At 38.8% G+C, this 60,948-nt stretch overlaps 10 protein-coding genes across 11 annotated transcripts in view; 5 read left to right on the top strand and 5 right to left on the bottom strand.

Moving 5' to 3' along the window:
- The first annotated feature begins 1,193 nt into the window (after positions 1 to 1,193).
- Positions 1,194 to 2,646, top strand: LOC133718345 (uncharacterized). Its single transcript, XM_062145172.1, has 4 exons — positions 1,194 to 1,731; positions 1,820 to 1,873; positions 1,967 to 2,092; positions 2,226 to 2,646. Exons 1-4 carry the CDS (start codon positions 1,333 to 1,335, stop codon positions 2,415 to 2,417), a joined length of 771 nt encoding a protein of 256 aa, XP_062001156.1. The 5' UTR covers positions 1,194 to 1,332; the 3' UTR covers positions 2,418 to 2,646.
- Positions 2,647 to 2,786: 140 nt separating this feature from the next.
- On the bottom strand, positions 2,787 to 4,557 carry LOC133718346 (uncharacterized). The gene is made up of 4 exons (XM_062145173.1): positions 3,419 to 4,557; positions 3,233 to 3,343; positions 3,051 to 3,152; positions 2,787 to 2,967 (listed from the first exon to the last, which is right to left on the bottom strand). The coding sequence occupies exons 1-4, from the start codon at positions 3,447 to 3,449 to the stop codon at positions 2,807 to 2,809; spliced, it is 405 nt and encodes a 134-aa protein (XP_062001157.1). The 5' UTR covers positions 3,450 to 4,557; the 3' UTR covers positions 2,787 to 2,806.
- A 1,293-nt stretch (positions 4,558 to 5,850) lies between these two features.
- On the bottom strand, positions 5,851 to 14,091 carry LOC133715062 (cullin-associated NEDD8-dissociated protein 1). The gene is made up of 29 exons (XM_062141378.1): positions 13,949 to 14,091; positions 13,451 to 13,527; positions 13,187 to 13,356; positions 12,864 to 13,074; positions 12,561 to 12,726; positions 12,121 to 12,250; positions 11,926 to 12,040; positions 11,666 to 11,823; positions 11,452 to 11,575; positions 11,172 to 11,222; positions 11,014 to 11,096; positions 10,653 to 10,737; positions 10,478 to 10,579; positions 10,268 to 10,366; positions 10,061 to 10,171; positions 9,901 to 9,984; positions 9,675 to 9,815; positions 9,427 to 9,519; positions 9,207 to 9,328; positions 8,936 to 9,095; positions 8,614 to 8,853; positions 8,190 to 8,438; positions 7,924 to 8,100; positions 7,685 to 7,831; positions 7,425 to 7,541; positions 7,011 to 7,179; positions 6,780 to 6,857; positions 6,572 to 6,710; positions 5,851 to 6,396 (listed from the first exon to the last, which is right to left on the bottom strand). Exons 2-29 carry the CDS (start codon positions 13,484 to 13,486, stop codon positions 6,300 to 6,302), a joined length of 3,654 nt encoding a protein of 1,217 aa, XP_061997362.1. The 5' UTR covers positions 13,487 to 13,527; positions 13,949 to 14,091; the 3' UTR covers positions 5,851 to 6,299.
- Positions 14,092 to 15,953: 1,862 nt separating this feature from the next.
- Positions 15,954 to 31,277, top strand: LOC133714079 (protein MOR1). Its single transcript, XM_062140132.1, has 54 exons — positions 15,954 to 16,415; positions 16,508 to 16,613; positions 16,707 to 16,830; positions 17,595 to 17,674; positions 17,768 to 17,945; positions 18,028 to 18,092; positions 18,189 to 18,271; positions 18,378 to 18,463; positions 18,595 to 18,708; positions 18,885 to 19,004; positions 19,457 to 19,559; positions 19,736 to 19,872; positions 20,302 to 20,367; positions 20,472 to 20,589; positions 20,706 to 20,740; positions 20,948 to 21,019; positions 21,120 to 21,227; positions 21,317 to 21,422; positions 21,527 to 21,639; positions 21,760 to 21,847; positions 21,988 to 22,088; positions 22,207 to 22,314; positions 22,414 to 22,519; positions 22,601 to 22,680; positions 22,759 to 22,908; positions 23,016 to 23,091; positions 23,300 to 23,424; positions 23,520 to 23,630; positions 23,710 to 23,859; positions 24,036 to 24,110; positions 24,194 to 24,275; positions 24,367 to 24,461; positions 24,547 to 24,648; positions 24,736 to 24,810; positions 24,902 to 24,997; positions 25,085 to 25,186; positions 25,287 to 25,388; positions 25,506 to 25,688; positions 25,804 to 25,915; positions 26,023 to 26,099; positions 26,223 to 26,302; positions 26,606 to 26,668; positions 26,772 to 26,898; positions 27,109 to 27,231; positions 27,368 to 27,445; positions 27,627 to 27,785; positions 27,875 to 28,033; positions 28,947 to 29,044; positions 29,139 to 29,295; positions 29,452 to 29,568; positions 29,738 to 29,833; positions 29,946 to 30,017; positions 30,151 to 30,433; positions 30,537 to 31,277. The coding sequence occupies exons 1-54, from the start codon at positions 16,253 to 16,255 to the stop codon at positions 30,791 to 30,793; spliced, it is 6,042 nt and encodes a 2,013-aa protein (XP_061996116.1). The 5' UTR covers positions 15,954 to 16,252; the 3' UTR covers positions 30,794 to 31,277.
- A 9,494-nt stretch (positions 31,278 to 40,771) lies between these two features.
- On the top strand, positions 40,772 to 45,306 carry LOC133714080 (ABC transporter B family member 19-like). The gene is made up of 10 exons (XM_062140133.1): positions 40,772 to 40,812; positions 40,900 to 40,954; positions 41,029 to 41,204; positions 41,282 to 41,482; positions 41,559 to 41,818; positions 41,911 to 42,224; positions 42,305 to 42,528; positions 42,635 to 42,978; positions 43,071 to 43,501; positions 43,630 to 45,306. The coding sequence occupies exons 1-10, from the start codon at positions 40,792 to 40,794 to the stop codon at positions 45,105 to 45,107; spliced, it is 3,504 nt and encodes a 1,167-aa protein (XP_061996117.1). The 5' UTR covers positions 40,772 to 40,791; the 3' UTR covers positions 45,108 to 45,306.
- LOC133714082 (uncharacterized) lies at positions 45,242 to 47,898 on the bottom strand. Its single transcript, XM_062140135.1, has 6 exons — positions 47,742 to 47,898; positions 47,506 to 47,605; positions 46,301 to 47,166; positions 46,095 to 46,206; positions 45,888 to 45,983; positions 45,242 to 45,806 (listed from the first exon to the last, which is right to left on the bottom strand). Exons 1-6 carry the CDS (start codon positions 47,822 to 47,824, stop codon positions 45,723 to 45,725), a joined length of 1,341 nt encoding a protein of 446 aa, XP_061996119.1. The 5' UTR covers positions 47,825 to 47,898; the 3' UTR covers positions 45,242 to 45,722.
- A 489-nt stretch (positions 47,899 to 48,387) lies between these two features.
- Positions 48,388 to 51,861, bottom strand: LOC133714081 (autophagy-related protein 13a). The gene is made up of 4 exons (XM_062140134.1): positions 51,643 to 51,861; positions 49,738 to 51,400; positions 49,452 to 49,630; positions 48,388 to 48,859 (listed from the first exon to the last, which is right to left on the bottom strand). Exons 2-4 carry the CDS (start codon positions 51,091 to 51,093, stop codon positions 48,550 to 48,552), a joined length of 1,845 nt encoding a protein of 614 aa, XP_061996118.1. The 5' UTR covers positions 51,094 to 51,400; positions 51,643 to 51,861; the 3' UTR covers positions 48,388 to 48,549.
- Positions 51,862 to 53,697: 1,836 nt separating this feature from the next.
- On the top strand, positions 53,698 to 54,397 carry LOC133713867 (protein RESPONSE TO LOW SULFUR 2-like). Its single transcript, XM_062139896.1, has one exon. The coding sequence runs from the start codon at positions 53,814 to 53,816 to the stop codon at positions 54,138 to 54,140; it is 327 nt and encodes a 108-aa protein (XP_061995880.1). The 5' UTR covers positions 53,698 to 53,813; the 3' UTR covers positions 54,141 to 54,397.
- Positions 54,398 to 56,516: 2,119 nt separating this feature from the next.
- Positions 56,517 to 59,257, bottom strand: LOC133713866 (chloroplastic import inner membrane translocase subunit HP30-2-like). The gene is made up of 6 exons (XM_062139895.1): positions 58,858 to 59,257; positions 58,568 to 58,683; positions 57,501 to 57,627; positions 57,002 to 57,156; positions 56,814 to 56,876; positions 56,517 to 56,731 (listed from the first exon to the last, which is right to left on the bottom strand). Exons 1-6 carry the CDS (start codon positions 59,152 to 59,154, stop codon positions 56,698 to 56,700), a joined length of 792 nt encoding a protein of 263 aa, XP_061995879.1. The 5' UTR covers positions 59,155 to 59,257; the 3' UTR covers positions 56,517 to 56,697.
- A 685-nt stretch (positions 59,258 to 59,942) lies between these two features.
- The window catches only part of LOC133713864 (DNA-binding protein BIN4), a 4,063-nt gene continuing 3,057 nt past the window's right edge, over positions 59,943 to 60,948 (top strand). Inside the window, exons 1-4 of one of the 2 annotated variants that reach the window (XM_062139892.1) lie at positions 59,943 to 60,078; positions 60,260 to 60,372; positions 60,504 to 60,558; positions 60,635 to 60,927. In XM_062139892.1, coding sequence (XP_061995876.1) covers positions 60,331 to 60,372; positions 60,504 to 60,558; positions 60,635 to 60,927 — 390 coding nt within the window. In that variant the 5' untranslated portion in view covers positions 59,943 to 60,078; positions 60,260 to 60,330. Of the gene's footprint in view, positions 60,079 to 60,259; positions 60,373 to 60,503; positions 60,559 to 60,597; positions 60,928 to 60,948 lie in introns of both variants that reach the window. The other variant, XM_062139893.1, reaches the window with a different exon arrangement.

The following is a 60,948-nucleotide window of genomic DNA, read 5'->3' as shown; positions in this document are numbered from 1 at the left end:
AAATGAAGAAGCTCTTCACCAAAAAAAAAAAAAAAAGCAGCTCTCAATAGGTGACACTCATCCATTTTGTCTTAGACATATTTTCCCACTATCCTTCTTTGCCTCTGCCTCTGCTCTCATCTAATAATTTTTTTATTTTTATAACTATAGTTCTGGAAGATGATACATACACATATGTTTTTTTTTTTTTAACAAACCCGAAGCCGGGTGCCGATATATATACATATATTCATCTAAAGCCAGAATAGGCCGTTACATACACACATGTTTCTTTTGTAAATTAGATATGAAATAAATTATGTCATTAGTTTACTACTTTATTTTTTGTGTAACATTTTGGTTGATTAGTTTTATCTTATTATTCATATAATACACAACATAAAGAATGGTAGATTGTCATATATATATATATATATATATACTTTTTTGTCACTGATATAGCATTGTAGTTGGATCCATACATCCATTGCTTTTAAAGAAGAAGAAAAAAAAATTTAACCCACCAAAAACATCATAAGGACTTGCAAAATCTAAATAAATACTAGTAAATCAATCCATTAGAATCAATTAGAGTCCATATAGAATTTAAACAATCCGTGGATTAAGTAAATTCATGGATTATAAAAACTCAAACAAAATCTTTTAAAATCTGAATTGAATACATCCCCCTAAGGGCACGTTTACTTACTTGGAATGGAATGGAATGTAATGGAATGATTACGGAGTAAAAATATCCCTGTGTTTACTAACACATAAAGGAATCGGAATGATTCCAGGTAAAAGAATTCCTGTGTTTACTAACACATGAAGGAATGGGAATCGGTGTAGGTCCCACCTATTTATCAGGAATCGATTCCTGAATACTCAGGAATTCGATTACGAAGGGGGGAGATGGGTTTAGGAATCATTCTCCGGAATCAATTCCGATTCATTTCTTCTCCCATTCCACTTGTCTCCGATTCATGATTATTTTCCATTCCAAGTAAGTAAACGTGCCATAAGTGTAACTTAAGAATTACTTAGAGAATAACCGTGAGTCTTACTTAGGTTTGAATGTATCGCACGGGTACGAGACTAGTTGTCTTATATGACACATTGTCGACTGCTTGTTTACAAACGTACACTGCACATCGCACAGGTTTATATGACGTCATTGCTTGTTTACAAATATACGACACGGCGTTTTACTTGCAAGAAGTTGGGACTTATCGTCTTGTATGAGCAGCAAAGAACATTTTTGATTGATCAAGGTTCGAGCTTTGCTCCAGCTCTAATCTGAAGAAGAAGAAGAAGTCGGAGAATAACAACCTGTGAGGCTCTGAAGCCCTTAAAATGGCGACCACCAATCTCCGATGCCCTCAACTAGCGGCGGCGCCGCTTCCGCTGGGCCGGGCCAGCAGCGGCGGAAGAGCCCGAATCCCAATCGGGGCAGCCCGCCAGGTGTCGAAAATCCAGGCCTTTCAGCGCAGCGACATCGACGGCTTCGCGAAGCGGATAGCCTCCGGCGAGGCCTGGCAGGACGCGTGGCGGTCCGCCAACGACGGATTCGAACGGTTCTTGTTCGAGGCCAAGAAAACCGCCGAGCGGTTGGACCGGCAGTACTCCGTTTCGCGGCGGCTCGATTCTCTCGCTCAGTCCGCCATGATTCGCGCGCGCGAGATTGATAGGGACTTCGAGATTGGGACCCGCTGGCGCGCTTTTTCTATGGATTTCGCCAGAAATTTGCCGAGGGTTTGTTCTTCTCTTTGTTCTTGCTTTGGTTTATTATGTATGCTACGACGTCGTTTTGGGTGCTGAATTGTTTTTGGTGTTGTTGCAGTACAGGAAGCAGCTTAGTGATTTCTTGGACACCCCAGTTGGGAGAAGCTTTGCGGTAAGAAAAGTTTTAACCTTGAATTTTGTGGTAAAGGTGTTGAATTTGAGCTCAAATGTTTAATTTTGTTCTGTTTTTTGGATGATTTTGAAGACGATTTTCTTCCTGTGGCTTGCATTATCTGGGTGGCTTTTTCGGGGTCTGATATTCGCTACATGGGTGCTGCCATTTGCTGCTCCTCTAGTCATTGGAGCTGTTGCCAATAACCTTGTTATTAAGGTATAATTACTTGCCTGGCTTAGACATTGTAATTTGTGCTATTCGTTAGGGATTAGGCAATTCGAAGTTTGTAAGTTTTATCAGATATTTGTTCAAATGGCTAAAGGGTTCTTTTTGCTGAAAACTTGGACAGGGGGCTTGTCCTGCTTGCAAGAGGCAATTTGTTGGTTACAAGAACCAAGTAATTCGATGTCAAAGCTGCGGAAACACTGTGTGGCAGCCAAAGAAAGGAGGAGGACCGGACTTCTTTAACAGAGATAGGAGAGGCTCTTCTTCGTCAAAGAAAGAGCCGGAGATCATTGATGTTGAGTTTGAGGAGAAATGAAGAGGTACTCCGAGTTGTGGAAGATCACCTTATGGTAGTTTGTTACATTACATTTAAGAAACAAAATGTATGGTCTTTCTTTGGAACATGTATTATATTGATAGGCAGGTGTTCAAAGTGGATAAAGTTTGTGGGTGATCAGTATAAAAGTTTTTACTCCTGGTAGAGCTGCTAGCAAGAGAACTGGTCTGTTCAGAAAGAATCAAATATATGTGCAATTTTGCTTAGATCTTTGGTATTGTGAGTACTTGTGTCCCATTGAGAACTGTTTGTGTTGTCTGATTCTTGTGGAGACATCTCGTTTTCTGTTTTGCGAGAGATTAGATATCTTACACCAGCATGTTACATATAAGATACAGATATTGCAAGCTACACATATTTCCTTAGCATCAGTAATGCAACTGTAAGAGACTAGAAATGCTTGTCGTCCAGACTAAAGATTGATTTTCATCTTTGAATAAGAGCTTGATGTATCCACTGTTGCTCCTTAGGCTGATTGAAAGGTTTCCCTGAGCTTCCCTTGTTCCCTCCTCCACACGCAAAATCTTGTCTGCAAAGAGTTTACAAGTCTTGCTTCACAATTCTACTAAACAACCAAAATCACGCCAAAAACCCAATAGAAACTCATCTTACATTCCTTTGTTGTGGCTAAGAATCTCAAATGCTTCTTCTGGAGGCTCAAAATGAGCTGACTATGCTTTGAATATATGGAGGCCCAGCCGTATATTTTGCTTCCTGGTTGCAAAGATAAGAACCTGTGTTGATATTTCCTTGCAACATCAAAGTTATTTGAAAATCTACCCATGTATTCTTACCAGAAGGAGTGACGACAGATAGCTCTGCTTTTACTTGAGGAAAAGTTTGGGTTCTTGGAAAATACGCATCGGCCTTGGCTCTTGCTTTGAGTGCTGCAACTCCTCTTAAACCTGGCAAGTCATCGTGTTAATATGCATTTTATATAATACGTTCTGGTGAAGGAAACACTATATGTTTGAGCTTACATGTTGCAGCATCAGCTGTGAGTGTGATCATGTCGCCAGTTGTTTGGGTAGCCCAGCCTGAGTTAATGGCAGAAGAAACATCGATTGTCTGCGCCCCCAATGACTCAGCAGCTTCAGCACAAACTGTGGTAACCAGAGCTGCTGCAGAAGCAAAAATGTCGTCTACGTTGTTCCTTGATTGAAGTACCGTACCTTGATTGCCAATATCTTGTGCTGATTCTGATTCTGAGTCTATGCTGCTCTTGGCTGCAGCAACACTTGCGATTGCTGCAGCCAAGCGTGTGACGGAAAGGGCAGCATGAATGCTTGCTGTTTGAAGTCGAACATCCTCTTTCTTCTTGGCTCTGCTCCGTCTTAATAAGCTAGTTATGGATTCCCCCCCTAACCATCCCTTTGTATTCGTCTAAGAACATAAAACCATTTTCCTAAATGATTATAGTTCAAAATGCATGTGTCTGTGAAAAAAGAGAACCAGAGATATGTGATTACCCATATGTTATCCACCCTGCTAGTGCTGCTGCTAAAAGTTCTTCTCCTGCTACTTTCCGGTGGCAACTCAAAGTGTATTGCTTCTGTCTCTAGCTTTTCTTCTGGTCCCTCGAAGCTATACTCATCATCCAACTTTTCTTCATGTGAAGGGAACATGTTGGTCTGCATAAATAAACCATTACTTTCAGTGCTATTGCGAGTCAAGAAGCAAGACAATGCTTTGAAGCAGAGGCATGACTAGGTCTCTCACACTAGATGGAAACATCTGTTGAAAGTTATAGGCAGAGGGGCTCCATGAGCGACTTAGAAACTCCATGGCACGGATGGGGCTATGTGGAATCCCCAAGGAGCTGCAGCAAGAAGAAGAAGAAGACGGCGATAATGTTTCTTTTCTCTGTAAGGAGCAGCATTGCTCTGCTCTGCGCCTAGACTCCAGCTTTCCGTTCTGATCAAAGTACCCGAAAGATTTAGAATAAGTAGGGTAGTAATTCTATACTGTTTTCCTTATCGAAAATTTTGCTAAAGTCTGTGGCAGACTCACTCTCACTGTGTTAGTTGATTGATGCTGAGTTTTGAAGGAGACTGATCTGCCCGGTGTTTCCTCCATATGACTATGCATTCAAGTTCTAACTCTTCCTGTGCAAACAAAAGAAAAGGATATAGATATATAAGCAAGCTGTAATTTCTATTTCCATTTGAATTATGTGCATGCATTTATGTGTGATGACAAGAACGAAAACAAAGGACATGAAACCTGAGCGTGGCTGGCATGCGCTTTAGACAATAGTTATGAAATCGAAGAAAGCGAATAGTTTCTTTAATAGGAAAGCACTCGCTAGAAATATGTGCTAGTTTCCGTTTTTTCGGTACTTTTCAGTTTTCACCCTACTTGGGTTCTGGGAGTGAGATATAATACTGTTGAAAGTTAATGCACATTGAAAGTTAATACTGTTCCGCATCAAATTACAACAGTGTGGGTATCAAAGCCACAAATTCTAGCAAATACCAAGAAATTTACTATATGTAGATTAATTCCAGAGATAATATTCTCAGATGGATTTGGATATTCTGAAATTTCGATCTATATGCAGATCTATATGTATATTATAAATTTGTCATAAAAAAAAAATGCAGATTATATAAATTAGTTTCGATGTACGGAGAAGACGATCTGGGATTATTTCATTTTTTTTATTTTGGATAGTCTTGGGAAGCTTAAGGAACCCTAAAAGATGGCAAAATAGTAGGTAAAGATGCGACATTTCTGGCCATTGTTCTTGATATCGTAGCACATTAGGGTTGAGGAGGGGTCTTGTATCACGTGGAACCAAGAAAGATGACCAATGGTTCTTCTTGGTTTCGTGCCATTTCCATTCGAGGCCAATCGTTCTAATGGTACATGCAAAGCTGCACATGCATATATAGGGATCCATGCACATTAATCTCTGATTTTGATGCACTCACCTCCTTAGCACATAGAATTAACATGTGGTAATCTGGTATTTGATCAGGTTTGTACGTTATTTTCCTGGCCAGATAATACCATAAGGAGCATTCCACTGACACGATCGCTTTCGCATAAAGTTCTTCCAATAATAAGCCTTCGGTACAGTTAAACTCAAGTAACAAAGCAAAATCACCAAAACCAAACAGTCGAACTACAGAGAAGGTTGCAACACGAGGCCTTCTCAGGAAGTAACCCATCCTAATACTACTCTCACCCAAGCAAGCTCACTTGTATGAGATGGGTTTCATTGCCTCCGATATTTGGTTTTTTTTTTTAAAAGTGGCAATTTGGTACAAAGACCGTCTATTGTCAGCTCCGACCAGAAGTAGAACCTGTACCCGTAAATCATAGCAACAACAGAATAGGATTGGAACAGTAGCATTGCCAACTGTGCAGAACCTGAATCCACAAATCCATAGCAGCAACACCATGGGAGGAGCAAAAGAAATGAATCAAAAATTAATTGAAAAGTAGACTTTTCGATGGCAAAAATCTAGTAGATTCCACACCTACATCAACCGTTCACCAATACATGAGTTTCTGTAGTTAAACTAGTCTGCCGCCACAGACAAAAATATTCTGAACTTCATCAATCCTAACAAAGGAAAGATAATATTGGGAGCGTGGTTGTGAGATCATGTAACCAAATGGCCCAAATGATGCTGCAAAGGCAAAAATACCGACTGACTTGAACCTATACAAGAAAACCATAACTGGTCATGCAGCTTTCGTTTTCCTACCCATCTTACACATTGCACATTCACAGGCTACACTGCCTTGCCCTCTTTTTTGTATGCTACCGAAAACTTAAATCGCAGATGTAAAATAATGATACAATCATTCTCATTAATTGCAGCAGAACACAGGCCTGTTTCAATTAGTCCATCATTCATTTCGGATGGAGCAATACTTGTCCCAGAGTGCAGGAGTTTTTGATATTTCATTCGTAAGGTTCTTGAACTTAAGGCTGCAATCTCCACCGCTGCACAATATTAAATATAACAAGCATTAGATGATTCATCAATGTCAAACAAAATACAGGTAAAGCCACAATGGAAAGCAAAATACTGAGGGAAGGAGACTATTCTGTATCACTTAACAAAGGTTTACAGTATACTGATACTCCTCAAGACTGAGATGAAAAGCAAGGAGCTGACCTTATACGATGCAAGGATGCAATTGTTCTTAGAGCGCTGCGGATCATGTCTTCATTGCGATCTACTTCTTGCTTTACAGCATCTTGCTTTGGCTTAAAGTTGATGGTTTTTTGGAGATGATCCACCAATGAATCCAATACTGAAGAGGAAAAAGTTATATTACATAACACAGATGTAGTGGATCTTAATCTTTGATAGGATAACTAACCTGCCAGTACAGCTGATGGACACTTGTCTGCAAGCTTTGATAGGATAAGATGGCAAGGCATCTTAACATCATAATGATCTGCAAAGTATAAATAGTAATCAGTTGGAATGTTACAAATTAACAAATACCCACATTTTACCTGTCTATCTTCAAATTTGCATGAAAAGAAAAGAAAGAGAAATATGAAGGAAAAAAACAAAAACGAGAAAAAAATATAATAACTAAGCTCACCATCTAGACCAGATTTGAGGTAAGGAACAATAAATGATGAAGGATTCACTTGGTCAAGACAACTATCTAGTAATGTGTCCACACATTCAAATGCAGCCTTCCTTAACTCAAGCCCATCATCCACAATGTGCTTAAAAGGACCAAGATCAACTGTCCTGATCAATTCTTTCTGCACCCAGAAAAATTTTAGTAAGAGACCAGACCATTTCTAAAACAGATGAACAAAATGAATGGGCAGTGGAAAAGAAAAGTATTGCATCAAACATCCAATCACATGAGTTTAAATGACAGCTGATAAATACAACTGACATTTGTAAATTCTAATCGTCTTATCTCAGGGATTGTATGTCATATACTCATGCAGTCAAGCATCCATCATCCACAATACAAAGGGATTTCAAATACTCAGCCTACCTTAATAACAGTCTGATCATAAAGAAGGGGCAACAATTCTGGCAGAAGCCCCTTGATGAGGTTTGGCTTATTATGGGCGAATGTACTTAAAGCCAACACAGCTGCACGCCTGACATGCTGAATGAGGCCATTAAAAAAAAAAAAAAACAGTCACCAACCAACCAAGAAAATAAAATAACACACAAAACAGAAGCAATAGAGGTGAAAAAGAAAACTAAGAGATGTTTAAAACTCAAGCAATTCATTCTTATAAGACTTACCCGGTCATGATCCTTAATAAGCATCAGGAATGATGAGATTTCAGGATATAAGATCTCGTCTATCTTCTCTGGCCTCTCCACTACTGAATACTTGACTGCAATGACAACCGTAGCTCTTGTGAAAGCAGCTGGGCTGGTTGTCCGCACCTATAGGAAATTTATAAATGAAACTCTTTAGTCCTAGGCTTATGCACCGACACAGGGCACTTAACCATATGTGCAATTGAATCCTCAAGTACCTTAAGTGCAGGAACCAGTTTTGCAGGTTCAATAAGCGCAATTTTACCCAGACATTCAGCAACCACATTGCGAACACCCTCTTCCTCACTTTCACAGTGATTAAAAAGTAAATTTAGTATTTTTTCAACACTACTGTCCTGAAACTCAGCTTTATCTACAGATTGCCTTACTATGACCTGCAAAATTGGTTAAAGAGAGCTTAAATCCGACAGAACAAAAGTTATCAGAAAACATAATCAGGCTTTAGAAGTTCAGAATAACGCACCTCTTTCAAAGAATGAAGCAAGAGATACTGTTTTTTCTGCTGATTATCAATCTGGTCCAAGATAAAAGGCAAATATTTGAATAGGTTACCAACTGCAATATTGCCAAGAGCATATGAGGCTGCAGACTTAATCTCCTCGAAAGGAGACTGAAATGACTCAATAACAATATTCTCAATATGGGCATGAGAGCTTAGATCTTTCCTTCTCCCAATCTCCCCAAGACATAGCAATGCAAGATGCTGCTTAGCCTGTATCATAGAAGAAGAAAGCAATTTTACTCTAGTGACATGAAAATTATAGATAATTTGAAATCAATTGTCCTTAAACTATTCTTGTAGAGGGTCTGCATCCAACAATAACATTCCATTTTTCAAGACTACTTGCTGTCTCATTTTTTTCATCAGTGGTGTGCTGGGGGCTTACCGAGTTTGTACTGCTGTCATGTTTGAGAATTTCGGTAAGCATTTGCACTGTAGATGAACATTTCTCATCACCAGCAGCAAGACAAAGGACAGCCACGCATTGAGCTATTGAATATAGAGCTTGTTTTGCAACCCCACCAGACTGAGGAGATGGTTTAGCACTTGATAGAAGAGAGTCTAGCAAGGCATCAAAACTTGTATTTGCAGAATACACCAAGGAAGCAAAGAAGTTTTGCAAAGCCTAAATATCCAACAAAGAACTTTCTCAAACATGTGAAAAGTCTCTATATCAAAATAAACACAAATAAGAACTAAACAATTACCAATAGAGCTTGCCCCTGTAGCAGTGAGCTTTTAATTAATGTCAGCGCTTGCGGAAGAACTTTATTTCTAACAGCCAAACCAACAACTGGGCTTGACCTGTCGGCCATCAAGGTGCAGCAAAGTTCCAGGGCAAGGGCGGTCATATGCAAGTCTGAATCACTGGAAATGGGTGTTGAATGGAAAATAGGGTTCAGAAATCCAATCGTACAAGACTTTAAAAAGAACAAAAAGACAAAAATAACAAAAATTGAATCAGGTAGAAGAAAAAACCTAATCAGTGTTGCAAGTTCAACAATAATAACTTCATAAGCTGATGGACCGATTTTATCGCCATAGGCAACAATCAGGGAATTCAGGGTCCCCAATGTTGCCTGCCTTAGAGGCCGATTAGCCTGATCTCCAAGAAGGCAAAGATAGTTACAACATATTTCAAAAATCAATAGTCAGCAAAAAAATTTATTTCAACATCCAATTAAGCTAATTCCCATACCTTCCGTAAGAATGCAGTCAACTCTGCAATCACTTGATCCAAAACACAAGACAGGTCTATCCGCAATGGGGAAGAAGCAATGACAGCAAATGCCTGGAAACAAAACACTGGGTCTTAAAAACTAAACAGTAGATGTAGAATATGTAGAGCCACATGTATGATGTCTAAGGAAAAGAAATCCCAAATAGACATCAGGATACATACAGCAAACAAATAGCACATAATCACAAAAGTGAGCAAACAACCACCTTCACAGCTGTAAGTCGAGTGATCTCATTTCCCATCCGATCAACAAGTACAGGAAGGCACACAGGTAATTCAGCATTGAGGTTGTCACCAAATGTCGACACAAGTAGTCCCATGCAAGATATAGCACATTCTTTTACCTCCTGCCAAAGAATAGACATGAGCCACAACAGATAAACATTTATGAGGAATTAGATATCAGTAGAACCTATGAATAACTTTACTGACCTGATCTTGATCTTGGTTTGTCAAGCGTGACATTATGGCCTTATATATTGGTTGAACATAAGGTTTGAAATCAAAACCAATCCCCTATAAGGAAAACCAAATCAATTAGTTAGAGAGTTGTTTAACAGGACCTTAAGCATAAGAGTTTCCAGTAATTTACCTCAATATTTGGGCGAACAACACGGACAAGTTCACCACAGACCCTAAGTGCTTCAGCTGTGACTTTGTAGTAACGCTCTGCCACAGCAGATAAAACAGGACTAGAGAGAGCCTGCAATGATCAATATAAAATGTCACCAAACCGACACAAAATGCAATGTAGTTACTATTTAAACAAGTATGAGAACAGTTTGGATATCTGCCTTACCTGGATGTAAGGATGGAAAACAGAAGGAGAATGTGAAGCCAACACCAATCTTGTAAATATAAGAGCTTCAATCTTCAAATTGGAGGTAGAGGACTTGTCCTGGAGAAATTTACAGAAATCCCCAAAAAAATAAAAAGTTACAAAGATCAGCGTCAGAGACAAATTATAGACGTAAAAAATACATTATCAACTTGTGACAAATTTGCTTACACTTAAAGCTTTCTCAATTCCTGGAATGAGTGAGCCAATTTGATCTGCCAGGCAATCTGGCAAGACCACCACAAGTTCTTTCAATACAGAAAATGCACCAACCTGCAAAGAGTTATGTGTTAGAATTCATAGTATACATAAATCACAATCCAAAAGGGCCATCAGAGATTCCTACCTTCGTCTTGATAGATTTCTCGCGCAGTTGCCTATTAATGGATCTGACGATCTTTGGCACTTCTTGCTTCAATAACCATCTTGGACTGCATAATATGCCAGTAATTTAGCATAGGCATCAGAGATCAATCATATTACACGTAATTTAAAGGAAGGGAATCATACAACTCAAGTAACAAAAAAGTGAGAGCAAGAAAAGCTCGACTTTTCCTTTTTATTTAGATAAGAACCACAAATATTAGAGGCGAACTATACTTAGATAACTCAACACTAAAAACAAAGTTAACATGTCTAAAACCACAAAGCAAACGCTAGATAAGAAAGTCAGCATTAATTTAACACTCAGATTTTAGCAAATTTACCTCTGTTCATTAATATCAATCTGACCCTTTGTGACATTTCCAGTTTGCTGCAAGAGCTCGGTGAAAGTACTGAAAACATCCATCTGTAGCATAATAATGTCAGATACTCACCATGGGAAACATAATAAGAAGATCCAGTATCCACTATTCTGGCTTACCTTGACATTTTCTTCCCTCTCTTTAAATCTCTCAATTAATTTTGGACAAGCCTGCACAAAAGCAGTGTACGTTTAATGATTTCAAATCAACATGCAAAACCACAAATGCAACCCCATATGTATGCTAAAATTGAACATTAATCAAGGATTAATGGGAGACTGGGAGCATGAAGAAAACTAAACACACCTCCAAGTATATTTACAGTTTAAATGCCAACCCAAATGTTATAATCCTCACAATACAATAAATGAGAAGTTTAAACAGCAAACACAAAGATACCTCCTCATACAGCTTGGTAAGCATCTCAGGACGAGATACAATTAATGCCGCTAAGCATTTAGCTGCTGCTCTTCGGACTTTCCAACTGACATCTTCATCATCCGTATATTCATTCGCACTCTCACTACAGCATATATAAGAAGCCAATCGAATTAAAAAAATTATTTTGTAGAAGCAAGTCAAGCTTAAACACACAAATAAATTTAAGACATACTCATCTTCCTCCTCCTCAAGAGTTTCATCATCAGTATCTTCTTCCATGTTATCAGTGAAGTTTGGGTCGTAACTCAGATACTCCAAGTTAAGATGAAGAATTTCATCACAATAGGAAGAAATATCCCTGGGACACCTAAGCAGAAAACTTTCTAGTGCCTGCCACCAAAATACAACAATTTAGATACAAGATGACCTTTATACAATCTTAAATGTAAATGAAAAATACCAAGATCAGAAAATTTACATATATACTAGTACCTGCAAACTGTACTCACGAAGCTCTTCATCATTCTCAGATGCACTTGTGCAATAATTAATTAGCACTGGGACAGTGTCAGCAAGATGGGGTCCAAAACGATAGCCAACAGCACGACTGAACATCATAATATCAAATTAGTTACTAAAATTAAGTTTAACCTCTAACATAAGTACATTGCGTACCACAAAGCTCACCTTAAAGCACCAATCATCTGAATATTTGTACGAGTCATTTCAGACTTCATGCCTTTATTTCTCAAGTTCTGAACAACTTCAACAGTGGCCTTTGCCAACAAATCGTCTGACAAGCTTGAAGCAAGTGATGCTACAGGCAAAACAAGTAGTCAAGTTCAGTAATATGGAACAAGTCGAGACACAGCTAGTCTAACTTTTCACACTAAATATGAAATGTGACCGTGACGGACTCTAGTATGACGGCATAGTAAATCATAGTAAATCATACATCTATGGAAGATTTACTATGGAAGATTTACTAGAACAAACTAAGAAACCAAAAGGAATAAAAGAAGACGATTGTGACTGGTGGAGAATCCCCCTATCTCTGACAAAACTAAAAATGTAGAAGGAAAAAGAAAATATTAGATGACGGAATCGAGCAAACTGGTGAATCTTACCGATGCATGACACAGTTTTCTTCCTCACGCTGGCTTGATTGGAACTCAACTGAGACAAGAGAGCACCTAATAGCAGCTCATGGTCGGTTGCCATAAGATTGCCAAACTTATGAAGGACATCACATAAGATATCAAGACATTCACATTTTATCTCTGTGCTCATTCCCTGGGGTACATGGCAGAACAACAAATTAGTAAGAAAACAACAAAAGACATCTGAATATGGCAATGGAATGTCATAACGATTAAAAGGAGTTATTGACTATGTTTTATTGCGTGATTCTTAAGAAGTTTGTAACTCACCGGGGCAGTAATTCCTTTAATCAACTGAGGTAAAATAGACACAAGAATAGACTGTGCAAGTGATTGAGTAGAAACTTCTGCAACAATAGCCTTCATAGCTATGCTGGCAATGTCACGATGTTGATCCTTCTCCTTTAGCAATTTCTCACAAAGTTTATTTGTCATCTCCACGACTCGTGGCTCGCTGACCTTCTTAACTAATGGAGCAAGACTGCAGTATAATTTACCAAGAGATACAAATCAATCACTAGGAAAGGCAAACACGGTGACCAGCGAAAACATATCTGATTCTGCACAGGGATAACCGGATAAAAATATCATACCATTTGACAGCCAATCCAGATACATCGCCGGCAACATCATCAAGTTGCTGAATAATAATATTCGACAACTTTATCTCTAGATCAGCATCGGCTTTAAAATTGTCTTTGTTTAATTCATTCAACAAATCAGATGTTGCCATGTATCTATAATCCTTATCCTTCCCCGTCATCTGCAAAATAAAGTCGAACTCAATACATATTGCAGAAGAAGCCACTCACATAATAGTGGACATCACTGAAACCAAAGCTCGAAAATGATCATACCTTCTCCAGTATACCAGTCATTGCAATGTTCGCCATCTCTCTGTGCTCGAACTCACAAATTCTCCCGTATATGCAATCTAACGAGGAAAAAATCATAATCAGGGATTACAAACTATTATTCATATAGATGAACGAACGATAGAACTAAACTAAACCCAGCCAAAAGCAACATCCAATGCATAAACAAAACCATTAAAGCCTTAAATCTATGAAAACCATATAACTAGCCCTAGCTCCACTCTGAGACTAAAAGCTAAACAGAAACGAAACCATACACTATCTATATCGTATCAGTATCAGGCTCCAATACATAGAAAATTTCAATGCATTCAAATACAGAATCGAACGCATTCCGCAGAAGCGAGTCCATCGATAAAATAGGAAGACGAAAAATTCAATAAGAAATTGGATTGAACTCGAGTGATCAGGAGAGGGAATTGAGAGAGACGCTGAATCGGTGACCGGAAATTTGGAGAGAGAGAGAAAGGATAAACTTACCGGAGATTATCGACGACCGGCGACGAGCTCAGTGAGTCAGTGTGGGTTGGTTACTTGGTTTTGGTTCGGAGTTCATATAGCGTAGGGCATGGTGGAGTGTGTGTGTGTGTGTGTTAGAAAAGGCTTTATATACGTGTACAGTGGATACACTCAACTTGCATACCAAGATCCGCAATATCATCCCTCCACCTGGAAACTTTAGGTATCCAGCCCAAGCGCGGAACTAAACATTGGACCCCCCTTTTTTTTCTTTTTTTTTTTAATGCATATTTTTCAAAAAAAGAAAGAAAAAAAAAAAAAACTTTACTATATATGGACCGAAAATTTCCAACAGTGAGAGTAATTAGATTAGTAGTCGTTATTATATCATTTCAATTGAGCGATCGATAATCATTTAATATTGATTTGATTCAAATTATGAAGTGTTAACCGTTTTACCCGCGCTGGAGTGGGTGACTTTTTTTTCTTGGTTAGATAACTCATTCATTATATAGAACCAACATATTACAAACGTAATACAAAAGGAACAAGATTTATGGACCCAGAGTCTTTATAACAAATCATAAAGAATCTAAAGCTTATACAAAATACCTTTCAAAAAAAAAAAACTTATACAAAATAAAAAATCAAAGCTCGAAAACTCAAAAAATCAAACAACCTTATATCTAAAACTAGAATCTTCACTTTTAGAAGCCAGTGACCGTGGTTATGACTACAAAACCTCAACAAAATGAGCCTGACAAAAGCTTCACTTCCTAATACCAAATGTCTCCAAACTCGGAATAGTTATGCTAAAGAACTTAGTAAATGTAATATTGGAGGTGGAGACCACCAAGCAACATAACACCACTGATCCAACAATGTCTACAAACTTTGGCGGAGTGCTGGCACAACAATAATTTCCAAGTGTGGAGTTCGGTGAATAGATTCTTGTCGAGACTCCAAGGGTCAAATATGAAGATGAGGTTATGGAAAGAAGACAATTAGGAGAATGCGAGCCGATGAGGTGTTTGAAAGGCGGATGGGAGGTGTGATGGTATATATGGAAATTTGGTGAGAAATTAGGCTAGAACAAGGAAAGAGAGAATGATAAAGAGACATAAAAGCCTCAAAATTGCGACTCACTACAAAAGGGTAGAGAAAACTGAAAAATCGCCCACCCTCAAACCATCATAAGAGAGAAGGCATAGCTTTTTCTAGAGCAAGAGGGCCATTGGTTGCGAAGAAGAGAGAACTTTATGGGTGAGTGACAAAAATTGCATTTGCATACTTTTCACCGAGTAATGACCTAGAATCACGTCTTGTATAAACATTACCGCAATGTGATCTTCCCTTTCAAATCATTCAAGTCATCGTCTTCAATAATATGTTATCAATTACTCATTTTATAAAACTGTGTGAGTGATGCAAAATTAAAGATAGCAGGATGAAGGGAACAAATGCAATTGATCACCAAGTTTCTCCTTATATTTCCGACATTTGCTCTGATTATTATCCACATTCTCATTCATGGTCCTGCTTTTCCTATTTTTCTTCCAAAAATCCCTTGTCTTTTGAGTCTCACTCAAACCCAAATTGCGAGTTAGGGTGAAAAGTGAAGACCTTTCCAATACCCAACCTGTCCAAATTAAGACTTCATGGGCCTTCAACTTATAAAGCCCAAATCGGGATAAAGCGGAAACTGCCCATAACTCGCACAATCTACGGGTTCAATGAAGACGCTCTGCTCTGTCATCGAACAAAAAAATGAAGACGCTCTGCTCTGGCGTCGTGTTAAGAGGCTCGTGAAAAAGTGAAAACGACATAATACGCACCCAACAATAATCCCCTGCGTCGCGCTCGGACCCCCATGCCGTGGAGTTCCCGCTAAGCCGGCCTTTTATTTTAAATCCAATCGCTCTCATACCGACACGCCATGTCGCAACCACCAAACGCAGTCGTTTTGACGACCTAAAGAGTTTAAATTTCAAAAAACAAAGCGAAATATTTGGGAACGAACGGCAGCACTCGCCTGCCGTCCAAATAAAGCTAAACAGCCACACTGCATCATTTTCTCTCTCTCCTCGAATGGGCGCTCTCCCCTCTCTCTCTCTCTCTCTCTCTCTAAAAACTCATAGTTAAAATCCTCTTTTGGTAATCGAATTAGGTTTCGTTTTCAAATTTCCAGTACAAAATACTGGATCCCGATCCGCCTCTGAACTCTTTGCTCTCTCCATCTCCATCTACATTTGCCTAGATCGGCGAGTACGAAGCAAACCGAGAGAGAAAGGTTTCCGTTTTTTTTTTTTTTTTTTTTTTTGAGAAATGTCGTCGGAGGAAGAGAAGCTGTTGAAGGAGGCGAAGAAATTGCCGTGGGATGATCGGCTTTTCCATAAGAACTGGAAGGTGCGGAATGAAGCCAACATCGATTTGGCTGCCCTATGCGACTCCATCACCGATCCAAAGGACTCTCGTCTCCGTGAATTTGGTAAGGAATTCACCGGGAAACTGGTTCTGATTACCGGCGATCTAGTTCTTCCACGATTTAATTTTCGTTTGGTGGTTTTTTTTTTGGGTTAGGTTCGTTTTTTAGGAAGACTCTGGCGGATGCCAATTCGCCGGTACAAGAGAAGGCACTTGATGCATTGATTGCTTATTTACGAGCGGCTGATGCTGATGCTGGAAGGTTAGTGGTTTGCGAACTTTTGTTGAAGTTGAGTTTGATAGGGCGGTTTGTATAAATTTGCAATCTTTTTAAGTGGTGTTTCCTTTGGTACAGGTATGGCAAGGAAGTTTGCGATACCATCGTTGCGAAATGCCTCACCGGCAGGCCGAAGACGGTGGAGAAGGCTCAGGCTTCCTTTATGCTTTGGGTCGAATTGGAGGCTGTGGACGCTTTCTTGGTATGTTATTCTTTTTGTTTATCTGAAGAGTGTTTTTGTTTAAGACATTGCAATGGCAATGTGGTGTGATGTAGGATTAGTTATAGCAGCAGTAAGTTGCGAAGCTGTGGGGTTGTTTCTGGTAATTGGATAAACTTGATGTTTTATAGTAGTGTCACATATAGAGTGCTTGTTGATGTAGCATTTAGTAGTAGGAGGAGTAAGATGTGAAGCGCTGGGGTTGTTTCCGTGAATTGGATTATATCTGGCAGTTGTTTCTTAATGTTGGTACTCTGGTATAAAGGTCTCAAAGACATGGGAAGAATTTATTATTTATAATTAGACAGCAGGAGGCATTTTATATGCAACACAGTGATGACATTGTAATTCCCCTACTTATGGTTTAAGAGGAGTTCAGTATTTCGTGGTATGTGACATGTATCTACTCGTAGCGAGAGAAAGGAAGAGAGAAAGAGAGAGTTTAATTGGGGTCGAACTGTTCTATGAAAAGCAATTCAGGCATCAATATATCAGAATTGGTTGTTTACTGGTCACTTTGAGCAATTGAAAACAGGTTGGGAAATCTAGAAGGAAGGCGAACATAGACTTGGATGGAAGTTGTTTATCCGTATGGCGAGGGATTTAGTAGTGTGGATTCTAGTGTTTTTTATGTTTAACTTTAATTCATTTTTCTGTGTTTGGTTTGTATTGGCGTGATTACATTTTGATTTGTAGTGATTGATCACAATTTATCTGGGACCTTACGTAGGTGTGGTTTATTGTAGGATGCCATGGAGAAAGCAATAAAAGCCAAAGTTGCCAAAGCTGTTGTGCCTGCAATTGATGTCATGTTTCAAGCCTTAAGGTTTTTAGATTGATATTTATTTTCTGCAAATCTATTTATTAATTCATTGACTTGTTTTTCTAACTATTATGTGTCTTTCCTTTCTTGTAATAGTGAATTTGGCTCAAAAATTATTCCTCCGAAAAGGATTTTAAAGATGCTTCCTGAACTATTTGACCATCAAGATCAAAATGTTCGTGCATCTTCTAAAGGACTTACTCTTGAGCTTTGCCGTTGGATAGGAAAAGACCCTGTAAAATCCATATTGTTTGAAAAAATGAGGGATACGATGGTATGTCCTATTTCCTTGAGTTTACCTTTATCTTTTTGTTATGGGAAAAAGAATAATAATATTTGTCTCTCTTTTATTGAAGAAAAAAGAATTGGAGTCTGAGCTCGTCAATGTTACCGGGACAGCCAGGCCATCTCGCAAAATCAGGTGAAAAATATGTTGTTAAATGTTTCAGTAACTGAGTGCAGCCCACAATGCGGAGTTATTACTTAAGCTACATGTTTTATTATATCTCTTTATTAGATCTGAGCAAGACAAGGAGCCAGAAAGGGAAGTTGTATCCGAAGTTGTTGGTCCTGGTCTTTCTGAGGAATCTACAGTGGATGGTATGTGATTGACTCTTGCATTTGGCTTCTCAAAGAATTGTTGTTCTGTAAGAATTTTCCTTTTGCACATTTACTTATACAGTCTGTTGTGTATCTGGATTTTCAGCTCCTCAGGAAATAGATGAATATGAGCTTGTTGATCCTGTTGATATATTGACTCCTCTGGATAAGTCTGGATTTTGGGATGGAGTGGTTAGTTTCATTTCCCTATCCTAAGATGTAGCTATATTTGTTCCACTATGGATTTGAACTTGGTGTTAAATTCATCAGCAAATGTACTTTCTCTGCCTCTAAGTATCGTTAATCTTTTCACTTGTTTCTAGAAAGCATCCAAATGGTCAGAGCGAAAGGAGGCTGTTGCTGAGCTCACCAAGCTAGCTTCAACCAAAAGAATAGCTCCTGGTGACTTCACCGAAATATGTAGGACATTAAAGAAGGTACTTTTATTTATATTTTAGCTGAAGCAATTATTATCATCTTCCACTCACTTCAACAGTGTCCTGTGTTCATTTTTTACTTCTGGAACAGTAGGGCTTACTTAGTGCAGGAGAACTCTCTCTCTCTCTCTCCCCCCCCAATCTATGTCTCTCAGTGGACTACCTTTTTCCTGCAGCTTATAACAGATGTGAACATAGCTGTTGCAGTTGAAGCTATCCAAGCTCTCGGCAATCTTGCCAAGGGCCTAAGAACCCACTTCTCTGGGAGTTCGCGTTTTCTATTGCCAGGGTTACTTGTAAGTTTATTTATATGTGTTTTCCTTCAGCAGTGAAGAAGCATACTGTAATAAGTTAACTCTGAATGTTTCAATTTAGAATTCAATTCTACTATACAGGATTTTTACAAATTAAGCATACTTTTGGTCAGATGGTTTTATCATATAGTACAATAACCACAACTAGCCAGATAGTCCTTTTAATGTTTATTTATTTTAATTTCTTAAAATCTCATTTTGGCTCATATGTTGAGCATGTATCAAAGCTTAACTTCTAGCATCATTACCCTTTTAAATCATATCTTATGTTTTTAGTAGTCTTTTTTATTGTATTAATGATATAGTTCAAACGGTCTTTTTAATTTACTTTCAGTATGTGTTAGCTTATTAAGTTCAACTTAAAGCATACTATCTTTTACTGAGTAGAAGATCTAGTTCATTAATTGCCTACCTTTTTGTTACTGTTTTTATAGGAGAAATTGAAAGAGAAAAAGCCAACTATGAGTGAGGCGCTTACCCAGACTCTTCAAGCTATGCATACAGCTGGCTGCTTAAATCTTGTTGACATTGTTGAAGGCAGGTTTCATATTCACCAACTTATGCATCAGTTTTTGCATCTAGTTTTTATTGTATTCTATTTTATTTTTAGCATCTTGATACCGCTATTATCAGAATTAACTGTATGTGTCTTGTCAATATGTGAAACTATTTTCATATTGTGGCTAATGTATCATCCATACTGTTTATTGCAGATGTTAAGACAGCAGTTAAAAATAAAGTACCTCTTGTACGATCATCGACTTTGAACTGGGTGACATTCTGTATTGAAACAAGTAACAAGGCTGTTGTTTTAAAGTTACACAAGGATTATGTTCCTATATTTATGGAGGTCAGTGCATCTTTCCTTGAGTGTCTGATGTGTTTTTTTTGTTTTTCAGTTTTCACTTGCTTTTTTTGGTCTAAAAGTCGTTTCTATTCGTGCTTCAATTTGTTGTTATATGTCACAATCCAACAATTAGAACTTCTGAATATGTTTTGGATTTCCTGTTGGGCTTCACGTGGTTTTGGAATTTGGATTGGTCATGTTTAAAGACATTGTTCATCTAATTATTGTTCTAATAGCTGATCAAAAAGTTCTGAAAATTAACCTCATGGCCTATATTGATTTTGGATTGGGTTTTTAAGAAGTTAAATAGTTGTAGTTTAAAACATCTGAGAAGAAGAAAGCTTCTTCTTTTTAGGATCACGTAAACTACCTGATTCTGTTGTGTCTACAATTATATTATGGTTAAATCTAAAGCAATCTGTACTTCTTTAGTGCCTCAATGATGGAACCCCAGAAGTGAGGGATGCAGCCTTTTCAGCTCTGACAGCAGTAGCTAAGGTAGCATTTTAATGCATTAAACTGGTTTATGTTTTAAATTTTAGGCTTGAAGCTTAATTACGGAGATTAATAATTTTCATTTGCACCATGTTCATTTTCTCTAGTCGGTTGGTATGAGGCCTTTGGAGAGGTCCCTGGAGAAACTTGATGATGTCAGAAGAAAGAAGCTTTCTGAAATGATTATGGGTTCCGAGGGTGGTACATCCACTGCTGCAAGCGCAGGTTTGTGTTTCTGTTTTGTTACTTGCAGAGGTTACCTATCTCCTTTTAGTATTCAAGTTTGTTTGATGTGATGTTTTCTCACTTCATTTTTGTACACCTTGATATGCCAACTACAGTTCAAAGCTCTGGTGTCACTGCAGCCTCTCTGGAGGTGGGTTTCTTGCCTTCAATTTAGGGTTCAAGTTTCTTGTCTATGATTATACATGCTGCATTTTGGTCGTTATGATGCCATCTATTAATTATCCTTCCTGGTCACCAGATAATTGGATGGAATTGTTTCAATTGTTATATTCCTATTTTCTTTTCGATATTTTTTTGGTGGTCCTGAAGGTGTGTTTGTCTTCTCAATTCTTTGCAGACTTCAGACAGTTCATTTGTTCGAAAGTCAGCTGCAAGCATGCTTAGTGGGAAGAGGCCTGTTCAGGCAGTTGTGAGTTTTATAGCTCATAAACTTTTGTTTGCTTACTTATTTTGAACTGTCAGTGGACTTGTTATTTGTTTCATGATTGACACGATGATCTTGATAATAGCCTGCTAAACAAAAAGTGGGATCTGGAAAATCTGGTGGCAGTAAGAAAGGGGAAGTAACTGTACAGGCAAAAGCTTCCAAGTCAGTTGAACCACCTGAAGACGTTGAGGTATCTTATCTTTTTTTGCGGTGGAAGTGCTGTTTTGTTTTTTGTTACCGTAGTAACATTGACTGCCTTTCTTTTGTGAATTGTTGCAGCCAGCAGAAATGAGTCTTGAAGAAATTGAAAGCAGATTAGGTTCTCTTATAAAAGTGGATACCATCTCTCAATTGAAGAGCACTGTGTGGAAAGAACGGCTTGAAGGTTGGTGATGATATTTATTTGTATTCACATGACATGAAAGTTGAAACGTACAGAATTCTTGTTTTGTTTAAAGTGATTATAACTGCTATACGATTTTGTTGCAGCCATATCCTCATTTAAACAAGAAGTGGAAGCTTTGCAGGACATCAACCAGTCTGTTGAGTTATTAATTCGTTTACTTTGCGCTGTCCCTGGTTGGAGTGAAAAAAATGTTCAGGTATTTTATTTTTTAATTTTACTGGACAGATCTATCACTATCTTTTTCTTTGAGTTTTTTTTTTGTTTAGTTACTGTTTTGCGGAAAAGCTATTAAAGATTGGTATTTTGAGTTATGCAGGTTCAACAACAGGTAATTGAAGTTATTACCTACATAGCCTCCACTGCAATGAAATTTCCGAAGAAATGTGTGGTACTTTGTCTACTGGGTGAGTGTCTTGAAGCGCCCCCCCCCCCCCCCTCTCTCTCTCTCTCTCTCTCTCTCTCTCTTCTCCTCCCTCGGGTGGATTTTGTTGTGGACTGGACAGTCTGTTAATCAAGCTCTTGCATTTATTGTGCAATTTTACAGGTATAAGCGAGCGGGTAGCAGATATCAAGACTCGGACTCATGCCATGAAGTGTCTGACTTCTTTCTCTGAAGCCATAGGTCCAGGATTTATTTTTGAAAGAGTAAGTTCTGTTGTTAATTTTTTTCATCATTGCTCTTGGTATTTTTTTTTTTTGAGACTCATTTAGGTCTCCAGTAATAGTTTTTTTTTTTTTTTTTTTTAATTTTTTTTTATTGTAGCTTTACAAAATAATGAAAGAGCACAAGAACCCGAAGGTTCTTAGCGAGGGAATATTGTGGATGGTTTCAGCTGTTGAAGATTTTGGTGTCTCACATTTGAAGCTTAAGGTGTTAATAGTTCTATTTTGACTTTTGAATCTCTTTCTGTCATCATCATAATCAGTTGTCATTTAGTTATGGATGTTAATATGGTATTATATTTTACAGGATTTGATTGATTTTTGCAAAGATACTGGACTGCAGTCCAGTGCTGCTGCTACTAGAAATTCTACTATAAAACTTTTGGGTGTTACACATAAGTTTGTTGGTCCAGGTGACTAGTCATTTCAGTTTGAACACTCAATATTATAATATCCAGTTTCATATCGTTTATCTAAGAATATATAACTTGCAGATATTAAAGGATTTCTTACGGATGTCAAACCTGCACTGCTTAGTGCACTGGAAGCAGAGTATGAAAAAAATCCATTTGAGGTATGTTTAGTTGATAGTCAAAGTTACATAATCATTGTTATTTGTTTATGGGTAACTTATGCCTGTATCATTTTCTAGGGTGCTGCAGTGGTTCTGAAGAGAAATGTTCGAGCAACAGAATCTACTTCATCAATTTCTGCTAGTGGGTTGGACAGTCTTCCACGTGAAGATATTAGTGGAAAAATTACACCTACTCTGCTGAAGAATTTGGAGAGCCCTGATTGGAAGGTCTTGTTTATACATTTTGTATTTCTCTATGCTGTGCATGACAGTTGTTCTTAGAACTGTATCTTTTATTATGAGCCATATTGAATCTTCCATTTTTTCATTTTAAGGTTCGCTTGGAGTCAATTGATGCAGTAAATAAAATTTTAGAAGAGGCTAATAAGCGCATCCAGCCAACTGGAACTGGTAAGAGTATCTTCATGCTTGGTATTACTGTGCTTCCAAACTAATTGGGTTTTTTTTTTTATATTTATAATTTTTATTTTACTTTTTAAAACATGGTTTTGGGAGTTTAGGGGTTGCGGTGGGAATCTGACATGCTCATTGTTTAAGTGCTTCTACATAATGGTCCTTATTCATTTAGTTTTTCCCCTTTTTTGTTGTTTGCTGCCAGTGGAGTTATTTGGTGCCTTAAGGGGACGATTATATGACAGCAATAAGAACCTAGTTGCAGCAACCTTGACAGCTATTGGTAATGTTGCATCTGCAATGGGAGCACCGGTTGAAAAGGCGAGCAAGGTTTGTTTATTTCCAAAATCAGAAATATTGACGTAGCTTATCTGTTTTGGTTTCCTTGAGATAGTTGAACTATATCTTGTATTGGTTACTTGCAGGGCATTCTGTCAGATATTTTGAAATGTATTGGAGACAATAAGAAGCATATGAGAGAATGCACTTTAGCTACTTTAGACTCATGGCTCTCTGCTGTGAATCTTGATAAAATGGTAACTGGTTTGTCGTACTTGTGTTTTGAAATTTTAGTTTCCTGTCAGGTACCGTAACGGACTGTTGTTGTTGCTGTAGGTTCCTTATATCACGGCAGCTATAACAGAAACCAAGCTTGGTGCAGAAGGGCGCAAAGATCTTTTTGACTGGTTGACGAGGCAGCTTTCTGTGCTAAGTGATTATAATGATGCTGTACATCTTCTGAAACCAGCTTCCTCTGCTATGACGGTAAATTTTATATGAGAATAAGTTATTTTTTATGAGACGTTCTTGGCTTAATTGTTTCATGGTTCTACCTATTCATCCATCAGATCCCCCACATGTCCAGTCATACATATATACTATGATAAATGCACAAAGTCAGCAACCACTCCTATAATTTTTTTAATGTCTATTTCTTATAGGATAAATCTTCAGATGTTCGTAAAGCAGCAGAGGCATGCATTGCTGAAATTTTGAGAGTTAGTGGACATGAAGCGGTAAGTGTTCTAGGAACCTCTATTGCTCTTTCCTTTTCATTTGACATATGATTTGAAACCTTTTTTATTTGGTTATTCCTCAGGTTGAGAAAATTTTGAAAGATATTCAAGGGCCAGCTTTAGCTCTTGTTCTTGAACGGTTGAAGCCTTCCGGATCTTTACAAGGTGTGCATATTGATTGCCATCTCTCATGTTTTGTTTATGATACTTCAAACTAATCTGAACGGTTTCCCCTGAACAACTTTGAATTGTTAAGCAATATCAATGGGACCAACATCCAAAAGCATCCCAAAGGTTGGAAAATCTGCTTCCAATGGAGTGTTAAAGCCTGGAACGAAAGCCATATCTTCAGTATGCCCCTCTTGATTTCTTATGGTCATTTACTTTTTGTTACTTGTAATGAGATTATTAATTGATTGATCCATGAATTCCAAAGAGGACCATTGCAATGAAGGGATCAAGGCCAGGTTCAATACTGTCTGTCCAAGATATAGCTGTCCAGTCACAGGCCTTGCTAAATGTTAAAGATTCAGTTAAGGTATATATGGAAATAGCATTGAACTTTAAACTTCTATACTAATGTTGAGTACAGTGAGTCAGTGGCTGATTGATCTTTGAACTCCAGGTGGATAGGGAGAGAATAGTGGTTAAGAGGTTTAAGTTTGAAGAGCCACGAATAGAACAGATTCAAGATCTTGAGGTCTGTATTTGTACAGATTTCACCAAATAATTTCTTGTTTATTCCCTGATGATTGATTTAATTTGAGTACTTTCATTTGTGTTTTATGCAGAATGATATGATGAAGTACTTCAGAGAGGATCTGCATAGGCGGCTTCTTAGTACAGATTTTAAGAAGCAAGTAGATGGGCTTGAGATGCTGCAGAAGGTATTTTCCTGTCACTTCTAATTTCTTTGATTTATATCAAATATGTCATTGCCTAGCTTTAAAATTCATTTTCTGTCTCTATGCCAGGCACTTCCAACTATTAGAAAGGAAATTATTGAAGTTCTGGATATACTGCTTAGGTGGTTTGTTTTACAATTTTGTAAATCAAACACAACATCCCTGTTAAAGGTATGGTATTTTTTGTGCATTTTTTTTTTTTTTGGTTTCCAATTTTTAGGGTCTGTAGGTGTATTACTTTCTAACTAACTGCCTATGTTGTGTTTCACAGGTGCTGGAATTTCTTCATGACCTTTTTGACATGTTTAGGGATGAGGGATACATGTTGACCGAGTCAGAAGCAGCAATTCTTCTTCCATGCCTAATGGAGAAGGTTGTTACTTTTTTCTTTTATATGTTCAACTTCAGCAACAAATAACTGTTTCTGCATTTAATAAAAGCCTCAAACTGTATGTATACTCATGGTTATAATGATGGTTTTATGCGGCAGCTTGGACACAATGGTTCTGGAGTACGAAAAGAAATGAAGGAGCTGGCCAGACAAATTGTTCAGGCATATACTGCTGCAAAGAGTTTACCTTATATTTTGGAGGGATTGCGTTCTAAGAACTACCGGACACGAATTGAGTGTGCTGAACTTGTTGGATATTTGATCGATCATCATGGAGCTGAGGTAAAAGTAAATAAAGTATTTACCTTTGTGCGTGCTTGTTAGTCTTATATACAATGGTGCAGGGTCTTATGATTTGGTTGTGCTATAAGACATTAACACCTACTTTTCTTAGCAGATAAGTGGACAATTAAAATCTTTGCAAATTGTTGCAAGCTTGACTGCAGAAAGAGAGAATGAAATTAGGAAGGCTGCTCTAAATACGCTAGCTTCCGGTTATAAGCTTCTTGGTATGTCATGTTGTCACGTAACCATTGTAAAATTTGTTGGCTATAATTTGAAAATAATAAATTATAAGTTGCTGATATGTTTTATTGTAATTATTGACTCTTCTTAGGGGAGGACATATGGAGATATGTCGGGAAGCTAACAGGTGCTCAGAAAAGCTTGATAGAAGAGAGATTTAAGTATACGGTCAGTACATACTGATGCCTTTAAATTACATATAATAGTTGGCTGTAATTTAAGTTTCTAGGTTAAAGATATGGAGAAAAACAAGGAAGGATTTTTTTTTTAACAGCATGATTTTTTTTTTAGGTTAAAGATATGGAGAAAAACAAGGAAGGAAAGCCTGGTGAAGCTAGGGCTTCTTTAAGGCGTTCTGTCAGGGAAATTGGGTATGCTTTGGACGTGTCTTTTTGAAGCATAGTTTTGTTGCTATTTCATGCTTCTAATTTTCAAGTTCCTGTGTTTACATTCTTGAATGTTCAATTATAATTGTACATAAGGACTAAGGAGTTTTTAACTTACATGCAAAAGGAAGTAAGAGAATTTTGACTATTTTCTGTAGCACTTATAGTTCAGTTAGAAAGAACATGATAGACCAGAAAGTATCTATGCCAATGAAGAGGAAACTTTTATTTAGTTGCATGAACCTCCACTATCACCAATTATATCTTGAGTTTATTGCTTGCCATTAGGTCTGATGTAGCAGAGCAGAGTGGGGAGGTTGCACGATCTGTTGCTGCTCCAACACTTGCTAGGTATTTCAACTTTTGCAGTCCCATTTTATATTAACCTTTCATTTTATTCCAATGCACTAGTTGTTCTCAATATAGCATAATGATGTTAATATCATTCTTTTAGGGGCAATTATGGTCATTCTGAGATTCACAGGGAGAGACAGCTGATGCCTCGTGGATTTGCTGCTGTTAATGGCCCAACAGACTGGAATGAAGCTTTGGAGATCATTTCTTCTGAGGATCCTGATCAGGTGTGCAAGATATAATGTTTTAGTTGTCATTAGTACGAGTAACTATTTCTTCCACTGTCATGATTTCTTGTTATGTGTGATCAACGATGTCAGATGTTATTTTTGGCTGCTTTACCTCTCTTTGTGGCTGGTTCAGTTTCTGCATGTCCTTTTGTTTGTCATTTATTTCAAGTAAAGAACATGCTCTGAGCATATATTCTTGTGTTCCAGTCGGTTGAAGGAATGAAAGTTGTGTGTCATGAGTTGGCACAGTCGACCAGTGATCCAGAAGGCAGTGCAATGGATGACCTAGTGAAGGATGCAGATAAACTTGTTTCGTGCTTAGCAAAGAAGGTAAGTACAATAACAATTCAGTTTGATAACACGTGCTTTCCTTTATGCTGTTGCCTGCTGTTATTGTAAATGTGGCTTCAATTGAAATTTACCAGCCTTTGTTGTTTTTGTTTTTTTTTTGGGGTTCTTTGAATAGGTAGCAACGACTTTTGACTTCAGTTTGACAGGAGCTTCATCTAGGTCCTGTAAATATGTCCTGAACACTCTCATGCAGGTAGTTTACCAATTATTCTGAAGATATCATTAATGCAATTATTGTGAACATATTATTAATGCATGTAAAGAGATTATATGGGGAGTCGGAGTAAATGAGAGTTAATTAATAAACTGTAGGAAATTCATTCATGCTTCAGGAATTTTTTGGCTTAACGATACTATCTTTGACTGTTCGTCAGACATTTCAAAATAAAAGATTTGCACATGCTGTCAAGGAGAGCACTCTTGATAGTCTAATCACTGAGCTCCTGCTCTGGCTTTTAGATGAGAGGGTTCCCCATATGGATGATGGCAGCCAACTTCTCAAAGCCTTGAATGTCTTGATGCTAAAGATTCTGGTAGGAGATATTGTTTTTGCATTGCTCCCATTCCTAGTGATTTTTGGTCTACTTACTACATCAGTTATAACTAGTGATTGTACCTGCAGGATAATGCCGACCGCACTTCGTCCTTTGTGGTTCTTATCAATCTCTTACGTCCTTTAGATCCCTCAAGATGGCCTGCACCTCCAGCGAATGAAACGTTGGCTGCCAGAAACCAGAAGTTCTCTGATCTGGTTGTCAAATGTTTAATCAAACTTACAAAGGTATCCGTTTGCGTGGCCTTATATTTTGGTCCCACACGCACACGCACACATATAATGCATTGCCATTGCTTTAATAAATATAGCAGATGCTTGCCTTGTATTAACTGCACCATTAAAATTAAGCTTTGAAATCCAAGTAATCATAGCCTTCCTCCTTTTCCTAAACTTATGTGAAGCAATTCAATAAGAAAATGCTTAGCTGTACTTGAGAAATTTCATTCTGAAAACTTATATCTGTTTCTCTGATCCTTAATTTTTCAACAGACTAAAGCTTTTTCTGTAAGATGATGATGAGAAATGCCAATTGGTGTTAACCACGGAATCAGATTTCAAGAAAAGTATGATAGATTGGAATATAAGATGAAAGAGCCTGTTGGATTTCAACAGAATACGGACATAGATGAAATAAATGGTCTTACCATGTTTATTAGGCAGTATCTGAACGGTTAATTTAACTCGTTGTATTACAATCAATCATAGTCTTCCTCCTTTTCCTAAATTTATGTGAAGCAATTCAATAGGAAAATGCTTAGCTGTACTTGAGAAATTTCATTCTGAAACATATATCTATTTCTCTGATCCCTAATTTTCCAACAGACTAAAGCTTTTTCTGTAAGATGATGATGAGAACTATGCCAATTGGTGTTAACCACGGAATCAGATTTCAAGAAAAGTATGATAGATTGGAATATAAGATGAAAGAGCCTGTTGGATTTCAACAGAATACGGACATTGATGAAATAAATGGTCTTACCATGTTTATTTTGCTGTAATCTGAATGTTCATGTGCTTTTTTTTCTCTAGCGGGTTCTGCTTTTGTTGTTGCTAGTTCCATGGTGTGACATAAATCCATCACCGTTGGATAAATGATGATCTGGAGATTTTTCTTATATGATGCTTTCTCCTGTGGTAGGTTCTTCAAAGCACCATATATGATGTTGATCTGGACCACATCCTTCAAAGTATCCATTTATACCTTCAAGACTTGGGTATGGAAGAAATCCGGAGAAGGTATGCTTCACATGATAACTATAAATCCCACTCTCTTGTGGTTCATGCATTGATTTCTTCTCTCTTGTCTTTTGTAAAATCAAAATCATATTAGAGCTGGTGCCGATGACAAACCATTGCGTATGGTGAAAACTGTTCTACATGAGCTTGTGAAGCTTCGCGGAGCTGCAATTAAAGGTCACCTTTCTATGGTTCCTATAGACATGAAGCCCCAGCCAATTATTCTTGCTTACATTGATCTTAATCTTGAGGTAATTATTATATTGTGATGCTTTTTAATATATTTTTTATTGAGAAACAAACTTCTTTATTTATTTGGGGAATTTTTTTTTTGTATTTTGTAATTTTTTTTTATTGGAATGAGACCCTGTTTATCATTTATTGCCTTTTTTGTAACAACCGGGCAGACTCTAGCGGCAGCAAGGATGTTGACATCAACTGGGTCTGGGGGCCAAACTCATTGGGGTGATTCAGCAGCTAATAATCCTTCCTCTGCTACACATTCTGCTGATGCACAATTAAAGGTATTGCAACTGTTTACCTTTACCAACCTCATTGGTCAATTCTTTTATTGTTTTTTCTTCACCATGACCTCTTTTTGTACAGCTTTGTATTATATACACGCTTCTTTTTTATTATATATTATTATATTTTTCCTGAAAATTGTTCTTTTGGCTGTACTTTTGCTTTCAGCAAGAACTTGCTGCCATTTTCAAGAAGATTGGTGACAAGCAGACTTGCTCCATTGGTCTATATGAACTATATCGTATAACCCAACTCTACCCTAAAGTGAGTAATTGATTTCTTCATAGCCTGTTATTAACTTGGTTTAGTTTCTGCTTCCAAGCAGGACTTTTGATTGGTTTCTCAGCATAGATATTCTGTTTATGTTTTATTTCAGGTAGATATATTCTCCCAGCTCCAAAATGCCAGTGAGGCTTTTCGGACGTATATTAGAGATGGTTTAGCACAGGTGATTCTCATCAATACTACCAGTCTACCACTATACTATAATGTTCCTGTCCACAAACAAATTGATGATTCCTATATTGGAAATTAGTTTTATAATGTTATCAAAATTTAATTACATTTATGTTTCTTTACAGATGGAGAAGAATGCAGCAGCTGGAAGGACACCTTCAAGTGTACCAATGCCTACTCCTCCCCCAGCTTCTCTTACTGTTTCTTCTCCTGAATTTGCACCCCTTTCCCCTGTACACACAAATTCCTTAATGGATTCAAAATCATTTAATGTGAAGAGTGAACCAACTAGCTTTAATCTTCCACCGGCATATGCTGAAGACAACAGGCTTCACAATGCCAATACTGCTAGAGGCCTGGTTGAAAACTCGTTAGTTGACCCAAGGAATGAGAGATATATGGGTGGAGGTAATTTGCGTTAGTGCCTTTTCTTTTTTCTCCTGCATCGCTGCTTCTGGATTTTCTTGTTGACCTGAATGACCTTACCCTAGAACTCACCTTGGCACTGCAGTGACTAGTGGGACACTAGATGCAATTAGAGAGAGGATGAAAAGCATGCAACTAGCGGCAGCTTCTGGGAACCTGGAGTCAGAAGCTAGGCCATTAATGTATGTAAATGACAACCAAAATCAGGGACTCGCTGGTCAGATAAATCGGGCATCAGAGAATCCCCTCCAAAGTGGGGTTCTCCCTATGGATGAAAGGGCATTATCTGGGCTTCAAGCTCGGATGGAGAGACTAAAAAGTGGGACACTTGAACCCCTTTAAAGAAGAAATATGTGAATAGGAAGAGGATTTCTCGAAGATTTGTCTCATTACCCCATCAGGCCTCTATTTTTGTAAATGTCAGGGAGGCGATGCTTTCAATATTCAGTCGCAGCTACAGACTGGTGTCTCTGTGGCATCCTCGAAGGCTGATCTTTTTCTTGGGGTGTTGTTTATTGTATACCGCAGCTGTGTTTAGCAACTTCGCATTTGTAAATTGTAGAAGCTTTGCTCAGGAAATATGGTTCTTTTGCTTTCCTTTAGTAGCAGGTATAGACCACACTTCTCAGGTCCTGAAATTTTTGGCAGAGTTTTTGGGATATAGCACTGCCATGTGCTATTGGCTTCTTTGTACTGCAAACCCGTAGGAATTTCAGTTTTATATTGCTTCGGAAGCATTTAATCCTTGATTATCATGCCTCCCAATTTAATACAAATGTACCCAACTTGGTCCACTTCAATTCGATTTCTTTGTGTGTTTTGTCAATGCGTCCTCTTCTTATTCCTTGGGATGGCTCTATTGGAAATGAGTTTGTTACAGAAAAATGTTGCCTCATTCCAGAAAAGTACGATGGTGAAGATCATGGGGTATGAATGTCTGGCATCAATGCATCATAACAAAATGAAATGGCATTTTCTCCTCCCTTTTGCCACTGTAAAACAAATTCTCTTGGGCTTGAGCTTGTAAGCAACTAACAGAACACCAGCAAGCAGATCATGTAGCTTGCAGAAAACGTTGCAAATAACGGAACCCTTGCTATGTCTAAACCCCGCATAATCGCATATGAACTTTTCGGTAAATTTCACTTTTCTAAATCAATCAAGTTTTTTCATGCATCAGTATTAAGTAACACCCTACAACACCATAAGTACCTATAAACTATCATATCTTTGGATACTTTATCCCATTTTTGAGAATCGAGCTCAAAATTTCAACGCCTAATATGCCTCATTTAGCTATCTAGATTGTTATGTTTTAAGATGTTGACTGTACTTCTCATGGCTGAGACACGTTTCAAATGACTTAGATGAGCCTCGTATACTCAATTTTTAAACAAATTTGTGTTTTGACTCTCGCTTCAAATTTGTCCGATTTGAGCCAAACCCCTTGTTATAGCACACGAGTTTTTTTTTTAAAACTAGAGTGCTTGTAACACCTTAAAACATCCTGAGTACCCCTAAGCTATCATATATTTAGATACCTTGTCCCATTTTTTTTAATCGAGCTCTGTTGTAGTATACATGAATCATATTGTAGTATATATGAGTCATAGTATAAATGTCTATATCATGTATAAATAGGCACTTGAGTGTATAGATAAGGTACTTGAGTGTATAATATAGGTATAGAGACTTGTGTGACAAGCTTTATGCCAAAGGGCAACAAGCATGGCAGATTTCATCATTAAATGCAAGTATGTGGAGCTGCAGCCCTCAATCAACAAGAGAAGATTGTTACCAAATTGAGTTTCTCTTAGAGCTTTCACACTAGCTATGTATTCCTATAAATACCCTCTTGTATGAGATGAATAAACACACATGAATCTCCATTCTCTCTGAATTATTACTCTCTCTATATTTCTGTCAATTTATGCTTGTCCTCAAACACGTTATCAGCACGAAATTGCTCTAGAATTAGAATCGAAATTGTCAAAATAGAGGAAGTTCATAATCCGATTAAAGCCATTTTTCCAAACCTACAAAAAACCTCCAAACCCTAGCACATATCAAAGCCCTTGATCCAAGAAGCCCAGAACCGGTTTCAGAACCGCCAGAACCGGCCGGAAACAGCCTGAACCGGCCACCGGAAAAATTGAACCGCTGCCGAACCGCTGTCGAAGCCCTGCCGAGTCCTGCCGAGATCTGCCGAGAAGCTGCCGATAGCTGCCGAGCGAGTCCTGCCGAGACCTGCCGAGAAGCTGCCGAGAGCTGCCGAGCGAGTCCTGCCGAGACCTGCCGAGAAGCTGCCGAGACCTGCCGAGCGAGTCCTGCCGAGTCCTGCCGAAAGCTGTCGACAGCACCTGCCGAAAGCTGCCGAGACCTGCCGAGCTTATCTGCCGAGCCCCTGCCGAGCCCCTGCTGCGCAGCTGCCGAACAGCTGCCGAAGCACCTGCCTAGCAGCTGCCGAGCTGCTGCCTAGCAGCTGCCGAGCTGCTGCCTAGCAGCTGCCGAGCTGCTGCCTAGCAGCTGCCGAGTTGCTGCCTAGCATCTGCCGACAGATTCCGACAACTTTCCGGCGACTTTTCCGGCGACTTTCGGAACACTTTTCCGGCGACTTTCGGAACACTTTTCCGACAACTTTCCGGACACTTTTCCGGCGACTTTCGGGACACTTTTCCGACAACTTTCCGGACACTTTTCCGGCGACTTTCGGGACACTTTTCCTGCAACTTTTCGGTCATTTCGGACAACACTATTTCGAGGTATTGCTTATTAAAAGTTCTCGTTTTTGAGTTTTTATTCATTTTTCTCCTCTTTCTTTTTCTCGGGAACTTGCAATAAAAAAAAAAAGGCGGAATTATAGAAATTCGCGCTAAACGAACTAAGAGCGTTCGTAATCAATGAACTAAGAGTGTTCATAATATTCGGACTAAGAGCGTCCGCGAGCATCGAATTATGACCCTATTAAACATCATTGTTTAGGTCTAATCCAAATATTCTTGGAAATTGATTTCTTGGTAGCATAGCTCGGAAATCTGATTATTTTAGTTTTCGTGGAAGTTTAAACTCCGAAACTAATATATCTTTTCTTCTTATCTTCAGGATGTCGAATGAACCTAGACTCGATTTTCAAATCCTTGACTCAACAGGTTTGGAATACCATAGTTGGAAAACCGACGTTGAGAACCATCTCACATCGAAAGGGATATTGCCCATTATACAGGCACCAAGTGCGGGCCTTGTGTTCCAACGAACATCCATAAAGCATGCACAAGCAATTATCTTGATGCGACGCCATATGGACAAAGCACTCAGATTAGAGTATATGTCCATCAAAGATGCAAAGGACCTATGGGCAGCGCTAGAAGAGCGCTTTGGTAATATCCAAGATTCCCTCCTCCCTGACTTGAAGGTTCAGTGGAGCAATATACGCTTCTCAGACTTCAAGTCTGTTTCTGAATACAATTCAGAAGCTCTTCGCCTAAAGGCCATGCTAAAGTTCTGTGGAAAACCTATCACAGAAGAAGAGCTAATTGAGAAAACTCTCTCTACCTTCCCCGTCTCAGCAATTATACTATCAAAGCAGCATCGCACTGAATATAATGCTGGACGACTTACAAAGTTCAATGAGCTCATCAATCTTTTGTCGGTAGCTGAGAAGCACGACAACATCCTTGTAAAGAATTATAATTCAAGGCCTGTTGGAACCAAAAGCGTTCGTGAGGCGAATTATAATGCACCCAAGAGAGGGCGCAAGGAGCGGTACCCTACTAATAGGGGACATGTGTACCCTAATAACAGGGGACATGAAGGACGAACGGGTCCATATAACCGCCCCAACAAAGAAGGCAGCCGCAACTATAGTGCGGGCACACGTGGTGGTAACTACACACGTGGGAGAGGTGGATATAACAACACCATGGGCCGTAACACTGTGGGCCGTGGAGGTCGCACCATACGCCGTGGTAGTAGCAGTAACAACCCGCCTAGGGAATATCCACAACGTGCACCACCTGCACCTCAAATCAAGGGAGGCAACCACAATGACGTGTGTCATCGGTGTGGTTCAATCGAGCATTGGTTTAAGCAATGCCAGGCAAGTACTCAACTAGCTGCACGCTACAAGGAGTACAGGGAAATAAGGGAGCAAGAAGCCAACCTTGCTGAAGAAGAAAATGGTGAAGATGTCAATCTCACCATAGAAGACTTCAAAGCTGTAAATGAAGAGCACGAGGATGCCGCAGACTTTGATTAGAATAGTCTTTTCTATTTTCCAATAAAACGGCAAATGTGCCTTAGTCAATAAATGACAATTGTATTGACTCTTTCTCATGTGGCGTACCTAATGAAGTATGATGTCTAGGAAAGTAATTGAGATCGGGGTATTTAAGCGAGCCTCGCTCCACCAACATCTCTCTACTTCCCTGGTCATATTTCATTGGAATTACCAAACGGATTGAGCAATTACAATTTGTATAAGTTTGATTTTATTTTGGAATAGACTTTGGAAACTTTGATGTAATCATTGGCTTTTTCCTTATTAATAAAGTATCGCATTATCATTCAATGTCATGGACATGTGTTAATATTCCGAACTTTATTTTTTCAGTATGTTTTCGGGAGAATTGGAATGCCTTCTTGATAGTGGCACCACACATACTATATTACGACATAGGCAATTATTCTTATGGATGACGCCTAGTCAAACTTCAGTAACTACGATGGCAGGACCATCACAATTGATTCATGGTCGAGGACCAGCTCAATTTTTGTTGCCAAATGGCACAAATATTAATATCACCGAAGCTCTATATGCTCCAAGGGCTAGAAGAACCCTATTGAGTTTTAAAGATATAAGAGCCAATGATTTTCATGTGGAAACACATAGTGAGAATGGACAAGAGTTCCTTTGCATCACCTCTAATAACTACGGAAATACACGAGTATTAGAGAAACTTATGTGCCGCTCTAGTGGATTGTACGCAACCACTATTAGAGTCATTGAATCCAACCATGTCATGAATGAAAATTTATGGGATTCCGACACATATAGGCTTTGGCACGACCGTTTGGGACATCCAGGTCGTGATATGATGATCCGTATATTAAAAACTTCACACGGCCATCCATTCTTCAAAACGAAAAGAAGTACGAACCAAAGAGAGGTTCAAAGAATTACTTCCCAAGCATATCATTCGTTTTGCAAAGCTTGCTCTTTAGCAAAAGTAGGATTGAGACCATCCTATGCAAAGGACACTAAAGAAAATATACCATTCTTGCAAAGAATACAAGGTGATATTTGTGGACCTATCCATCCAACTTGCGGACCATTTAGATATTTTATGGTGTTGGTTGATGCATCGACACGTTGGTCACATGTCATGCTCTTATCCACAAGAAATGCTGCATTTGCTAAACTCCTAGCACAAATCATTAAGTTAAGGGCTCACCACCCTGATCACCCTATTAAGTCAATTCGTCTTGACAATGCTGGGGAGTTTACATCAAAGACTTTTGATGATTATTGCATGTCCATTGGGATTGAGGTTGAACACCCTGTCCCTCATGTACATACCCAAAATGGTCTCGCAGAAGCTGCCATTAAAAGACTTCAAATGGTTGCTAGGGCATTGGTTATGCGCACCAATCTCCCTATTTCTGCTTGGGGCTATGCAATATTGCACGCAGCTGTGCTTATTCGTCTAAGACCCACTGCCACACAACCCTTTTCTGCGTCCCAGATGGTAACTGGGTATGAGCCAAATGTCTCACACTTACGCATATTTGGGTGTGCAGTCTATGTGCCAATTGCGCCGCCACAGCGCACTAAAATGGGTCCTCAAAGACGATTAGGCCTTTATGTTGGCTATGACTCTCCAACCATTATCCGCTACATAGAACCCTTGACAGGTGATCTATTTACCGCTAGATTTGCGGATTGTCACTTTGATGAGACAGTCTTCCCGTCATTAGGGGGAGACATGAACACTAATGTTCAACAAAAAGGACAGGAATTGTCGTGGTTTGTCCCCACTTTGTCTCATCTTGATCCCCGAACCGCACAGTCTGAAATAGAAGTGCGGAGAATTCTCGATCTTCAGAACGTAGCAGAATCGATGCCTGATGCGTTTTCTGATATCGCTAAAGTGACGAGATCACACATACCTGCTGCAAATGTACCTGCAAGGATTGATGTCCCTAAAAGACATAATGCCATCTCAAGAGTACATGAGAATGGCGCCAACGTCCCCTCTATGGGTGACACATTGGCTAGGCCCACGGCTCCTGCCAGGAAGCGTGGGAGGCCCATAGGTTCGATGGATTCTCGCCCAAGGAAGAAAGCGAGTTTGGCACAAAATAATCCATTAATCATCGATACAAATAATCCATCTCATGAGAATATTCCGGATTATGGTTATGTCCAAGAGACATCATTGGGGGACGCTCCAATGACAGAACCAAATCCAGAGAATAGAGAGATCTCCATGAATTACACTAGTATACATGTGATGATGGATAGAAATTCTATGACTATTGATGATGCATTTGCATATCATATTGCAAAAGGAATTATAGAATACGATGATATCGAACCTCGCTCCGTTGAAGAATGTCAACGTAGAGCAGATTGGCCTAAATGGAAAGATGCGATCCAGACTGAATTGGATTCACTAACAAAGAGACAGGTATTTGGGTCTATAATGCTGACACCACCAAATATAAAGCCTGTTGGCCACAAATGGGTCTTTGTTAGAAAGCGTAATGAGAAAAATGAGGTTGTTAGATACAAAGCCCGCCTTGTGGCGCAAGGTTTCTCACAACGCCCTGGAATCGACTACGAGGAGACATACTCTCCCGTAATGGACGTTATAACGTTCCGCTACCTTGTCAGTTTGGTAGTTTCCGAAAAACTTGACATGCAGCTTATGGATGTGGTTACAGCATATCTCTATGGGGATCTAGATTCAGAGATATATATGAAGGTTCCTGATGGACTTCAATTACCCAAATCAAGTGGCTCTAAACCACGGAGCGCGTTTTCAATAAGATTAAGACGCTCACTATATGGATTGAAACAATCCGGACGGATGTGGTATAACCGTCTAAGTGACTACTTGATTGGGAAGGGATATGTTAACAATGAAATATGCCCTTGCGTGTTCATTAAAAAGACAAGTTCCGGATTTGCAATTGTAGCAGTTTATGTCGATGACATGAACCTAATTGGAACTCTAGATGAGTTAAAGGAAACTACTAAATATTTGAAATCCGAGTTTGAGATGAAAGATCTTGGGAAAACACGGTTTTGCCTCGGAATAGAACTCGAGCACCGTAGTGATGGGATTATGATCCATCAGTCAGCATATACTCAAAAATTACTAAGGCGCTTTAATGAAGATAAAGCAAAGCCTGTAAGTACTCCCATGATCGGCCGTAGTCTTGAGCCCACAAAAGATCCGTTTCGTCCAAGGGATGAGGACGAAGATTTATTAGAGGCTGAAATACCCTATCTAAGTGCGATAGGCGCATTATTGTATTTAGCTCAATGCACAAGACCGGATATCTCATTCGCAGTGAACTTGTTAGCTCGACATAGTTCTGCGCCAACACGCCGTCATTGGATTGGCATAAAGACAATCTTTCGATACTTAAAAGGTACGATTGATATGGGCTTGTTTTATCCCTACAGAGAGAAAAGAAAAGACGGAAGCATGGGATTAGACCCCAAGAGGCAAAAAGCCATCTTCCGTAATGTAGACGCCGGTGACACCGTCCATGGTGACCGACGTTCTCCTCCTCCCCTCCATCAAAATGATAATGATGTTTTGATGGGATTTGCTGATGCAGGGTATCTCTCTGACCCTCATAAAGGTCGCTCCCAAACAGGTTATGTCTTTACCATGGGAAGCACGGCGATATCTTGGAGATCTACAAAACAGACCCTTGTTGCTACTTCCTCAAATCATGCAGAGATTATTGCTCTACATGAAGCTGTGCGTGAATGCATATGGCTAAGGTCTATAAATAGACACATTCGAGGAACTTGTGGTTTGAAGTTCACCACAAATGAGCCTACATGCATTTATGAAGATAATGCAGCTTGTATTGAGCAAATGAAATTAGGTTTCATCAAGGGCGACAATACCAAGCATATATCACCGAAATTCTTTTACAATCAGCAACAGCAATCACTTCTAAAAATTGAAGTAAATCAAATCCGATCAGAGGATAATGTAGCGGACTTATTTACTAAGTCGTTACCAAAATCCCCTTTCGAGAAACATGTGAAGAGCATCGGATTAAGAAGGTTATCCGAACTCCCATGATCTTCAGGGGAAGTCTAAATCAGGGGGAGTATCCAGAAACATACTCCACACTCAACGCGCGTTGTGCTCTTTTTGTCCTTCGACCAAGGTTGTTTTTTCCCACAGGGTTTTATTACTTGGCAAGGTTTTTAACGAGGCAATTTCGAAGCGCACGGCCTAGACAATGCTATTAAACATGAAATATCCAAGGGGGAGTGTTGTAGTATACATGAATCATATTGTAGTATATATGAGTCATAGTATAAATGTCTATATCATGTATAAATAGGCACTTGAGTGTATAGATAAGGTACTTGAGTGTATAATATAGGTATAGAGACTTGTGTGACAAGCTTTATGCCAAAGGGCAACAAGCATGGCAGATTTCATCATTAAATGCAAGTATGTGGAGCTGCAGCCCTCAATCAACAAGAGAAGATTGTTACCAAATTGAGTTTCTCTTAGAGCTTTCACACTAGCTATGTATTCCTATAAATACCCTCTTGTATGAGATGAATAAACACACATGAATCTCCATTCTCTCTGAATTATTACTCTCTCTATATTTCTGTCAATTTATGCTTGTCCTCAAACAAGCTCAAAATTTTCAACGCCTAAATTGCACGTCATTTACATAAGCAAATTGTTACTTTTGAAGGTATTGACTGGACTTCCGATGGTTGAGACTTGAGACATGTTTTAAGTGGAATGTGCACCACATAAACCCAATTTATATATTTTTATATAAACTTGTGTTTTAAATCAAATTTGGTCTTGACAAAAACAATTTCAAATAAGTCCGAAATCATAATAGCATAGTTTTTTGTTGATACAAATCATAATCGCATAGTTCTGAAATGGATTGTATCATTTTGCATCCATCGACCAAAAAGTCAATCTACATCGTACTTTGTGAAACGACTTTCCTTCTATTATGTATTTTTTGATAGATCTTCGTTTAAGATGTTTGACGTGCATGGGATCTTAATAATGTATTTCAGCATCAGAAAGAATAATTGTTTTGTTTTCTTCATCTTACTAATTTCCAGATTCCAGATCATGGGAACAAAACAAGCCAATGCATAAGGATCAGCGATGGGATCATAGAAATTGGGATATGTCTCTTATACAATGTAGTTGGTTAACTGTAAGTCCTGCACTTTTGCCAACTTTGTTGGCAATGAAGAAGATTGGATTCATCTGTTACTTATATCCCAAGGAATCATTTGCAGGCAACGCATATTCACTTGTTACTGGAATACCTCTTCAGTTTGCTGCTACCAGTCCCACAGCATATACTAGCATCGTTCCGATCATCGGCCAAGATTCCATTCATCTTAGTTAAATAACTCATTAGATAAGGACTTTATTATCAATTAACATATCGAAAACATATAAAAATCTGTACTACGGTAATTTTTTACATATGAATTATTGCCGATCACTGCGTGGACACTGCTTTAGTATATCTCAATTAGTTTGTAACCTTGTACAGTTGTAAATGCAGTTATGCACTAATGCACGCAGGGCCATCACAGTCCAAAACACCAAGAGGCAGCAGCTAAGAAGAAGAAGCCATTTTAGCAAGCATTTTTTCTCGGTTGTGTCACGCATATTCTCATATATTCCTTGATCCATCTCTATTGTTTTCATAAACGTTATAATATGTATAAATTAACTGAAAGCCTGGCTAGCAGCACCTACACCTTTGACAATTTCTCCGCGTGCGTTGTTATATAATATGTAATACACTACACTAGCATGCAAAATGGTTCAACCTCAACCCACGAAGAACTCATGCAGAATATGGAAAAGAAGAAACAAGCAATCGATGAGGATGATGAGACGAAGGGAAGCTCATCCGGAACGTTAGGATTCAGTAAGCTGCTGAGCTATGCCGACGGATGGGATTGGATTATGATGGTATTGGGGACGTTGGGTTCTGTTGTCCATGGTATGGCTTTTCCAGTTGGATATCTACTGCTCGGCAGAGCACTCGATGCTTTTGGGAACAATATCAACGACACACCTGCCATGGTTAAAGCACTGAACAAGGTAAACTTTTCGGAGAACTAGTTTCCAAAAGTATTAATTGCTTGTGAGAGGAGTTGCTCATGGGTTTGTTGTATTTTGTTTGTTCAGGTTATTCCATATGTGTGGTACATGGCCTTCGCCACATTTCCGGCTGGAATACTTGGTAAGTTTCCTTAACCGCTCTGCAAGTTTGCTGAAAGTCACATATTATCCTCCATGGTGTTTTGGATTTTGCAGAAGTTGGATGCTGGATGTATTCAAGTGAAAGACAAGTGGCACGTCTAAGACTAGCATATCTAAGAGCAGTGCTCAGCCAGGAGGTTGGGGCTTTCGATACAGACTTAACCAGTGGAAAAGTGATCACCGGAATTAGTAACCACACTAGTATCATACACAGTGCAATCGGAGAGACGGTAAATATATACACCTGTATACCAGTCATTCTTGCTTTAGTTACTTAACTTACAAGTTTCTCATGATGCACTTGCAGTTGGGGCATTTTCTGTCAAGTTTCGCAACTTTCTTTTCGGGGATTTTGATTGCTGCAATATGCTGTTGGGAAGTTGCACTGCTTACCTTGTTCGTTGTTCCTTTGATTCTTGTAATCGGAGCCACTTATACTAAGAAGATGAACACTGTCTCGGCTGCTAGGATGCTTTACCTGGCGGAAGCTACCTCTTTGGTAGAACAGGTAAAATCATGTCAATTTCCAATAACAGCATTGATACTCATCCATCTTACTAACTGATCATAGTCCTGCATCTCAGACCATATGTCAAATCAAAACAGTATATGCATTCGTTGGAGAAAACTCGGCAATCAAATCTTTCTCAAACTGCATGGCCAAACAGTATTTGCTAAGCAAAGGGGAGGCTCTAGTAAAGGGAGTTGGAACAGGAATGCTTCAATCTGTGACCTTCATTTCCTGGGCTATCATCATTTGGGTTGGTGCTGTTGTAGTCACTGCCAAGAGGGCAAGCGGTGGAGATATTATAGCCGCTGTCATGAGCATTCTCTTTGGAGCCATGTAAGCAACAAATTAGTTCCAAACTGGTAGGAAAAGATCAGAAAGTTTCTATATAAGCTCACAAGTCATCAGCTAATTTGTATGAATTTCAGATCACTCACTTATGCTGCGCCAGACATGCAAGTCTTCAATCAAGCAAAGGCTGCAGGAACTGAAGTTTTCAAGGTGATCAATAGAAAGCCAGCTATAAGTTATGATTCACCAGGGAAGGAACTTGACAAGATTTACGGCAACATTGACATACATGATGTTTACTTTTCCTACCCTTCCCGGCCTGACAGAGCCATCCTTCAAGGCTTTTCATTGTCAATCCCAGCAGGAAAAACTGTAGCCTTTGTGGGCAGCAGTGGCTGTGGAAAGAGTACTATCATCTCACTAGTCGCAAGATTCTATGATCCGCCAAAAGGTTTGTATATACCACAATCTTCAACTTCTCGACACATAGGCAATTTACTTCTCCCATATGCCTTAAACTTTCATCTTCAGGGGAGATTCTGATTGACAACCACAACATCAAGGATCTTGACTTGAAATTCCTGAGGAAAAACATAGGAGCTGTTTCGCAGGAACCATCACTGTTTGCAGGCACCATTGCGGACAACATGAAAGTCGGTAAGATGGATGCAGAAGATGTAGAGATCCAGAAAGCATCAGTGATGGCAAATGCACACACTTTCATATCTCAACTTCCAGATCAGTACTCCACAGAGGTCAGCTTCTCAACTCCTCCACCCTCACCAAGGCGGAGTGACAATCTGTTAATACAAGTTTTATAATAATTTGTACACCTTACACCTTGTCTGAAATGCGGTACAGGTAGGACAAAGGGGAGTCCAGTTATCTGGAGGCCAGAAGCAGAGAATCGCCATAGCAAGAGCCATTCTCAAGAATCCTCCTATTCTTCTGCTTGATGAGGCAACAAGTGCTCTTGACTCAGAATCTGAGAAGGTGGTTCAAGAAGCACTTGACAAGGCTATGCAAGGAAGGACAGTCATCTTGATAGCACACAGACTATCAACTATTGTTAATGCAGATATTATTGCGGTTGTGGAAAATGGACAAGTTTCAGAAACAGGAACTCACCGGAGCTTACTTGAAAGCAGCAAATTCTACAACAACTTATTTAACATGCAGAACCTCAACCCAGTTCATGAGTCGAGGTAAATTACACTTAAAATATCTACTGTATGTATCCTCAATTCCTCATGGAGATACGTAACCAGAATTCATTGTTGACTGAATGACTTAACAGAGAAGATGGTCCCTCTGAAGAACATGAAAGCATCCACCTAAAGAACTCACCTGAACAGATAACACGAGCTAAGGAGCCCCACAGCGACCAGTATCCTAATCAGCCTCCCAAGCAAGACGAAGAGGAAATAAGAAAACAAGCCATATTCTTCAGAATCTGGTTTGGCTTGAAAACGAGAGAACTCGTAAAGATTGCTATTGGTTCTTTTGCAGCAGCTTTCTCTGGCATATCAAAACCTGTCTTTGGGTATTACATTATAACAATAGGAGTAGCATACTACCACCCAGATGCTAAAAGAAAAGTCTCAAAATATTCAATCACCTTCGCTCTAATTGGATTCATTTCATTGTTCTCTCACACCTTGCAACATTACTTCTTTGGAATGGTTGGAGAGAAGGCCATGACAAACCTGAGACGTGCTCTCTATTCAGGTACACACACACACACACACACGCACTACTGTTTCATCATCTCATGTATCCATGTCAGTAATGGAACGTTTCTTCTTCAAGAAGGTATTACAAATAAAAATCTAAACATTAACAATAATATCTTGCAGGTGTGCTACGCAATGAAATCGGATGGTATGAGAACCCTGAGAATGGCATTGGACAGCTCACCTCAAGGATCATCAATGACACTTCAATGGTTAAACTGGTAATTGCTGACCGGATGTCTGTCATTGTTCAGTGCATCTCCTCCATACTGATTGCAACCATTGTGAGCATGGTTGTCAACTGGAGAATGGGGTTGGTAGCTTGGGCTGTGATGCCTTGCCACTTCATTGGCGGTCTCATTCAAGCCAAGTCTGCCAAGGGTTTTGCAGGAGACTCAGCTGCTGCACATAATGAACTTGTTTCTCTTGCTTCTGAGTCTGCACAAAACATAAGAACCGTTGCGTCGTTTTGCCATGAAGATCATATACTCAAAAAAGCCGAAATATCTCTGGAAACACCCAAGAGAATGAGCAGGAAAGAAAGTATCAAGTATGGCATAATTCAGGGAGTTTCTCTTTGCTTATGGAACATTGCACATGCTGTGGCATTGTGGTACACAACAGTTTTGGTTCATAAAAATCAATCGAGCTTCAAAGATGGCATAAGATCATACCAGATTTTCTCTCTCACAGTACCTTCAATCACAGAATTGTGGACATTGATTCCCACTGTCATTTCTGCCATCAATGTGCTCACTCCTGCATTCGAGACCCTTGACCGCAAAACTGAAATAGATCCATCTACACCAGAAACTTCAAATCGGGACAGAATCAAAGGGAACATTGAATTTCAAAACGTTGAGTTTAATTACCCTTTGAGACCAGAAGTAACTATCCTGAACAACTTCAGTGTACAAATTGAAGCTGGTAAAAAGGTGGCTCTTGTCGGTCCAAGTGGAGCTGGAAAATCTTCAGTTCTGGCCCTTCTGCTAAGATTTTATGATCCCTTGAAAGGTAAGATACTCATTGATGGAAAGGAGATAAGGGAATACAATTTGAGATGGCTGAGAACACAAATAGGGTTGGTGCAACAAGAGCCTCTTCTTTTTAGCTCCTCAATCAGACACAATATCTGCTACGGGAACGAAAGTGCTTCTGAAACTGAGATTGTGGAGGTATCAAAGGAAGCAAACATTGATGAGTTCATAAGTAATTTGCCTGATGGATATGAAACAGTTGTTGGGGAGAAGGGATGCCAACTTTCAGGAGGACAAAAGCAAAGAATAGCCATAGCTAGAACACTGCTAAAGAGGCCTGCAATTTTGCTTCTGGATGAAGCAACAAGTGCCCTTGATGCTGAATCTGAGAAATCTGTGGTGAGTGCATTGGAAGCGATAAATTTGAAAAAGAATGGGGGCCTGCTGTCAAAAACCACACAGATTACAGTTGCACATAGGCTTTCCACAATAATAAAGTCGGATATCATTGTTGTCATGGACAAAGGTGAGATTGTGGAGATGGGATCCCACTCAACCCTAATAACAGCATCTGAGGGAGTTTATTCAAGATTATATCAGATACAGAGCATGGGAGAAGAGTAACATATTGAAATGCGCAAACACCAAGGGAACTTAGAAAAGCCTTAGGCCTATAATGTCCTTTGAAGCCTAATGTAATAGTATAGTAGTAGTAGTTTGTCACTAAAATAGAGGTGGCTTAATGACAGAATAAACTGTTGAGTAGAAGAACATTTTCCTATATATTGATAAATGAATAAAGTTGTTCACAGTTACAAAGTCAGTATACAAGAGAATAAACTCGCATCAAAGTAAATTATGGTAGCTCACATAATTTAACCAAGATACCCCAGATTAAGAGCTGACAAAAGATCTGAGCTGCCTAGCAGCTGAAGAGTAGAATAGGAGTGTATCACCAACTTTCTGTTCCTCTTGCACATACAAAGTACTTGAACATTGAGGCCTTTCCACAAAATCAACCCTCAGCAGTCAAGATCATTGATCAAGAAGAGCTCGGCACATAGCGTGCAACCTTCTGCGGGAGCTTCAGAGTCTGCACTTTCTCTTTAAGGGAGGGAAAAAAGCCTTAGAACAGTGAACTTTCATTCTTCAGATACCCAAATTCTCTTTTATCATGCATTGATTTCAAATCTAACAATAGCATAGCCACTGACAAGTCATAATGTTGAACAGGGTCCTCTAGAGTTCAAGAAAAACACTATCTACAGTCTTGAGCAACTCCACTTCATCTCCACTTGAAATGCCAGGATCAATATAACACAACTGAAACAAAATCATTACATCAAGCCCAATCCTAAAGAGCAATAAAACCAAAGAAACATGTTATGTGTCATTAGCCATTACCTGGTACTGTGGCTTTCTCAGTGTGTGAACTCCTCTTTTTATAAACTTCTGCCATCCTCTCTTTTCCTTCAGAGATCTTTCCAGGTCTGCCGTTCTCTGTAATCATGTGGCAGAAAAGTCAAAAGTAATTGAGTTTAGTAATCAACTTTAAAACACACATGCTAAAGGTAAGATGCTACACAGATTTCATAAGGGACAGAAGATTACATGACCAGGGTCCAAAATTAAGAGAGTGTGTTGCTGCATCCCGTTATGTTGATTTTTGACTTGAATCCCAACAATGGTTCTCGAATGCCCATCATGTTGAAAGTACAAGGGTCTGCTCAAAGAAACTCTCTACATATTAGGGCACAACATAAAACATTTATGTAAAAGATGTTCAAACAATGCATTACTGGGATAGAGAAACTTACGTTTTGTCACTAACAATGACCCGGTGATTGCCGGTTTTGGTAACGTTACCATCATTAAAGTAATTCCAGATCCAATCCATGAGAACCTGATGACCCTTGCTTTTCTTTGAAAACTTATTTCCCGAATTATAATTACTTTTCCTACCCCAAGAATCACCTATATGGCTAGTAGAACAACTCGACTTTTCACGGCAACTGGAACTCGCTTGGTTAATATCATGACTCCTTTCTGGCAAATATCTATCCATCGGTCCACAAACCTGAATTGCTTTCCTCTTCCCACCATTATGTATTCTCTTGACCTCTTCCCCAAGCCTTGAACCAGGAAGAGAAGGATAATATGGTTCGAGTTCCTTAGGACCAAAATCCACTATCCTTGCTCGCAGCCCAAAAGAACGGAAAATAGCAGCACATTCAGTTGTTCCAATCCATCTTTTCAAGCCATAAATTTTGTTAGCAAACTGATCAGAGCCAGCTGCATCAAATCCCTTTTCCCAAGCAATCTCAAGCCATCTTTGGAGTGATGGGATATCAGGAACAAATCCTGCACCACCAAACAAAACTTCTCGAGTCTCTTGCCTTTGCATAAGCAAATGGGAGCTAAGCATTTGGATGTTACGCCACCCACAACCCCACCCAGAATCCTCAGATCGAATGCTCTGAATATGATCTGTATAACCACACAAAAAAGTCGTTGTATCTCTAGGTTCTAACTCCAAACACTCTCTCAGCAGAGCCATCACACCACCTTCAATTTCATGGAAAGTGGTTCTAGTCTGTAAAGCAGCCAGGCAGGAGATACTTTCCTCCATGCTACATTGTCCATGAAATCTTGCCAATGGCAAGTCTCTGATTGTTTGATTATTCTGAACATATACCCGTATGAAACTAATTAGTTACTGGACTAAGCTTCAAATTCCATTATCAAACAAGAACAGTAGACAAACATGGATGTTCTTCTTCGCCCTTATAAAAATGACGAAAAATCCTTTCTTTCTCATTAAAAACAACCCAAAACATCAAACACAATCATTCTAAAAACCAATTCATAGTCGCATATTAACATATGAAAATCTAATCTTTCAGCACATACATCCCAGTAATCACTGCAAGCATATAACTTTTATGATACCATTCTTTCTTAATGTATTGAATAGGGCTAGCAATACAAGAAAACTGATGGGGAAAGCAAAACTAAGGAGTACCATGGATGGTGGAGAAGAAGGTTCCAAAGCAAGTTGCTGGGCAAACTCCAAGTCCATAGCCAGTTGCTCATCTTCAACCTCAAAGTGACTATTGGCATGCCTGCAATTCAATTTCATATAAATTACACACACATAACCACTAAAGGCTTAAACTTTCTATACAAAAAGTTAAGTTCTGATTCTTGTAGAAAAAAAAAAAAAAAAAAAAAAAGGTCTGAACTTTTTGCAAGCATTACCGTTCAAGTTGTGAGGATGGAACTGTGAGATTACAGAAGGGGCAACAAGACGAAGAAGAAGAAGAAGAATCCATAGCACTCATGCGATCAAAACCCAATTGCCCAAATCATTCAAAATCTCTGGTAATTTGAATTGCGTTTATGTACTGGGCATTCCTCTTTCGTTTCGGGTCAAGCCAAACCCGAATCCGCAATAATGGGCTTCAATAATTAAGTCTCATTGGGCTTGTACTGATTATCATTGGGCATTTCCCTTTAAGGCTAAACATGCACAGTAAGCCCAAACATAAGGGGGATTGAAAATGAGCGAGGCTATGAAGGTCCAACCCCGTAGTTTTCTCCCACATTGATTTTTTTTGTCAAAAACTCATTTTTCATCCAAAATTATGGATTATAACACACGGTTTTTTTCCTTTTTTGGTGAAAATCGCAGTTCTTATTTTTTTCACTATTAAATCATGATTTTTGAGCACTTCTCAAACTGACAGAACTAAAAAATCTCGATCCAATTTTTTGTTATGAATTTTTAAAGTCACCCCTTCCCAACTGCAAATACTTTAGATTTGACCTTTTTAGGAGAATAAATACCCCCTTTAGAATTACTTATCTGGATGCAGATCACTACAAACTTTTTTTGAAACAGTAATGGTCAGCAAAGTCTACTAGTACACTAATTGGTCTCATAACAGTAACTAATCTTAACTTTCAGTGATGATATATACAGTGTTAGTCCTCCAATCTGAGCATTCAAAAGGAAAGTGTGTGTTCAATTCAAAGCTTCCTCACAAAGAGTAACTAATCATGTCTATTATGCCTCTTCTTTGGTGAGCACCCTCATTCCACTCTTTGAAATTAGAAGGTCTTTCATTTCTCTGTAACTTCTGAGCTCCTCCAGGGCATCAGATGTCTTTCGAGGCATAAAGAAACCAGAAGCTGTAGTAACTCCTTCCTCGTGTTCAGGCTTCATGGAGTCAGAAGAGTAACAGCTTGAATCTTGGCGCAGGGGCGGAGCTGTTCTTAGCATGTGAACAAGAACGCCAACAGCAGCACCTGGTGACTTTCTACCTATTGGCAATGACTGGGAAGTAAACTCTGAAGCTTTTTTGCCATCATTTTGACTGTTCACCCAAAATGTGGATAAAGAAACATAAGTAACACAGAGCTTGATACTGAATGTAAAGTCAGATCCAAGGGTATATGTAGATTAAGATTCAAAGAAGTGCAGAGAACAAGTGCCTAACATAATGATTCGAATCGATACAAAGCAAAAGAACCTGTCAAATACTATGACCATCTTTTTCCACTTTGTCCCATGCAAAAACTAGGATTCTTAGTTTAATATTTTGAAAAAGGAATTTAGCAGCATATAAACCAGAAAGCACAGACACCCCTAGCAACTGATGGTGAACTTAACCCAACCATATCATGCTTTTTGCTGGTTCCTTGTCCATCTTAAAAGCTAGGATTCAGACTATTTTACTATTCGGCAACTCTGGCAAGTATTCATTATCACTCACTAACCCAGCAATTCAAGAAGCCCGTAATCGTATCTGATAATGTTTGAAAAAAATAAAGGCATGCAGAGAAGTAGCCAAAACAATTATGAAGGAAATAGATAATACCATTACTGGTATGAAAAATGTTTACAAGCTGAAGGTGGTCTACTACTAGTCTACTACATATAATTAAAACAAGGTTAATTTTATGTACCTGGCGTGAAAGTCGGTTGTGTCAACATCATCCACATCGAAAGGGCATGAGAACTCACAATCATCCATATCATCTTGAAAAGATAATCTACTGGAGCTTCTAGAAAAACCAACGCGTGGTGAGCCACTGGAGGACAACAATCCTGAGAACCGGCCCGAATCATCTCTGCTGTCTTTCACCTATAAATAAAATAATAAATGGTCTTACTAACAAGCCATGAAATACACAGCTAACTTCAAGACTACATGGAGCAAACAAGCTTTTAAACCAGAAAATTCAAGGCTACCTTTTGAAAACCAGGGTGCATATCTCCAGCCCTTGAACCGTCTAGTTTTCTAAATGCCCTTATTCCAGATGGAGACTCTTGTGAGGAAGGTTCATTTCTTGTGCTTCTCGGAGATAAAGGAGGAAGGGAATTTCTACTTGGATCAGAAAAATTGGGAGAAAGGTATCTGGAGCCCTTACCCCCCATTGGATTAGGGATGCTTACGGGGGCAGTTTCTGAACGAATTCGTGTTTGCATAGGACCAAAACTGCCACTAGACAAGTATGTTGGTGGAGATGGGGATGGAGATGCTGAAAATGGAGGTGAAAGCTGATACTCATCATAACTAGGAGTCTTTGAATGACTTGGAATTCTATAGTTTTGAACTCTGTTAGTATATGTATCAATAGGAGGAGATCCAACATCATGGGACATAGGGGATGCACGATATGCAGGTGGAGATCCAACTACAGGTTTATACTGTCCAACATGAGGTGGCCTATGGAAGCCGCTTGTCCAGCTGTGTGGACGCTGAAATGGTCCGGCAGATGAAGGTTGTACTTTTCCCAATGGAAAGGAAGTTGGGCGATCACCCCTCACTGATGAGGGGAAAGACCTCAAGGGGTCAGTAGCAGGACTACCAACATAATCTGTAATTATCTTTGCTGGCATAGGTGTTGAAGGCTCAAGATTGAAATCAGACAGCATTTTACGATAAGTCACAGACAAAGAAAGGCGGCCAGGATTGGCCTCTACAGGAGCAAAACTGAACTCCTGCATCATTTCCTCCTCCGCCCTTGAGAAGGGATCTCTTAGTGAAGACACCTTGTAAATGATATCAAAATCATAAGTCTGACGAGATGTACTTAGCTGTCTAAAGATCCTATAAGCTGGGAGAAGCCTCATATACGAATAAAGAGCACGTAAAAGTACAATTGACTTCTTATATGTCTTCTTGTATGCTAAACTGTCACCAGTTTGATTAGCCACAACCCTAGGAGTTTCATACTGAACAACCCACCTCTCAATGATTGTTTCAACAGATGGACCAGCCCCCGAATTCCCAAACAGATTGTCAACTGATGAAGAATTAGACCCCGCATGAACAAGTATGATGTCGATTATCATCGGATCCATCACATTTCTGTGCCAAAAGTTCAAATTCTCAAGAGCTGCAGGACGGTCCCCTAGTACTAAGTTGAACCATTTGTCACTCTTCCTCACCCGAGAATTCAATGAAAGCTCCCCACTGCGATCATGCGGGTGAAGAGAAGGTACCCTAGAGTCCAAAATAATATGCAAGCTTTTCAGAAGAAATTGGGAAACAATCTGTTCCAATTTCCCTGATTCGGGCTGATAACTGTTCTGAAAATCCATACTTCTTAAAACTACAAAACTCCCTCTTAGACTCTCTATCCCTCTTATGCAGCATGCACATCAGTCAGAATCAATCCAAACCCACAAAGACAACTCCTTTGCCAAATCAACTAAACACGGCAATATCAAATTCTGATAAAGTGCTGCTCTTGCAGTAAACAACACTACTATTCGACGCGTGCCACCAACCCAACATTGACAAATAAAAAACCCGTTTCAAGGAAGCAGCTTTCTGAACCTATATAAATTCAAGAATTGATCTTGACGATGATGATGATGCTAGAAACCAACCTGGGCAGCTAGAACTCTGTAAACAGAGATTGAGCATAAATCAAATGACCCACAAAAACCAAAATCCAATATCTAATATACAAACCATGCAATGAATCACCCATGTACTTTAGAAAGTAACCGATCAAGCATAAGAAGATAACGAAATTAGGAAAAACCCATGTCAATACAATCAGATCTTAACTAAAAATGCGAGATTGATAATCCAATATGATCTTGCAAACGGAGAAAGACATAGTTATATGGAATGAAACTTACTGAAAAGATAAGAAGAACAAAAATCGATGTGGGTGTTGCAGCAATGCCAAAGCCAACAGCAACAACAACGATTGCGTAGAGCACAAACAGCCCACGCAACTCTCTCTTGCGCAGTTTTGTTCAAGTAAACGTTGTACAATGTTCAATATAAAAACAGACTCAATCATTTGTTTTAAGCTGTGTCATCGTAATGGACTGAGTGGAGAAGATAATGATTATGAAAATTTATTTATTTAAATCAACAGCATCACTTTGATTTATAATGGTCCAAATACATAAGTTTCGGTTTTTTTTTTCTTTTTTCTTTTGTCGTAAACCAAATAAATTCTAAGAATCCTAAGAGACTTCACTTTTTGTACGAGAATAAGTTTCACTCGGAGGTTGCAATTTGACCCTATTGTTATATGACTTATTGAATAAGTTTCACACATTCATCAAAGAAAAACTTGTTAAGGAGGCATCATAACTTCAGTGTTACAATCTTATTCTCCGATAGGATTTTTTTCGCGACAAACACATTTTCATATGATTTTCGATGCTTAATATTATTTCTACAAATTAAGCTTAGTACTTAGAACTTACAAGTTTACATGTTGTGAGTCTTTATTTGCGACTAGAATCTATCGTGAGAGTAGTTCTAAACATCCCATGTTGATCATCATATGCCTGAAGCTAAACTGGAACCATTTCTGATCAAAGAAAGGAAAAAGGAGCTGGATCCATGAACTCTATTAGTTCGGTCGAGAGTTCAATAAGCCCATTGTGCATTTCAATTTCTGGGCCTTGCCCAATAGAAGACCCATATAGAAATAATATGACTAGTTCCTTCACAAATTCACCTTTAATTTCCACTCAATTCCATTTATTGGTGCACTTCAGTCACGATTCACCAATTGTATCACTTATTTGGAATTTTGGATTGCAATAAAAATCTCATCGTTTGAGTACTAAGTACTAACTAAACGCCTGGTCCATGTTCCATCATTCCATGCATTACCTTTAGCTTTTGTATTTTTCACCGTTCTTCCTTTTCTTTTGATAGGCCCTTCTTTGTCACAATTAAAAAAGCTAATAAACGTTGGTCCAAAAGAGAAATGGGAGTCTTAGTCGACATAGACGTAGCTTTAGCTTAGTCCCCCCCAAAAGGATATTGAAATAGACACAAAACCTCCACGGCCAAGCATCATAGATAAAATTAAAGGTCATCGTCACATATACGTATATTAGATCCACATAATTGAAGATAAGAGTAGGAAAATTTAAGATTTCGGGGTAAAAACTAAAACCAAAAAGGAGTAAAAGTAATTATGAAAATATTTTTGTTCTATTGTTGATGGATTTTCCAGGAATCCAAGGACATTTTTTGTTGTGACATTATTGTGTGATTGTGACACACCCCAACTACACTATACTAGCGTGGTGCCTTCTGGGACCTCAATGAGCCAAGTACGATCTTTCACCCCTCAATTTATCACCAACGATTTTTCACGTATTCAGCAAATAGAGGCCAAGCAATATCTCAATCATATCAAATATGCCTATCCCCTGTGGGGACTTGCTTTAATTACCCTTAATAATTTCTATACCAAATTATGCAAACACAAGTTTGGTTATTGAGGGAGTAGCAAATAACATTCAATTCAACGATCAGCGTTATATTTGACATTCTAAATTAGAGATGATATATTTTTTAGCGTATGATTTTAATTTAGTAAGTCGTACGTGGTATAAAGATGTCCAACTCTAGACATTTTGATAAACTTCTTGACTTGTTCCATACCATTGTATGAATCCAATGTGTATGTAGGCATGTAGCCGTCCAAATGAACAATATTTTCAAGTCTTGACTCTTAACTCTTGAATTGAGATTTATTGTTTGTTGAATTTGATAATGAATGCGCCAAAGCAAGAGTTGGATGTGGAAATTTAATGAGGGAAAATTGAGTTTCAATGACAGACGCAAATACGTAACCAGAATCACAATTTCATTACCATCCCTAGATTCATTGAACCTGGACAACCTACCTTTTTGGCCTATATAAACAAAGCCCTTCCTTCTCCTAACCTACACGGTTCTACAAATTAATCTGCTCCTCCATTACAACCTTATTCTTTCTTTCTTTCTTCTATAATCTTATTAGAAATTCAGAATAAACACTACGCTAGTTTCAATGGCGGTGACGAAGCAAGTTCCTCAGGTGGAAGACGACAAGTCGCTGAAGAAGAGAAACGAAGAGCTGGAGAGAGAGCTCAGGAAGAGCCAGGAGAGAGAGGAGAGGATGAAGGCCGAGTTACAGAAGACGTTTGAGAGGCTCAGAGTGGCAGAGGAGGCGGAGGAGAGGCTATGCTCACAGCTCGGTGAGCTAGAGGCGGAGGCCGTCGATCAGGCGCGTTCAGATCACGCGAGGATTCTATCCCTTATGAACCAGCTTTCTCAGGCACAGCGTCTCCTCCAGTCAGCCGCCGTTTCTCTTCCATTAGAATTCGCCGCCAAATGAGAAGCGAATATTCCGTTTGTTTGGTGGTAGTTAATGTTTGGTTTCAGATGATCTCCGGCCAAGTAATGTTTTTTGTGACTGGTCAGTGTATGTAGGGTTTGTTGTTGTAGAAATTAAGAATATTTATAGGAAGCGGTTTCGGTTTTGTTTGTTGATCCATGCGTCTTCTTTTTCATTCAGAAAAAGAAGAAACAAATAATTATATATATTTGTAGAGAGGAGTTTAATAAATTGTGCTATGTTTTCTTGTTTCTTTCTCTCCCAAGTCTCTGTTAAGTTTTTTTGATCGATCTGAATATAAATTCCTGGTGTAGGTGTTTTGGCCGGAGTTTGGCCGACCGGTGAAATAAACGGAGAAGTTAAATGACGGAGAGTTTTTGTATTTAATATTGAAGCCGTGAAAGAAAAGGAAACACGTAGGATATGATTGATGAATAATTTATAACATGTTAACCACTGAAAGTGGCCTAGTGGTTCTTGCCTTGTTGGGTGTGCTTCCCAACCTAGGTTCGAACCCCGAAGCTGTCAAAGTGGCTAGGTACTGTGCTGCAATGCACAGTTGGAGCATTTCACATGCGCCGAAGGAGCATTTCACATGCGCCGAAGGAGCATTTCACATGCGCCGAAGGAGTTTATATTGGGCCTAGGAAGCCTTTGGGTTTCCCTTGACAAAGTCAAAAAATTTATAACATGTTATGTAATGATAGTGGGTGTAGTAGATAGAAGCATTTTTACGTACACGTGAAATCGTAAATTTGACTTTAGTGATTCACCTAAAATGTAGACGTCTATCTAATCAATCAATGGAAGATCGTGAGATGATCTTGTATGTTACTTCATGATAGTTACATAGCACAAGCATATAGCAATTAGCCAATTAAGTAAAAATGCTCTTGGTGATTAATTCAGCATATCATAGGGGATGATAAAAGTTGGTCGTGGAGGGCTTGTATGTGACAGTTTCCACCCAATAAACTCGTGAAAGAAGTCAAGAGATGTAGAATTATAGCATCTTTTTTCATGTCTATTTGGGTGGGTGGTGATTATATTATTCGTTAACCAAAGAGCATAGAGCAAGTAAGAGAATGGGAGGTTATAAAGCAATTAGACTTTGGAGTTTTGATTTGAAGCCCATCTAATCTAATGACGTCTACGAAGCACCTTGAAACTAACTCATTGACTTTATGAGTATAGAAGATCGAAAACGATTACTCATTAGTAACAAAGATCATCCTCGGCCATAAAGCAATGGAGAAACAATATTCAATATTGCAGTAGGGAAGCAGAGGAATTACAGCAGTTTTAACTGAAAATGAAAATAGACGGTGAGAAACCAAAGTTGGGAATTTGGAACAAACTTTTATCTTCCATCTGTAGCAATTTCTGGATCTGGATTGGAGCATATGCAACCCCACAAAAACGACAGAGTTGGAGAACATGTGAAGGAGAAGCTGCATCTCTCATTTCTCAATATTATACCACAAAGACTATACAGCCCATGTGTAACCTTATGAAACAAAACTGACTACACGTAATGAGACCAATATATATACGAATATCATTGTTCATACCATATTTTCATAGAAATAAAAGGAAAAAAAAATTAAAAAGTTCATACCATATGCCTTCTCTTCTACGCTCCACAGAACGGTTATGGTAAATGATTAAAAGCATACATTTTAGTGAAAAGTCCCCAGGCTTAAGTTTGACCATCAATTATGTATAGCTAAGGGCACCAAACTTAAGTTTAAGTACTTGCTAAAATAAACAAATGACACATTAGCTGAAGAAATTTCGTCGCTTAAAGTGCTCACAAAAAAAATATATATATATATATGTACGTCACTTTTTATCGACGTAAGTGTGAGAGTCAATTATCTCTGTATATAGTGTGAGAGTCAATTGCCGGTCGTCGGCCCAAGTGAATAAAATTGTATATGCCAGTTTTGCCGACGAATTTAATCCGCATCTGTAGAACATTTTGCTTTTGTCATATGTAGCACAGTAGCCGGAAAAAAAAAAAAAAAACGGTTTATGAACCACACTGACGGAATTATTTAGATATTTTCCCACGATAATTTCAAAGCAAAGTTTCAACTACCAGGTTATTTTTTTTTTTGGTCATAACTACCAGGTTGTCTTAAGAAGTCGTTTTCTACATATTTATTTACGAACACTAGCTATTTGTTTTTTCTTCTGACATTTCAGTCTACTTGGAGAAAGAGGTGTATAATCTCAAGATTTATGCCCCATATCATCATCAACAGTTCAACACTAACACTATTGCGATCTGTTATTCAAATTCCAAACTATGCAATTGAATGGATTCCGTTTCAAACTTGGTGGTAAGCAACTCGTGAACTTTTGAGAGCGCCATAAAAACCAAAATATGCAAATCATTACTTACTAGCAAAATGTAAAGGTTAAAGCTAATAATAAAATGATATTATCTCAACTCGAAAACATATCTCCCTTACTCTAAAGTTTTTCAACTGGATAAACACGTTCTTCTTTGGAAGGCATGGCAACCTTAATGACCCAATAGGCTGTTCAACTACTAATATTTCCGCTTCTCTTGAAACTCTGGGTCCCTGAAACAAAATATTCGTCATAACTGAGATAAACATAAGTTTCAAGCGGCAGTATAATTGTTTATGGGAGCATGAGTCAGACCTCTGAATGTGATCAAGAATGAGAAGCCTTGGTCCGGGAGGGATTCTCACCTCCTTAAGAGCACTGAAACAACACAGCAAACAGGAAGCCATTAGAAGCATTTACAAGTAACATGATTTATACTTTATAGATAAGGGGCATATGAATGACTTGTGAGTGATAAAGAACTTGAAAATCCTGCTACTTACCTATCATTCAGCAGAGGCAAAGTGTAGTCTGTTAGCAAGCCTTTCTTGAAATTCTTCTCATACTGATCGAGGCCAAGGTTACTCAACATGCTTCTTGTTTTAGAATAGTAAACATCTTTATCTGCAGATGGTACTTTGGAAAACTTTTGTCCCAACTGTACAACAATGTGAAAAGTGTTTTTAGAGCGAGCATATAAATCGCCAGCTCACTAAAATAAATTTCAAACTTAGAAACCCTTATACCTCATGCAAATAGACATGCAGTAAAGAAGTACTACCTAAGATGTGTCTCACTTAAGATTCAGTGATATTTGATGTTATAAGTTCAAAACATGTTAGTTCTACAATTTCAGCAGTCTCTTGTCTTCAAAATGACATGTTTGTATTGATGTGTCCCCAAGCTTAAGTTTTAACATCAATTATGTGTAGCTAAGGACACCAAATAAACATTCTTTACTCTTCAGCTACTATTGAAATGATAAATATACTTGAGGCTCACCTTGAAAAGTCCGCCTTGAACAAGTGCAAAGAAAAGTCCCGAAGTAAGTGCATTCTGTGCTTGATTGGGGCCACCAAAACCACTCACCAATGAAAACAGGGCTCCTGAACCAAAAGCAGCCACCATGCTGCAGTACACGGGAAAAATGTAGCCAAAAATCAAGACCAACAATATTGGACTTAAAATAAAAGCTATAATACTTGTCATTGCAGTAATAATCAAAATGGAAGAAAATATGACGGTTGAAGGATAGTATATCTGTAGAAGAAAAAAATATACTTTTTCACTGGAAAGATAAAAGGTAAGAAGGCACAAATATGGAAGACCTCCTGAGAACATAAAAAACAAACAAACTGTTGAGGGGATAATGAAATCCTGGGGAGTGGTGGCACGGCCTCGACTGGGCCAAACAGCCCAGAAATCAGAACTAACCCTCACTGCATTAACCAGATAACTAACCGCTAAAGAATTCTGTCTGAGAGTTTATTCATCAAGACAGAATTTTAAAGTCCGTTTCTTTCCCCTGAGATGTGATTTACTGGAGAACGGAGTGGATTGAGCACATAAGAAGAAAAATAGAACACTGTTTAATGAATATCTTTTCTACTATACATTGCCAAAAAAGGAATGCAGAGAATGTTTACATTTGACAGGAAAAAGATCAACCTCAATATGTTATCAACACTCATAAGAATGATAAGATAATAAAAGGCTCCTAGGCATCAAGCTATAACAAAACATGTATCTATAATGAGAGAAATGGTGATACACATATACACACGCAAAGGCAAATAGTGACTGCTTCAAACCAAACACTCCGATTATCTAACTCATTATTTGACAGAGTCACAAGGACGCCCCAAATGCACATACCAGAGTTGTGCTAGAAAACAGTTCCCATCAACAAATAGACAACTATGTTATTCAAACCATTCAACATGATCATTAGCGACAGTCCTTGCCTAAAATACTTCACTAAAGCAATCAGAGAATAAAAATCACACTTAGATTCAAAAACCCTAAACCCAATTCATTTGACATGTCATAAAAGTGAACAATGAGCTCACCTCGACTCGACATCCTCCTTTCCTCTCAGTCTCCTCATAACACAAGATATCCCAGCATTGACACCCGTCATCACAGCAAAGTTCCGAGCTTGTATCAATGGACCCCCAGCAAGAGCCTATAAAGCAAACACCTTGTTACATATCAACACAATTCCACCTAATTCAACTCAATTCCCATAACTAGGTCACAATTAAACACCAAAGTAACAATCTTTACCTCTGCAAAGCCCTAATTTGTAATCTCAATTCCAAAATTGAAGCAGAAAATGACAATAGAGAGATAAAAGAACCTGAGCTTGCTTGAAGGAGGCCATGGTCTGGGGGTTGAGGCCGCCGGCCTGAGGCGGAGGAGTGGGGAGGGTGGAGGAGATGTCGCCGGTGAGAGTACCCATGATGCCGCCGATAGCGGCGCCCTGAGCGCCGCTGGTGACGGTGACGATGGCGGCCTCGACGGGGACGGACTGCTTGGAGAGCCAGGCGCGAAAGCCATGCTCGAGGTGCTTGAAGCGAGCCTGCAACTGCTCTATAGGGTTTTGGTTCTGCTGGGGAAGCATGGAGACCATGGTGCCTCGATTTCCTTGTTCCATTTTTTATTTGACCTCAAATCAAATTTGGGGCTTCTTTCTTCTACTTCTTCTTGGTTTTGTAGTAGAGAGTATATACTAGTAGGGCGGAGTGTGTTTTCTATGGATAACGAGGGCTCCTTGGTTTTTTATTCTATTCTAATAATATGTAAATTCAACCTCTCCTAACTTTTTGAGTCCTACACTGACCTACGGCTAGGCTAACCCCTTCCGAAAGGTCAGTACCCCCTACAGTTGCCTCTTGCCATAGCTAAATCTGATTTCCTTCGTATTTGATTGAGAAAAAAAAAAAAAAAAAAAAAGAGGATTGATTAATGTTTTTGATGCATTTGATATCGTGCGATGGAAATTTGTTATTAGTATCTTAATCTTATTAGTTTACTCAGTAATCAGATTTCGCTCAATACTTTATTGGGTGATGTTGCATTTAGCATTACATTTCACTCAATACTATATATCAAGTGATACTGTATTTACTAATCACTCAATACTATCGAATTAAAATTTTTACACTCTTCCTCAATACATGATGATATTTTTGTAAAAATGTTATCGAGTTTCGTTATCAAGATAATTGAATTGAAGTATCTAGTTATTAAATTGCCTGAACTCATTGAACAATTTTGAAGTTTACAAGTCCCCATGAGAAATCACATCTCAAAGACATGTGATTTAAACAAAATAAATCAGGAAGGTAAGGTTAGTGCTAAATTAATAAGAATTAGGAGCATAGAGACAATAGGGCAAAAGCACAAACACAGTGACCAATAAATAGCCGGGAGAAACACCAAAACCCACTTTCGTAAGTCCCGCGTTTTTATTTTTATTTGGTGGGTAAGTGAAATAGTTAATAGTCAGTCAATTCTTTCAAAGAGCCAAGAAATTCAAGCAAAGCAGGAGCCTTTTCGCATCGGCCTCTCTATTCCGGTACTCCCTCCCTCCTCTTCAATTCACTGAATTTAAATTTCAGATCCGTTTTGCCTGGTCTAATCTGTACTTTGCATTATCACAAACGCCGTCTGGGCACACTCATATTTGCATGCAATTTTCACCTGCATGATATTGTTGTGAATTGGAGTAAAAGATTGAAGCTTTATTATGATTCAAGGTGTGGGAAGGACAAAGGCAATTTTGGGTTTTGGTCTTGGAATCAAAGTATAGTGCTTTGAAGTAGCTGGGATGAGCAGGGAGGGGTCTCCGGATTGGCTGCGCACTTTTCAGGTAAGAAGAATCATTCTTTTGTCTATTTTGGGGTAAAAGTTGCATACTTTGATTGTTGGAGGATATTACTGGTCAAGATTACTTACTAGATTAGGCATTTTATTGGGTTGTAATTTCTTTGTAGTTTGCAGGTTTGTGTTTTGGTTAAACGTTTGTTGAGTTATTTTGGATGCCGAGTGTGTAAGGGTATGTTTACTGTGTGTTTTTTTTTTTTTTTTTTTTCAGGTCCCAAAAACTGAGTCAGTACTGTCATTGTCCTCAGATTCTGAGTCTTCATTGAATGGACTTAATTCGGGGGAGGATAACAGTGATGGCCCAGAACTATCTCCTCATAAATCATCTGGATTCGATGAAGATGATGATGATGAAGTTATCGGTAAATTTCTTGGGAAAAGTGTTGCAGGGTCTCCATCTGATAAGAGATTGAAAGGCAAGTCTCCGAAACGAGGGGAAAAATTAGAAGAAGATATACCCCAGAAAAAGAAGAAGTCAGACGGATCCAAGAAGAGAGAAGGTAAAACAAGGACCGTTGTTGAGAAGCCTTCAAAGACTCATGTAAGCATTATCAGATTCCTC

The sequence above is a fragment of the Rosa rugosa genome, chromosome 6, assembly GCF_958449725.1.
Source record: "Rosa rugosa chromosome 6, drRosRugo1.1, whole genome shotgun sequence".
Taxonomy (NCBI): domain Eukaryota; kingdom Viridiplantae; phylum Streptophyta; class Magnoliopsida; order Rosales; family Rosaceae; genus Rosa; species Rosa rugosa.
This window is presented reverse-complemented; position numbering and strand designations above follow the sequence as displayed.

Coding starts and splice junctions, on each gene's coding strand:
- LOC133718345 (XM_062145172.1), top strand. CDS start 1,333: ATGGCGACCACCAATCTCCGATGCCCTCAACTAGCGGCGGCGCCGCTT. Junction 1,732..1,819: donor TCGCCAGAAATTTGCCGAGG/GTTTGTTCTTCT, acceptor GTGTTGTTGCAG/TACAGGAAGCAGCTTAGTGA. Junction 2,093..2,225: donor CCAATAACCTTGTTATTAAG/GTATAATTACTT, acceptor AAACTTGGACAG/GGGGCTTGTCCTGCTTGCAA.
- LOC133718346 (XM_062145173.1), bottom strand. CDS start 3,449: ATGATCACACTCACAGCTGATGCTGCAACAT. Junction 3,344..3,418: donor CACAGCTGATGCTGCAACAT/GTAAGCTCAAAC, acceptor ATGACTTGCCAG/GTTTAAGAGGAGTTGCAGCA. Junction 3,153..3,232: donor ATCTGTCGTCACTCCTTCTG/GTAAGAATACAT, acceptor CTTTGCAACCAG/GAAGCAAAATATACGGCTGG.
- LOC133715062 (XM_062141378.1), bottom strand. CDS start 13,486: ATGGCGAACATTGCAATGACTGGTATACTGGAGAAG. Junction 9,520..9,674: donor CTCGACTTACAGCTGTGAAG/GTGGTTGTTTGC, acceptor TTTTGTTTCCAG/GCATTTGCTGTCATTGCTTC. Junction 6,711..6,779: donor TCCATCAGCTGTACTGGCAG/GTTAGTTATCCT, acceptor TTTCCTCTTCAG/TATTGGATTCATTGGTGGAT.
- LOC133714079 (XM_062140132.1), top strand. CDS start 16,253: ATGTCGTCGGAGGAAGAGAAGCTGTTGAAGGAGGCGAAGAAATTGCCG. Junction 19,873..20,301: donor ATGTTCCTATATTTATGGAG/GTCAGTGCATCT, acceptor GTACTTCTTTAG/TGCCTCAATGATGGAACCCC. Junction 23,860..24,035: donor CAGCTTCCTCTGCTATGACG/GTAAATTTTATA, acceptor TATTTCTTATAG/GATAAATCTTCAGATGTTCG.
- LOC133714080 (XM_062140133.1), top strand. CDS start 40,792: ATGGTTAAAGCACTGAACAAG. Junction 41,205..41,281: donor ACAGTGCAATCGGAGAGACG/GTAAATATATAC, acceptor ATGCACTTGCAG/TTGGGGCATTTTCTGTCAAG. Junction 41,819..41,910: donor AGCATTCTCTTTGGAGCCAT/GTAAGCAACAAA, acceptor TATGAATTTCAG/ATCACTCACTTATGCTGCGC.
- LOC133714082 (XM_062140135.1), bottom strand. CDS start 47,824: ATGAGTGCTATGGATTCTTCTTCTTCTTCTTCGTCTTGTTGCCCCTTC. Junction 47,167..47,505: donor CTTCTTCTCCACCATCCATG/GTACTCCTTAGT, acceptor GTATATGTTCAG/AATAATCAAACAATCAGAGA. Junction 45,984..46,094: donor TAATTTTGGACCCTGGTCAT/GTAATCTTCTGT, acceptor ACATGATTACAG/AGAACGGCAGACCTGGAAAG.
- LOC133714081 (XM_062140134.1), bottom strand. CDS start 51,093: ATGGATTTTCAGAACAGTTATCAGCCCGAATCAGGGAAATTGGAACAG. Junction 49,631..49,737: donor TGCACCCTGGTTTTCAAAAG/GTAGCCTTGAAT, acceptor TTTTATTTATAG/GTGAAAGACAGCAGAGATGA. Junction 48,860..49,451: donor ACAACCGACTTTCACGCCAG/GTACATAAAATT, acceptor TTGGGTGAACAG/TCAAAATGATGGCAAAAAAG.
- LOC133713867 (XM_062139896.1), top strand. CDS start 53,814: ATGGCGGTGACGAAGCAAGTTCCTCAGGTGGAAGACGACAAGTCGCTG.
- LOC133713866 (XM_062139895.1), bottom strand. CDS start 59,154: ATGGAACAAGGAAATCGAGGCACCATGGTCTCCATGCTTCCCCAGCAG. Junction 58,684..58,857: donor CCTCCTTCAAGCAAGCTCAG/GTTCTTTTATCT, acceptor TTTGCTTTATAG/GCTCTTGCTGGGGGTCCATT. Junction 57,157..57,500: donor TTCAAGGCGGACTTTTCAAG/GTGAGCCTCAAG, acceptor ATTGTTGTACAG/TTGGGACAAAAGTTTTCCAA.